The following is a 50,521-nucleotide window of genomic DNA, read 5'->3' on the forward strand; positions in this document are numbered from 1 at the left end:
CACCTAAATTCTTTATGGGCTCAAGATGTACCTTTTCACATACACACACATAAAAGCCATAAGGCTAACTCCTCTTCTCATGTGTTTAACTATGAGACACACTGTGACCTACATGAAGAAAATCCCTTTAGTTCCCTTGAGTTTCACATAATTTAAACCACAGAAGATTAACCTCATGACCTGTTTCTTCTCAAAAGTATAGTTTTTTTTTTTTTTTTTTTTTGTTTTGTTTTGTTTTTTTGTTTTTCTCAAATAGCCATGAACCGGGATAAAAGATAGTGAAGTAATATGTCACTGCTCACTGCTTTGTTAGTAGTGTTGCAGTGATTTGTGCAAACCACTTCAGCGCAGCCTCCTTTTAACAAATCATCTGATCAGGTTTGTGTCATTGATTTCTGATTAGTGCCAGACATTACCTGCCATGTGGGAAACTGTTCCCAGGAATTCAGGAGCATTTGTTGGTGATCTGGTGTCTTTAGGAATGGTTGCATAACCAGATTAGAGCAGTTAGTTTTAGGCTTGAGGGTCACCGAGCCCTGATTAGCTCTTTAGCTCCCCTATCTGAATAGCCTGAAGCAGCTTGCGAAACACAGTGGTTCCTAATTCAGCTCCTGCTCTAGGGGAGATTTTGAGGCCACCTGAAAGAGATCCAGTTTGAGCTTTTTTGGGGATTTTCATGGCCCTCTTTTGATTTTAGCATAAAGTTAAGGATGGCTCAGAACCTGATGGCTGTGAGGGTGTAATTACACAACTGCTGTTCTTGGATAGTGACAAATAATTGGCAAAGTAAAAACTTTTAAACACATGGAAATATAATCATGCATAGCCCTTTCCAACAACCATCAGGTAACCAAAGTGTTTTATAAAAGATAAAACATTTTTTTTAAATGAGAGCTGTGCAGCAAACAGAGCATAGCAGAACCAAGTTCTTTAAAATTGCAAGTTTATAAAATCAAGATTTTTTTAGTTGAGATATTTTTTAAAAGTACTTTTGAACAATTGTGTGCTTGAAAAAACCTAAACGGTGAAAAACATTAATATTAACATTTAAATAACAGAAGCTTTGTCAGATAAAAGTTCCAGCAGTGCCCCATACTGGCGGATTATATGCTTTACACATTAGTAACTAAACGTGTGTGTGTGCTCACCATTTGATTTTAAGATGTACAAACATTTATTAAATATATATTTCCTAAACAATGTCAGTGTAAGAAGATAATGGTAAATTTATGTATTTGTATATGAATGAATTGAATAACTGGCTTGTACTTAAATCTATTGAAGATTTAGCAATTTTCTGAAAGAAAAAATGTCATTAACATCATGTCATGGTATGTAGTACCAATTAGCTGTAAATAATTGCCTTATTAGATGATTTGACAATGGTGATGAAAACAGCAGCCAAGATGCACTATGAGGCTCATAGATAAAAGCATCCAATGCGGCTCCTCCTTCTGAAAACTATTCGCTGAGGTCGTTTGAGAATCTGTTTCCAAGTCTCTCTTTGGGGGAATTTTTGGGCACGTCTAACTGAAGGGAGACTCTTGGGAAAACCCAGAACATGCTGGAAGGATTATATATAGCTTTTCAAACGCTTTGGGATCCCCGCAGGAAGACCTGGAATGTCTGAGTCACCCTCCTGGATCTGTGCCCTACAAGGAAAAAGCAGCAGAACATGGATGGATTGATGTACTCTTGGCTTAGATTCAGCCACATGATGCACTTTGTAGTTCAGCAGTTCACAGAACAATGACTCAGAGCAAACTGTGAGACCTGTGGAGAGCTTGAAGGTAAGGAAGTGGATGTTTTTTGCTATTGTGAGTTAATCTCCTTATTTAAATCTGAGTATTTCACTGATGACTCACAAAACAACAAGTAGAAAGACCCACAAACAAGTGCAAACAGCTGCTGTAATGGTCCGACAAAGTATCATAAAGGATGGCATGTCCAAGCTTCAGACACTTCAGCCACTTACCTTATCTTCTCTCTATTTTGGGTTTTAGTAAACAATGTCAATGTGGAACATAATTTCCAATAAAAATTGAGAAATGATTAAAAAAGTGCTTGGAACTGTATGTTTGAGGACAAAAATCCCTATGAGACTAAATTGTAAAATAATTTATCTGTATACAAACTGTTGCTATGGCTCGGATGATCAAATGAATTACTCGCTGATTGCAGTCTGATCTCTGGCCTTCACGTCAAGGCACTTGAATCCAAACTCCAGATGGTTGGTTTGTGCATTGCATAGCAGCTAGAGACTATGATGAAGCACTGAGTAGAGCCTCGGGTTGCAATACAATATAAAAATGCAGATTGTTTAACACTTTGTTTACAAAGATGTGACGTGGCTGTTATTATGGCAGATTTTTAATTTTCTATGTCGGCCCAAGATGCTGTTGTAGCAGAGAGAAGCAGTTCATCAAGTTCCAGTTTGTACTCAGTTAATTACTGTGCAATGATTTAGAAAAAGCAATACAAAGAAAATCTTGGTATTTATTTTATCGATGTGTCAGGACTCAAAAGTGCCACGAGATTTCAGCAAGAACATCAAGAGCTGCTCAAAATCTTAATTAATCGAAACATTGAAAATCTAATTTACATTAAGAGGAATGATAAAAGATAAAAATTTTCCCTGATACCTGGCATACTTTTTTTTTAAATGCACTTTAAAGTTTTAAAAGATCAACACAAACTGCTATGGGCTTTCTTTTAATGTAATTTCATTGTTTGTATGTATAAATGTGTCACTAAACTACTCTTTTTTTTCTTTTTAAAGCATTTAATTCAGCTGTAGAATTCAAATTTAGTGTTTAGTTTCCATTCCAGCACCTTTAAAAGGGTTTTCAGATTTTTTCATTCACAATAATTACTAATTTTATATTAAAAATACAATAAAACACATTTTTCAGAACCATCACTATTTATAAAAACAAAAAGATGCCACAATTATAGTCTCTGATAGAAACATCACATACATGTAGGGACCAAATTCATATTCATTTCTGCTTCTAACAGACTTACAAAGCCACGTGCAGACATGATCTTCTTTTATTAATCTGTCATTGTGCATGAACGTTTTTATATTAAAGCTTTTATACTTTAAGTATACTGTCATTTACTAGAAACAACAAGGAAGAAGCACAGCTCTATCAAATATAAAACTGTGATGCTCATCAGTGATGCAGACATGAGATATTTCTTTGTGTTTTATTTGGTGGTTTGAGCTCTGTAATCACAAAATGAACAAAAACAGTAGCAAGAAATCAGGACCGCAAATTCTGAGCCACAAATCCTGCAGAGGTAGACAGAAATGGTTGGATTATCAACCTGCAGCCTCACGTAGGGCTGGGCGATATTAACAAAATCTTATATCTAGATATTTTTTACCTCAATCATGATATACGAAATATATTTCAATATTTTTTTTGTCAAGTAACCAAAGAGACAGTTCTAATTTACAGCCTTCAGTGCTAAATATACTTTTATTAAGGATCAGCAGCACATATGCATTAAAACAGCTGACTGAAATTAAAGTACCTTTATATTAAATGAAATGCTGCTAAAACAAAATAAATTAAAAATAGTTTTCAATGACCATAACAAAAATACAGCTGTGCAAAATGCAAAAGAAAAGATGCTTTTAACTCAAAACAAGCTATCTCCATATAAACGATATTCCTTCCTTCTATATTGCGTCTGATAAAGTCTCAATATATTTGAAAATCTTGATATATTGCCCAGTCCTAGCCTCACACATCACATTAGGGTTGACGTGAAGGACTGACAAGCCTGTAGGATATAGTTATAGCCTTGGAGATGATCAGAAGGGAGACACGAACAGATGGATCATGGGATGTTTGCTGTATTTTTCCAACAGACCTGCTGAAGTCTGGATAATGTGCCAGAAAAACACAATAATTTCTAAATGCTATTTTCTTTTTAAAGTTTCATTAGAGAAGTTTTGCTATAGCCAACATGCTCAGCACATTATTGAAGCTATTTATAGCTCCCATAATTACAGTTAGTAAACCCTGCCAGTGCAGACGGTGGGGGGGTCATTTGGTGCAGGCCCAGAACTTTTAGACTGGAAGGGAAAGCAGATCCCACCCACATAAACCCACCCAAAAAAGGTGTGTACACCTAGTATAGAGAAAGTGTTACTCACACTCTTTCTTTCTTTATGAATCCTAATTTATGTGGAGAAAAAGTTGTATGCATGGTTTTGCTGCGTGCACATTATTATGCATCTATCCTCTGATCTTAAATGTCATCTTTTTCACTGTAAGTCCTCTCTTTAAAACATGGGCTGGTCAGTATTTCTGAGTGTGCGTGCCTAAGTGGTATTTGAGGTGTGCGCTCTGCAGAAATCCTCTCCCGCAGACCTCACACCTGTGTGGCCTCTCTCCCGTGTGGCTTCTCATGTGCTTCCTCAGATGTCCACTGTGGGTAAAACGTTTGCAGCAGAAAGAGCAGCAGAAAGGTTTCTCGCCCGTGTGAATCCTCATGTGTATCTTTAAATCTCCTTTTCGGCTGCACTCTTTCCCACACACATGGCAGTGATGCAGTTTCACCCCAGCGTGACCAGCCATGTGTTCAGTCAGCGCAGTTGTGCTGTTGCAGTGTTTACCACATATGTGGCAACATTTTGAGCTCTTGTGAGATTTGAGGTGCAAATCAAGACCCTCTGTGGACTCGAAGGTTCTTCCGCAGACTGCACATGTGATGATAGTATCCTGTGAATGAAAGCGAAAAGCGTGGTTTATCAATCGATGATGGGAAGAGAAAGGTTTAGCGCAGGAATAGCACTGATAGTCAGCTCCAGCTGAGTTCAAATGAGGCAGCTTGGTGGGTTCTGTGGAGCCGAGGACAGAAGGTTGGTCTGATTCAGTTTGTGTTTGGTCTAATGGACAACTTGCAGCAGGTCTTTCACTCTCCCCTCCATCTTGGACTCTTTCATTATGTGAAGATGGAGTTGAAGCAAGAGATGATGGGAACTGTACCACGTCAGCTTCCTGCATGTCCTGAAACTCATTCTTGGTTTCACAGTTTTCTGTCTGGGTTTGCAGAACCGGTTTTGTGTCCTCCTGTTTGCTGTCCTCCCAAACAAAAGAATGACGTGGATATAACGCACTGGGTTCCTCTCCAGCCTGTTCTTCCACTTGTTGCTCTGTGCCCCAGAGTTCATCATCTTCCTCTTTGAGGCGACGAGGCTCTGAGTCCTCATGCTGGATCCTCCGCTCAAACAGATGCTGCTCACGAGTTTTGTCAGATGATACAGTGATGTCTGAAAAAGAGGAAAACACATCTTTTACATTCCTGTTCATCTGTTTTTATCATCAAAGATCAAGGAGACCATTGTCAGATAAGAATAAACCAAATAGTTGATGCAAGTCGGTCTTTTTCTATTATTATTTATCAACATATATATCTAAATATAGGATCTTCTATGCACATAACTAAAGTTTGATCATAGAAATAATGCTTTCAGTGGAAAAGTGTATATATATATATATATATATATATATATATATATATGACTCTTATGGATGGAGATGTCTGATGTTTCTCATGGTATCTGTTGAAGCCGCTTCTCCAGTGTGGGGAACACGGCCCCCAGTGCTCTGTTGACCACTGCTAATACTGGTGCCTTCACCTTCTAGATTTCTCCTCCAGCTCTTCCTTTAGTCCTTGGTATTTCTCCAGTTTCTTGTGTTCCTTTTTCTTGATATTTCCATCGTTGGGGATGGCTACATTGATCACTACGGCTTTTATTTGCTGCTTATCCATGATCACAATGTCCGGTTGGTTGGCCACCACCATTTCATCGTTCTGTATCTTTAAGTCCCACAGGATCTTAGGCCTCTCATTCTCCACTGCCTTGGGAGGTGTTTCCCATTGTGACACAGGGGTCTCCCATCCATATTCTGCACAGATGTTTCTGTACACTATGCCGGCTACTTGGTTATGGTGATCCATGTATTCTTTTCCTGCCATTATCTTCCACCCTGCTGTGAGGTGCTGGACTGTTTCAGGGTCCTCGTTGCACAGCTTACACCTGGGGTCCTGCCTTGTGTGGTAGATCTGGGCCTTGATAGCCCTGGTACTCAAGGCTTCCTCCTGTGCTGCCATGATTAGCTCCTCTGTGCTGTCCTTTAGGCCAGCCCTCTCTAGCTATTGGTAGGACTTGTTCATATCTGCCACTTCAGCTACCTGTGTAGCTCTCATGCAGGGGCTTCTCCTCTCATGATGGTTCCTCCATTTCATTCTCCTCCAGGCTGCCTGAGACATTCACTCAGTGCTTCATCCCTTGGGGTCATCTTTCTGATGTATTCATGGAGCTTGGATGTTTTACCTTGGATAGTGGCCCTGATGCTCACTAGTCCTTAGTGCTTAGTGCATAGCCTCTGGACACTGGATTTGGGGTGGAACCCTGCATGCATGGTGAACAGCTTCCGTATTTTAACATGTGTGGTCTGAACTTCGTCCTTTGGCCAGCTTATTATCCCAGCAGGGTATCTGATCACTGGCAGGGCATCGCTGTTAATTGCCTGGATCTTGTTCTTGCCATTAAAATGACTTCTCAGGACTTGCCTTACTCGTTGTAGTCTCATTGGCATTTTTGTGGTTGCCATTTTCTTGTAGTATGCCAAGATACTTGTAGCTCTACTCACCATCTTTTATTCTGCCCTCTGGGAGTGCAATGCCCTCTGTATGGACTGCCTTCCCTCTCTTTGATACCATTTGCCCACATTTTTCCAGTCCGAATGACATTCTGATGTCCCTGCTGTAGATCCTGTGGTTTAGATCAGTGAGTCAATGTTTCGCTCACTATTAGCATACAGCTTGATGTCATCCATGTGGAGGAGATAACTGATGGTGGCCCTATTCCTGAGTTTGTAGCCATAGCCAGATTTGTTGATTAATTGGCTGAGGGAGTTCAGGTCTATGTAGAACAGCATCGGAGACAGAGCATCTCCTCCGTATATGCCACATTTGATGGAGACTTGTGCAATTGGCTTGAAGTTGGCCTCAAGGGTGGTCTGCTACAGCCTAATTGAGTTTGCAATAAAGGCTCTTAGAGTGTTGTTGATCTTGTACAGCTTCAGGCATTCCAGGATCCATGTACGTGGCATTGAGTCAGAGGCTTTCTGGTAATCAAACCAGGCAGTGCACAGGTTGATCTGTCTGGTTTTGCAATCTTGGGTGACAGTTCTATCAACCAGCAGCTGATGTTTAGCTTTTCTGGTACCTTTGCCAATGCATTTCTGTGTCTTTGTCATATATATATATACAGACAAAGACACAGAAATGCATTGGCAAAGGTACCAGAAAAGCTAAACACCACCTTGAAATTACATATTGTCTGTTTGGGATTTGTGTATAATATTCTACTGTTTGACATATATAAATAATGTTATTATTCAGGTGATATACACCTAGTTATTAAATCAGTAGAATAACTTGAAATTTAAATCACGTTAATTGTCAGTATGCCAAAAACAAAAACCTCATTCAATTACAAAAACTGATATTATGAATTATTCTTTATTGCTTTTCTCCTGACGAAAATGTCAAGTCAAAATGGGAGTTAAGTGTTGAATGAGGGACAACCAAAATCAGTTAAATACAGTGAATTATATAAATATAGCATCCGACAGATAATAAAATGATAGTTAAGCAGCAGAAAACAGACCTGTCCTCTGGTTGGACATAAACTCCCGCAGAAGACTTCTCAGCCGCTCGATCTCCTGCTTTGAGCTGGAAGCTTCTTCTTCGTATTTTGCTATTGTTCTTTCAAAAACCTGAAATATTTCCTCGACAGCAGCCGTCAGTCGCTCGTTCACAAAAGCCCTGAGAAGCAGCGGAGACATTTTAAATGAGTGTCGGATGAGGACATGAATTACCTCAGGAAGCGGTTTAAAAGAGCAGCGACTACTGGTTAGCCGACATGCTACATAAGTGACAGTAAACAAAGGCACACACACACACACAAGGCTAGATACTATGGCGGAGCTTCGAACGTCTAGAACCGACGGCCATCTTGCCACAGGCTTGCTCTCTCGCGGGATCTGTGGGATCTGAGGGAAGGTGAGTGATCCGCACAAACATAAATACTCGCAGCTTTTCTCTTTGAAAAATTACTTAAAGTGCAGCATAGTTGTGTTTTCCATCAGAAGGCACAGCAAGGCTCATCAGAGCAGCAGAGCGGCTCATTCGCCAGACATCAGCAAGTTCCAGACAATCACAGCCTATCAGACACCTGGAGGTCCGGTAAATTGTACGGAAGAGGATCAGGTCGGAGGATGTGTTTTCGCTCGAGGAGCACTTCAGCTACACAGTATGGCATAGACAGTTACCACTATATGCTGCTGACAGTAGTTATGTCCCTGTTATTTAAGCTAAGGTTGCACCACATTGCCAAGATGACTACTTATCTTACAGAAAAACAACATGCATCAGAAGCTCAACAACACAGTCCTTTTCAAAGGGCATTAGTCAAGCCATGTTTTTATTTTAAAATTTGTTTTACAAGCACTTGTACTTTTATTACTGAAGTGTTATTTGCGTTCATTGATGTAAATTTGTAAATTTTGTACCTTTTTATATTGCAAATAAATGTTTTATGTGTTATGATAATATAAATATTACTAATATAATAAAATTATTTAAATTATTACAGGTTTAGTTTAAAAATTGTAATAAATCAGATCATTATATATGGTTAATAATATATCATGTTGACATTCTGTACATTGAGTTTAGTAGCCTAAATATTGATTCAACATACATGCCATGGACGTGTGTTTATTCATTACACCTATTTGTTTATTTTCACATGAAAGTCCATGGTTAAAGCTGTGCTCTAGAATCTTTGGCTATAATTATTTATTATTAATATTATTCATAAATATTATTCCTAAGTATGCATTGTCATAGCTACATCGCTGGCGTTTATAACAAACCAAACCCAAAAAAATCGCTATAAAACTGAGCAGGTTAGGATTATTTATAAAAAGCATGCACCATTAAAACAATGTTATGCGTAAGCGAGCTGACTGTGGCAAGATGGCCGCCAGTGCGGACGTTCGCCTCCACTGGCCAGCAGCGCGGTTGAGACATATTATTGTAGATATCTACGTACACACAGGCATGTGCTGCCCCCTACAGGACTGTTTGCTCTTTACACTTTCTTGATCCGTTCCTCTTCTATGGAAACCCTAAAATTATATGCCAAATATGTATTTGGTTAATTGTTTTAGATATTTACAATTTTTAAAATGATTAGCATATTAGCCACCAAATTTCTTTAGTCTTTTTTCATAAATAGATGTCTTATTTCTGTTAAATGTCTATATAAGATACATGTAGCCAGTGTACTAATTTATGTGGCTTCCTGCAAAAAATTACTAAACAAATTTTTGTGTATATATTTGTCTGGGCTTCCTTATTGTTTATACTTAATTATGAATTTTGTAACAAGTGTATTCAAAATGACATAAAATCAGACAAGTTATAGCCTATAGGATTAAAAGATTATGTTTATATAGGATTATAAATACAGCAAACACTGTGCAAAAGTCTGGAATTGTCCCTCATTTGTTTACATAATGCCAAGAAAACAGAATAGGGTGCATTTATTGGAAACGTGAAATCATAAATGGAGAGTTTGCAGAATTCTAAGGAACTTTAAAGTCAATATTTGGAATGAACATATTTATTCATCACTGTAGTCTGAATCATCTCAGACAAACTTGTAGTGTTCAGGAATAGTTGTTGGTAACACTTTGTTCTTTTTTTCTGTCAAAATGATCCCACACTGTTTTATTAATGCTGAGATTCAAGAGTATTCATCACCACACAAGACTTATTGCCCCTTAGGCATATCTCAGCTTTTTCCCCCATGTTTCCCTTCTTTAAGAGTGACTTCTTTACAGCCACCCTTTCACTGAAACAATTTTGAATTAGGCCTCAGTGAACAGCAGGTGGGCCAACTGAAGGATCAGATGCATCTTTCAAATCCTGCAATAGCAAACTTACACAGTGCTATATGCCTATGACGGTAGCGTGAACCTCTCCATACACATGTGTTTTTTAATTAGGGCCAGAAAATTATGTAACTTAAATGCATATAACTGGGACTGATTAAGGTATTGATAAGGAATAGGAAGAGAAAATTAAAATAAAATACCAAAGCAAACGTGACAGCAATCCTCACACCCTAGTTTCCTTTGATGTAATGTTTTTTTGCGAATAACAGATGATTGTACAAAACCCCTAGATTTAGTATGAATAATAAAGTCACCTCATACAATAAGATCTGTGTGGAAATAATGATAGGATGTTAGTTTGCTAATGACAGCCTGAGTCGTGACCCACTGCCCACTCTTTCCTCTGCTTCCTCTCAGTTGACCATCTGTCCCACACTGAGCTCAAAGGAGATGAAAGGACAGTCGTGATGTGAGCTGTACTGGACGCCGCTGATCTCCATCTGCAGCAGTTAAAAATACAAGTCTGGGAGGGAAAAATAGCAATAAAATTTGCACACATAAAGACATTAATGCAAATGATTGGGAATGTGCAAACATTACTAATCACCACTAGAGGGCACCAAATAAACCCGCATGTAAAAAGAGAACACTGCAGATAAGAAGCGCCAGTGTGATTTAACATCACCTACGTAGTTAGTGAAATTATCTGTAGCCTGCATTATGATAAAGAACATAGTCGTGTTTATAATAAATACATTACATGCTGCATTCACTTACACTTGGGAATGAGAGTGTTACCCCGGTAAATGTCGGTTTACACTGAATATTTGTCAGAATGTCTATTCTTGGGATGGCATCTATTTGACCGGTTTTAGAAAGAGAACGAAAGAAAGAAAGAAAGAAAGAAAGAAAGAAAGAAAGAAAGAAAGAAAATAAAATCAACTCATGTTGGGTCAAAAGGCAAAGACAAGAAATGGGTGGAGATTTAAAAATGGACAGTGAGGAGGCCTGTCTGACATGCAGACTCTGATATAATGTTATACAACTATTACATACATGGCAGAAAGACACTCTAAATAAAGCGACTATTATTCTAAAATCGTTTATATACTTTTACCAAACTATTACTTTAAATTCGGGATCATACTGCCCTTGTAATGAGGTACTTACTAATGCATTTCACCACACCTCCGGAACACACCTCCAGTAGAGGGAGTGTCATTTGAGATCGTAAAAATAATGAAGATGTTCCCTGATTCCCAAAACTATGTCTGAGAAAGTACAGCACGTGAGAGACTGCCGTTACGTAACGCTCTAATTTAAACGGTTAGCCACATGTTTAACTGAACGGCAGCTGAAAAGGTATTTCGTCTGTTTAAAGTTTAGGTAATTATCTAAATTCACAATTTAGTGTTTTCCTTTGACGTCCATACACACCCGTGCGCATGTGCAGTGTTACTTCCTAGCGTCTAACTTTGCCGTGGAGTGAGTGCCTTCAGTTCTTTGCTGTCTTTGCTCAGGAGGAAAGCGCAGCACAGTGCGATAGAGCGCGCGAGTAGAGTTTGCCAGGGACCCAGCAGAAATGTCGGAAAGTGGGAGTCAGGAAGCTTCCGGGGCCTCGAACGGCAGAGACAGCCCGACAAAACAGGCACCCCGACCGCCCGTTGGCAACAGAGTGACCGTGGTGCTCGGGGCACAATGGGGCGATGAGGGAAAAGGGAAAGTTGTGGATTTGCTGGCACAAGACGCGGATATGGTGTGCAGATGTCAGGTATGCGCCCCCAGCAAGCAGCATTACATTTTTATTTTGTTAGTTGCGCTTGTTAAGCAAATTACCGGAAATCCCACAGGCAACCATTAAAAGCTGCTTCTCCTTGGTGTCATGATGCATTCAGGTCAGCCCGTTTAATTACGAGCAGTCAAGCGGGAAAAAACGTTCTTGACAGTCCGAGACTCCGACTGTGGGAGTTTCTGACAGCAGCGATATGCCCCCCTTAGCGAAACAGCAACACACATGTCAGCAAATGGATGGATGAGGTGATATACATATGCATGTCAGTCAGCTGCAATTACAAGGCTAGCAATGATGCTAACCACTCTGTAAGGCGGAATAAGGCGCTTTGTTCCCCTTTTCTTCTTTTTCCCCATTTTGCCTGTATTGCTTGAATGCAGCATTGTTTCCAGAAAGCTAACAACGACTAGTTGCTAGCCTACCGAATATATCAGACAGTGCTGGTCTCTGTTTTGCTAAAGTCACCTTGAATTCCTGCTAGCTGCTTAGCTCTCCAGACACCTGTAATGCCGTGATCACTTATATCCTGTCGAGGACACATGATGAGATAGATGAAAGTAAATATACTTACCAGGTGATTTACTTCAGAGTGGGCTTTTTGGACCCATTTCGCACCAGAACCAGACAAACTGTGTCGTTTACTATAGCACTGGTGCGTGATATAAAACTATTATGCATGTATTAGATGAATTACAGTTGTATTAACATTGTATAATGTTTTATCATATGTTGTCTCCTCATTTTGTATCAGCCTGGCAAAGACATCTGACAAGCCACGAATCCACAAACCTCATATCGCATAAAGATAAACCAATGTAGATCCAATAGTATCCCCATGTTTTGAAACAGCTTAAAGTATAGGAAAACATTTATGACAGCCTTTATACAGAAGTTTATGTTATTCTGACTGAACAGTGAGTTACATAAGGTAAATGACAAAGTTGAAATACATTCTGAAGCTAAGATTTATGATGGTATCCTAATGACGATGACTAAATATTTCCCTGGTTTTGAAGGCAACATCAGCTGCATCAGTGAACTCATTGGAAGAAAAAAAATTTTGAACAGCACATCCACATCAGGAAGAGATTGGAAAGTTTTGCAAAACTGTCTGCATTTCGTCTTTTTGCAACGAGACTATTAAGTAAAGATCAACCAAGTTTTATACATTTAACTTACTTCTGTCCCATAATTACACATACCATTTAAAGATGGGTACATAAAACATGCTATTCACTTTTTCAATATATAAAGTCTGATAACGCAACTAATCTCACAATAAGATTACAGCAGCTATGTTTATTTTAGCGATGTAAGTCACAAGAATTTAAATAGATAATTTATGCCTTTTTAAACAAACATTTTTAAGGTATACTCTTGACTGCGCTGTTTAAATATAACAGCTTGACATCGGGTGTTCCCCACTCTGTCAGCTGTGACAGATTATCATGTGCCAGATACAAGCCATGTTACTTAAAAGTCATCAGACTGAGTTTGTAGGAATTCACACCAAAAGTTCAGAAAAGTATAGAAAAACCAAATATAAAGAAAATTATTATTTATTCCTTAAACACTCATCTGCTGAATAGATATGTCCAAAGTGTTGTCTGTTTCTTTGATGGTGAGACGATCTAACTGAGCATGTGCAGTGTGAGCATAATTTTTCCAGCAAGTTTCTGATGGAAAAAAACAGACTTGTTGCAATTTCCCAGTCTGCTGTTAAATGTGATCACAGTACACCAGAGTCATCGGTCATGTTATTTAAAATGTTGCAGGAAAACACAAAAACAACACTGCGTTTAGGGTAATATATTGTTAAATTTGAGTTGGCTATTGACTTTAAGTACTACTCAGGGTTGAGAGGCCTCATTTGGACATATCTTCACATGTACCCACACATACCAAACTGTACATAAACCACCTTATCGCTTAAGACAGGCTGGGACTGGCTGCAATGCAAACCAAAGCAACAAAGAACGCATGTGTTGATACTTGCATGTCTCAGTGTGGAAACAAATGTCGTTTTCTTGTTAAAGACAATCTAACATCAGGATTTGACTTCTACTTTTTAACAGATCATGTCATGGCCAACTCTGATCTGGTACTGTAGACTTGAAAAACTCACATTGTGGATCAGGCGGCTGTAATTGTTATTTTATCTTAAATTCAAGTATGACCCCACCACTTAGTCTCAGTCAGCATGTTGACTCAGTACAGTGATAGATTTGTATCCTGTGTGGTTTCTTCAAGCAGAGTGGTGGATTTAAGTGTCTTGACAGATTATAAATTGTTGTTTTGGACTTTTGACATGGTTCTCAACTCTGTTGCCACTTTGTACTGGGAGAATTTCTGGCCTTGATGTCCATGAATAAGGGTCTGTGTTATAGTGAGTGAAAGCAGCAAAGGCCTGAAATGTTTGACAAGCTTCTGCCATGATGGCGTAGAGCCCCATATTTAATCAAAGAAGAAAGCTGCAGTCTGGCCGATCTATAAGAGACTACTTTTGTTTGGTCTCTTGTGTTATGTAACCATATTCAGTACATTCAGTTCCATTGTACCCTTATGTTTTACTGTCCAAGACATTTTTAAACGGCTCAGTTGGGTTCTTCTTACCTGCCTGCGTTATGTATTTCTTACTTTTGTTTCGTTTTTCAGTTATTTTTTGTTGACATATTTCTTGTTTACGTGGGTGTATCATACCATCCCAACAAATGTTCAAAACTGTTATGAAACTTACACGTTTGAAGCTTTTCTCCATTAAAAGGGTTGGTTGTGTATAAGTAATGTTTCTGTATTTCCAGTACAGTTGAAATGAATAGGAAGCAGCTGAGTCTCATTCATAGTACATGTAGTAACCAAACATAAAGGTCTTAAGCTTGCTTTATACTTTCGATGATTATTTGAGCAATTTTAGGATCATTTAAAATTTTGTCTGAGGGTTAAGGATAACTTAGTTTTCACAGTTTTCTCTTAGACGTTGGCAATTATTGACAGAATTCTGAAACAATAGGATTTAAATGTTTCCAGTATTTTGCCATTTTCAGGTGATAAGCAACAAACATTCTTGTCTGAAACTGAACTGGAGATGTATTGATTAACTTATTCTTCTTGATCACTCCGCTGGAACAGTGATTCCCAAAGTTTTTGAGCCACAACCCCCAAGATAAAATACACTGGTGTTTGTTACTTTTCTGTAGTTCCATTAAGTATAATATAATAAGTACTGTCAGTTCACCACAGTGTAATGTATGAAGTGAGGCAGTATTGTATTTTCTGTCCAGCTGTAGTTAAAGTTGTGTTAATCTGAACACATTCGTCCTCTTCCTTAATATGACAGCCTTGTTAATCTTTTGACTACTCAGAATAACTGTGGTGTTCATAGAACTATTAGTTTCCTCTGTTAATAACAAGTTGACGTAACAAGGATTCTCCTGAGTCTGGGAGTACCCTCCGTTCTGCACTACTGCCAAGACTTCTTTCTATTTTTTTAAAAACATATTTAGAAGTTTTCTGTAAGGACACCCCACACAACGTTCCCTCTGTATGTCCTCCATGTTTCTATGTGCATGTTTGTTGTGGGCTCACTCATCTGTGTGTGTGTGCAGCGAAGAGCTGGAGCAGATAGCGTTGATCTTTTTATAAAACAGGCTTTGCCAGCAGTTTTACTCAGCGTTCCTTACAGTCCAGGCCTCTGAGGTTCAAGCAGTGTGCAAATCAGGGAGGGAAACACACTGATGCCAAGTATCTGGTGTTGAAGATCATGTGTCCATATCATGATTTAAACAGTGATTAATTACATGTACCCAAGCTGGTGTCAGTTTCAGTCTTTGGTACACTTCAAACTGAGACTTATGGATGCTGGTGGGACAAGTGTGTTTCCTCGGTCTCTGAGACTGTAGTGATAAAACACTACAGGTAGTTGATAATCTGGTCGGAAACGGTGAGTGTACAGGAAATATGGGACAAAAGGGCTGGTAAACAAGATGGTCAGGTTGAATGGATACGGATATGAGTTATGTATACTGTAGATATAGTTTTTGTTGGTGTTTTGTCTTTTCCAGAGGACACATTATTTACAGTATCATAGATACATACTAGATAGAATAGATAATAAATGGATACTAGATTTTAGTATAGTTTAATACCCAACTATTAGTTTATTTATTTAGAAAATCCTAATCTGTGTGTATGTGCTTATTTGAAACCGTGAAGGCTTTTGTGGCCCTCCTGCCTTCGTTTAATGCTGCAGTTTGATGTCAAACCATACTTGAAAAGGGCAAGTGTCTGCCAACATCAGGGCCTGAGTTTGGCATTGACCGTACTCAATGTGACAACCTGCTGCTTGCAAATAATGTGCATTTTGCACAGCTTGTGTCTCAGCCAGTAACTGAAATCCTATTAACAAAAATCTGAAGCATAAAAATAGACGGAAAGAAAACAATTAATGATGACTAAATAAAACGTTCCCCCTGTTTTTACGCAGTGTGATGGCATGAAGACAGTGATAAAACATTCAAAGGTTTTTATTTATATTCAGTCTGAAGAGTGTGTCTAAGAGTTGAGATTTAAAGACAAAACTGGAATGTGGAAGTGTGGAAGTGTGCGTTTATTACAGGTGAGGATGGGTCTAAATCAGATCTAATAGACATATTTGAGAAACACTTTTATACCAAACCTTATAGATGTGTGTTTGTTCATTCCTTACATGTGCTCCACTGTTTCTGATAAAAAGAGTCACTGCAAGTTTTATCACAGGGGCTTTTTTTTAGGTAGTTTCTAAATACAGCTCAGCCACAGCAGTGCGTAAAGCATGAGACAGTAGCAGGTGAGTAGTAAAAGAGTTGCACTCTCATGACGGGAATGAAAGTCCGATCATAAGACAGTAGCAAGATCAGACTTCTTTGGTTCTGCATGGGGTGGATCGTAAAAAGTAGTAGCTAAAAAGGGAGAGGCATCTGCCCCCCTCATACATTACCCCCTACCACTTTAAGGGAACTTCTGTGGCCAGGAATAACTTTATGTGGTTATAACACATGCTAAGTTTGATTTCCATGGGGTAAAGAGCTGGGAGAACATCCCAGTCACAGGATGGACTAAGAAAGTAGTGTCGACAAAATGGTTCTGCAGTTATTTATTGCTGTGATACTTTCTAAAGGGAGCAGCCAAGGAGGTCGGTTTTTGACGTCCTTTTCCAAGAATTTGCCCTTCCCTTTTTAGGTTTCACTTCAGTGGATGAGTTTATCTGGTGTCATCAAACAGTCTTAAGATTCGTTTCAGTACTGCACAGTCAAAAAAGATTCATATGTGATTGTTTTTTTGGCAAAAACAAGTCCTCCTGGATGAAGAGAAATCTTTAGAAAGAAGTGAGCCTATCAGATGTTCATACCTCAGTCCACATCTCTTCCTGAGGCTCAATGCTTGATTCCTTTTGTACAATAGGAATCAACAAATCCTTTTCACTGTTGCAGAGAAACTAAGGAGCAGTCAAGGAGGACACATTTATAAGCTGCACCTCCTTATGTGTCATCTGATTGAATATTTCTGCACCAACATGTTAGCCTGCACAGAGAACATCGGCCCTAAAAACAAATCTAGTGATAGCACTGTTTTTGCTGCATTCATTTATGAAGTTCTTTAATGTCCATTGACAATCAGAACATTCTGACTTGTCATCTATTATTGATTAAGAATGATTTAGTGTTGCTTTAAATGTGTCATCTAATTTGATATAGTTGCTAAAACTACACATTATTACTCCATCTGCATGAGATGGGGGTTTAATACTTTAGGTGACAACTGAGTTCTTGATTTCTTTTTCTTTTGTTTATCTTTTTTATGCATACATTAGGACAAGATTTTTGCTTGGACGTGTCGGAGTGGTTTTGTTTGTAAAGACTTTAGACCTTTAACGTCTAACAGCTATCATTTAATTTGCCCTTCCAGTAAGTTTACTTTGGCACAAGATGCTTACGTGAGGTCTGAGTGCACACCAACGAGCAGGAGTCTCTAAGCAACAGCACAGTGTAACAACACTGAACGACAGTGGTCAATGGTTTATGTATGAAGCTTGTTACTACTTGCCAAACTATTCAGCCTTTCCTCATGCTCTGCAAAACAAAGTTGCACAGCCTCCATAAGGCCTCTGTTTGCTTCTCTTTAGGGCGGCAACAATGCAGGACACACAGTGGTCGTGGACGCAGTGGAGTATGATTTTCACCTCCTACCCAGTGGCATCATCAACCCCAAGGTCACCGCTTTCATTGGTGTGTAATCCATGTCATACAATCCTAACTTTTATGCAATCTACTTTCAAAGCTAGACACACTCCCAAGGTCGTCCTCCTTTGCTGTTTTCTTAGTGAAATGATCAGAATCGCTCGTAGTCAAGTGCTCATCATCGCTGCTAGAGGCTCGACTTGAGTGCAGCTATGAGTGCGATCAGCTTGACTCAGTGCCAGGCTGCAGGCTGCATCACATCCTCTCATCTGCAGTAACTTCATTAGCTAATGGAATTTAACTCTTTCTTTAAGGCTCCCAACCATCCACCCATCTGCACGTCAACATACGGCCGTTGATATTTAATCACCTCTCTGTTTTTTCTTTTCTTTGGTACGTGATGCATTAGAGCTAGACCTAAAGCTTTATGTGTTCAGGGAGGTTTGCGGTGAGGTGTGACTAGCATGACAAACATTTAGTTTTGCACCTGCCCCACCCACATTTATTAATGATGGAGCTTGTTGGAAGCTTTTATCAAACGTGTCCTTCAGCACTCAAAGTTTATCCTTAGTAACACTTGGTTGTCTATCATCTGATAGATTAAAAGATTTCTTGTCCTTCTGAAATGAATAGAATAGAATAGTATAGAATAGAACTTTATTGTCATTGCGACTAGTGCAGTGAAATTACAAAGCCCTCCAGTAAGTACTCAGCCATTTGTTCAGGGCTCTTACTGCTGTCGGGTGAAAGCTGTCCCCGAACCGGTTTGTCCTTGCAGTGATTGATCTGTACCGGTTGCCTGACGCTAACAGATCAAACATGTGCTGACCGGAGGGAGAGGTGTCCTGGATTACTTTTAGTTCTTCCAGTGTGAGGAGAGGGCAGCCGATGATCTTTTGGGTCGTGTTTATGACCCTTTGCAGTGACGTCCTCTGAGCCACCTTGTAGCCCGTATACCACACACACATGAAGTACATCAAGATGCTTTCCGTAGTGCACCTGTAGAAGGATACCAGCAGCCTCTGGGTGATGTTATACTTCCTGAGCATCCTCAGGAAGTGCAGTCTCTTCTGGACCTTCTTGGTGGACTCAGCACTCGCGATCACTATTAAAGATTCGTGCTTGACTTTTTTTTTTTTTTTTTTTTTTCATCACCAGTGTCCATTTCCAATCATCCTCTGCCAGCAATTTGTTAAAATGTCTTATGTGTTTTGGTTTAGTGTTAAAATACCTGATAGTTAAATATAATAATAATAAAAGTATCTTTGGTAAAAATGTTGAGTTGTCTGGCGAATTCACATGCTCTGCTTTTGTAGCTCATTTCTTCTTAGATTTAAGTTGGTTAATAGTAATTACCTCACCTTTTTCACTTAATGTTGTTCAGTTGAAAGATAATTAGAGGCAGCTGAATACTCTGGAGGGCAGGCATCAGTCAGGGTAGCTCTTGTTTGACAAAAAACAGCCCTAATATCAGTTAGCTCTGCTGTACGCACACCCGCTGTAGGAACTTATTATATGAAACATTACTTCTGTTTTCATTAATTTAGTTGATGCTTTAGCTAATTTGTGTTAAAGCAATGTCTAAAGTTGGCAAATCTTCTAATGTTTTTCATTGTATTGATCCAGACACTTAAGACACTTAACTGACTCTTAGCTTAAATTTATGATGCTATATAAAAGCTTAGCACATCGTGCCTCCTTAAACTGACGCAATGTGGTCTGATAGAGCACACACTGTTGGAAGCCCATTCACAACAACGCATCGCAGTTTCACTGTAACCTGAGCACAAACCTCTGCACAGTTGTCAATTAACAACCCCAGGTATGACCTACTGCTAGCAACAGATCTCATTTAAAATAGCATGGGCTCCTAATGAGCTCCTGCAACTTAACTGTTTGCAAACACTTTAAAAACAGCTGTTAATGTCCAGATGTGGGCAGTTCATACTGAAACATCCAAATGAGCCTGGATTGGCCTCAGTATCAATCCCTGAGCTGCTTAACACTCGTCAATTTACATTATCATGAAATGTATCCTCCTAAATTAAATAAAACTTAACTGAAACCATCCTTAAAGACTGGATTTCTGGATTCAGCTGACATTTGAACTAGGGCTGGGCAATATATCGAGATTTTCAAATATATCGAGACTTTATCAGACGCAATATAGAAGGAAGGAATATCGTTTATATCTAGATAGCTTGTTTTGAGTTAAAAGCATCTTTTCTTTTGCATTTTGCACAGCTGTATTTTTGCTATGGTCATTGAAAAGTATTTTTAATTGATTTTGTTTTAGGAGCATTTAATTTAATATAAAGGTACTGTAATTTCAGTCAGCTGTTTTAATGCACATTTACTGCTGATCCTTAATAAAAGTATATTTGGCACTAAAGGCTGTAAATTAGAACGGTCTTTTTGGTTACTTGACAAAAAAAATATATCGAGATATATATCGTATATCGTGATTCAGGTAAAAAAATATCGAGATATAAGATTTGGTTCATATCGCCCAGCCCTAATTTGAACTCTCCCTGGTAGATGAAGAGCCTCTGTTAATATTAACTTCTATTCTAAAGTGGGGCACAATAAAAAAAAAAATATAAGCAGGATAGGAAACACGAGAAACCGAACTTGTATATTAGCCATTCTGTATTTATATTAGCCATTATTTCATTCTTTTTATAATCTGATAGCCCCAATAATGTGGAATGTCAAAGTTAAGCAGTACCTCGATAACCAACGTCAGTGAATCATGCACCTATTGAAATATCCATCCCTTGTCCTGACTTAGGGGTAATAAATTTGTGAAACTAGAAGATATAAATTTAGAGGTCACAAGCCAGAAAGTTGGAAACTGTTTGTCTTAATCGTGTTGACACTTAAATAAAATAAAATTTAATTTAATTTCTTCTTTTCCTCAGGGAATGGTGTTGTGATCCATCTCCCTGGCCTGTTTGAAGAGGCGGAAAAAAATGAGCGCAAAGGAAAAAGTGAGTGGTATACTTCTTTTTTTTTTTTTTTTTTTGACATCTAAACAAGAACAAAACCGGGCTGTGGGAACTTACAGTACATCTCTATGTGTGTGTTTTTGTGTTTAGGCCTAAAAGACTGGGAGAAAAGGCTGATCATCTCAGACAGAGCACACATTGGTAAGTTCTCCCAGGTCTGCCCCTGGACTCTTATTTTAATCTGCGTGCGAAAGTTTGAATGTATGCATGAAAAAAAGGTGTGTGCGTACGCGTTTGGGGGAAATGTGCGAGCTCTGCTATCTCTGAGGTGTGTGAGAGTGTGTGTTCCCTCTCTCCCTCCTCCGCAGTGTTTGACTTCCACCAAGCGGTCGATGGCGTTCAGGAACAGCAGAGGCAGGAGCAAGCAGGCAAGAAGTAAGGAACCTGTTGCTTAAAAATGGCCGCAACACTCAGATATACACACACCTGCGTACAAAACTCTCGCGCTGCCCATAAACGGGGAAAGGAAGGTCATGTCAACTTAAAACATCTGTTTGAAATGGATGAATTCGGATTCTTAGAAGTCACCGGGGTCACATCCAGAGAGGAACGTGTTGTCTGTTTGTCTCATGATCAATAAGAAAGTGTGATTGTGTGTTTGTTGTTTGCCTGGAGTCATGCTGTTTTTTCATGCAAGTTTCAAGAAGATTTAGCTTTTATTTCAAAAAGGTCACTGCTGATTAAAATCCTGTTTCATTTTCCCAAAAGCACTGTGTATTGTTGCTATTTGCAAGTATAATAATGTAACTTTCAGTCACATAGAAAACATATTCCTACACTTTTTGTACCTAAACATATATTTTACACTTAGTGTAAACTTTGACTGTCATCCTGTTTGCAGTCCTTAGTTAAACAAGACTGTTTCTTCCTAGAAAACAAAAACAGAGGAAAAAGTCCCTTTCTCTCATTAATGTGGCCTGCCCTCTAATAAATGTGGTTATAACAGAGGACAGGGAGAGTTTGGTTAGTTGTCTCGAAGTTGGATTTGCATGTATTCACTTTTATTTTATATGAACTTTCCAAGCAAGGTTAAAAGTAAAAAAAAAACAAAAAACTGGAGGATAACTCTCCTTAAGCTGACTGACTTGGAAAACTGTTCATATTTACTTTGACTGCTCTGGATTTTGTCTTTTACCCTAAGATGAAATACTTGTGTATGTCTGAGAAAAGCTTTTAGAATCAACACAAAAGTAAACTGAGTGGCAGAATCCCAATACTTGTTTAGAAATACAGATTATTGAAGTAGTTACTGTTCAGTATCTCAAGTCAAACACAAGAGCTTAAAGTCATTTCACTCATGTCCAGAAGAAGGTGTGGACAGTTGTTCACACATGTACTTCACAGTAGTAGATTTTCTTCCTTAAATCACACAGTGAAATACAAGACAGGGATGTGTGAGTGCATCTGTTCAAAGTACATGGGAGGTTCAGTGTGATGAATACCAAAGACCACATGTACTGTACTTGAATAAATCCACCACATATGAGAGGAAAGTAGGGCTGTCCCCACGAAAACTTTGCCTTGGTAATGAGAAGTCACAATCTAAAGCAAAAGGTTGATTCTTTGTTGCACTTACTTAATAAATATATTCTAATTTTAATGTGTACATACTGAATCAGTGCTCAATCCTACCAGGAAGAAATGCTCCTTACACTGGTGCTAGTTAGATTATTGATCCACCTTTATTTCCCCAAAACACAAATACACACAAAACAAACTGAGCAATAATTTTTTTTCTTCTCAGCTTAAGCTTGGTTAGCTATCAGTCTGCCTTTTTGGCAGGGAATACACACTTAAGCAGAAATGAAAGTGATGCAGCAACTCTTTCAGCACACACACTTTCTGGCAGTAAATTCTCCAAAATATCGGTGCAAGAAGTTTGAAGTGAGTGCTGTAGACATATATATATATATATATATATATATATATATATATATATATATATATATATATATATGTTTGTAAATATGTATAGTTATTCTTTAACATAAATGGAAATGTTTATTCATCTGCATGTACATCCATGGTAGTATCCATGGATGTGATCTCTTCTTCCCAGAGAGACTGAAGAGCAGCTAATGTTAACTCTACTGGCAAACACAACAGTATGTCATGCTTTAAATCCGGGTGTTTATCTTTCTGTTATATGCTACTTAAAAATCAATCTTTTTTTCTAATTTTTTATTTGCCTCGGCAGCAAACTTTCTAAATGTATGTGAGGAATGTTGAGCCTGAGGAGCAGTCAGCTCATGAGCCAAAGCCCCAAACTCCCAGCAAGTGTGTATTCATGTGTGAGGCACGTCCATTAAAGGCTTCCAGCAGATTGCTGTGCAGGGATGTGGATTCCCATTAGCCAGAGGCATGCTACAAAACAAGCTCTGCTGGAGCCAGATCATACTTCAGACTTACAGGCTGTGAAATGTTTTAAATTCAATATGTTAACTAGAGAATATTTAAAGATCCAGAGGTGATAAAAAAATCACAAGTTTACAGCTGAATGACTTTAAATTTTGTGAGACGACATATATAACAAGAATCGGCCAAAATTTACTGTATGAGAGCTGATTACCGTTTTGAGATTTGACAGAAAATACACAAACATTTAAAAATGACCTCATTAGTGAACAAATTTTTCATTAGTTCATGAGTTTATTTGTATTTCTACCAACACACAACCAGAAATTCTTGACATTCCACTATTTTAAGCTCAGAAGGTCAAATTGTTCACTTTTTTTTCTTTTATTAGTTTTGCTTCAGACCTTTTTGCCTGATTGGTTTGACCACTCGTGCACTTTGCATACATGCCACATGTTTTACACTGACCAGGCGCTCTTAGTGAAACTTGATAACCTCAGAACATCTTTGTCTATTTCTGTTCTGTAGTTTGCTTGTCGGGTAAGCAAAGTTCGCTGTGCCAAGCCCTCCTTTTAATAGACAGAGCTATCGGATGTTTTCAAGGCACACTCTCATATGGAAATGTGTATTGAGTTTGATTTGTTATTTCAGTAATCGTTTTTATACGGGGTCATGTATAAAAATGACCTTACAGAGTTTCAGATGATGCAGTAGTGTGAAAAGATATTTTATGTCGTGATTTTGAGAACTGGGGCTGCTTACATGCAGAAAATAGCTCACTGACAGTAATGGACAAATACTGTTTCTTCAGAGTTACATATCTCTATCTCTTTATTAACAGTTGTTTTATTGAGCTTTATTTGATTGACTTTATTTAAGATTAGGGGCTGTTGTAGAATCTATTTCCTCTATGAATAAATAAGGGGGTGCCCCGCTGTCCCAAGAATGTCAAGTTAATTATATTTAACGGAGCCATCAAATGGCGGTAGCTGCACCATGTCAGCTGCCACCTGTTATCCAATGGCAAAAATCAAGGAGAAGCACTGGAATCTGCTTGTTTAAATAAAATTTAATGCTCCGCAGCTCATAAACCATCTTATAAACTGCTGTTCCTGTCAGACTTGGTGATTTTTCTACAGGATGAATCCACTGGGTCAGAAGGTTTTACTTTTATGGGAACTGCGTAAATAAAAACATCATGAACTTTGAAACTGTAAAAAGGCATGTGATGGACTGAGGTCATGCTAATACTTTTGTCTTTTTTGTATTTTCTTCCCTCCTCTCTTGACCCCGCCCAGCCTCGGGACGACAAAGAAGGGGATTGGTCCGGTGTATTCGGCGAAGGCGGCACGTAGCGGTCTCAGGATATGTGACCTGTTGGCAGACTTCACTAAGTTCTCGGAAAGGTCTGTTCCAGCAGCACAGGATTGTCTGAGATTTTAATGAGATGTATTACCAAAGAAGTCATAAACTTCTACCTGCTTTGTACCTGCATATTCCTGTTTCTACTTTCACTGCCTGTTTTAAATATGGAGTCCTTCCATTGAAATGATTAGGAACTGAAGTTCTTTATCTGCAGGAGAAAATAAAGTGACTTCTTTGTCCCACTGCAGTAAAATGTAGAATAGTATGATATCACCTGGACAGAAGGACAGTGAATGATTACTAACCACAGCTGATCACTGTAACATGTTACAGGTATAAAGTATTGGCTCAGCAGTATAAGTCTATGTACCCAACGCTGGAGATCGACATAGAAGGAGAGTTGCTGAAATTAAAGGTAATGAATCAAAGTACCTAAAAGGGAAAAAAAAAAATATTTTATGTTCTTTTTTCTGTGATATTTTAGTGTTATTTTTCACGCAGGACTACGTGGAGCAGATCAAGCCCATGGTGAGGGATGGTGTGCACTACATGTATGAAGCTCTTCATGGTCCTCCAAAGAAAATCCTGGTGGAAGGAGCAAACGCAGCGCTGCTAGACATTGACTTTGGTGCGTAAATCACTTCATCAAAAATCACGCCTTATTTTTATTTGCTTCTGAATTTAGACTGAATACAGTTATTGCTCAGCTCTATGCATATGCAGTGAACCAGCGATGTTTTACATTTAAGCTTTGCAATGATCTCTATAAAAGCCTGCTTGGAGCTCAAACTAGAGACAATGGTAAGTTCAAGTGCTTCAGTAGCACCGAGTGTCACCTGACTGTGCATGAGCACAAAGACACCCTCTGTCACCAGACCTGTCAGTAAAGGGATTTTAAGCCCCAGAACATTTCTCAGTAGTCTGTTTTTGAAGCATGATGGTTGTATTTTTCTTTTTAGATAATGATACACTGAACACAGCGCAGACGTGTTGTAACAGAGCAGTTGTTACTGGGAGCAACGACCGCAATCAGCACTATTGTTTTAACTGTTGGGCGAGTTGTTCTGCACACTGATAGTCAGAATGTCTGTACTTGATTAAAAAGTGTCTCAAAAGTTTTGATTTGTGTAGATTTAAAGCTCTTATCAACACATATTTGGAATTTGGGAGCATGTTTGGCGTCAGCATTTTACGTAAAGGGCATGTTGACAGGACACATTAGTGCTGATGAACGCACTTGCTGCTTTCCACATCACAACTTTTTTCTGATTATACAACAGTGTTTTATCTCCAAGTGGGCAGCCTTAAGTGTCTGGGTCTGAAAACATAAACCTTGTTTTATTTGCACAACACTTATCATTTTGGATTTTTTTTTGAATTTGTAGAAGATGGTACTGATTTTTTTTGTGTTGTTTTTTTTCCCAGAGAGGATAAAAACAACGGACTCAATGTCCAGCCCGTATTCTGGACTTATTTTGTTTTCAGATGCATGTTTGTTTAGCTTCTTTGTACTGTAAAAATGGAAAATATAATGAGTCCTGCCTGTCATTTCAGGCACATATCCATTTGTGACGTCGTCCAACTGCACGGTGGGCGGGGTGTGCACTGGCCTCGGCATGCCTCCTCAGAACGTTGGCGAGGTCTATGGCGTGGTCAAGGCGTACACCACCAGAGTGGGCATTGGTGCTTTTCCCTCTGAGCAGAGCAACGTAAGAGTACACATGACATGGCACATACATAAACACTTCTGTCCTTTAATTTGCATTTATACAGCTTTCTGCACGTGATGAGGCACAGAAACAGAAAAACCTTAAAACTAATCTAAGAAAAAGAAACTTTAGAACATTTTTAGAAAACAAAAACATCTTTACCATTATGCTGTTGATATTTGGTGTAATGCTTGATATGATTCTTTTCTATAAACTGTGTCTCCTGTAGTTTGTTGTCAAACAGCTCCATCTGGAGAACATGAGGTGATACTGAACTCAAATGTAGCGTTCTGTAAACTCAGATGAGACTTAAATGCCTGATGACTGAAGCTGAGGCCAAATTTTGACCACTAGATATCTTTTGTTTCTGTAACTGCAGGATGATATGGAGCTCTTGAAATGATTTAATAACGGTTTGTTATTAAATCTTGTTGTCTTTAGGAGGTCGGAGAGCTGCTTCAGACTCGAGGGAAAGAGGTTGGTGTGACCACGGGGAGGAAAAGACGATGTGGTTGGCTGGATCTGGTGCTCATTAAATATGCACACATGATTAATGGCTTCACTGCGTGAGTTTAAAGTTTTATTTTTTTATGCAATATAAAGAATAAACTTTTTTTTTTCCATCAACAGTATTTATTCTTCTATAAAGTCATCTGTCTTTTCTTTCAGGTTGGCCCTCACCAAACTGGACATACTTGACGTGTTTCCAGAGATCAAAGTGGGCGTAGCGTACAAAGTCGACAACCAATTTATACCTCACTTTCCAGGTGAGGCTCTTTATGGTTGAGAAAGTTTCAACTGGTCTGTTCTTCTGTGTTCTCTCTGTTGGACCTGTAAGGTAGATAGGTCAGAAGGAGGTAGTAGTGCGAAACCATGTCAGATTGAGGTTTTTTTTTTTTTTTTGTTTATTTGTTTTTTTTTTTACTGCTCTGTCCATCGGAATTGCTCTACCCTGACTTATCATCAACGTTACAAAGTGGATTTGATGAATGTTTGCTTTAACTGGATATTGTCAAGTGTCTTTTTCTCTTCATCTTCTCTAAATGATTATTTGTAGCGAGCTCCAGGTCTAAGCAGGGACATATTGATCTGTTGACATGCAGCAGCTCTTTCCTGTAATGCAATCCTGTCCTCACCAATCTCTGCCCTTATCGATTTTCACCAGCCAATCAGGAGGTGTTACACCGTGTGGAGGTTCAGTATGAGACGCTGCCCGGCTGGAATAGCGACACCTCTGCTGCCAGAAGCTTTGAGGAGCTGCCTGAGAACGCCCAGAAATATGTCCGCTTCATTGAGGAGCATGTGGGAGTGCCTAGTACGGTTAATCTCACACTCTCATGCCATGATTATACACTTGTACATAGAATTATGGTATGGTTTGGCATGTAAGTACATGAAATACATCTTTCCTGCTTCCTGTTTCCTCAGTCAAATGGATCGGAGTGGGCAAGTCTCGGGAGTCTATGATCCAGCTGTTCTAGACGAGGAGCTAGCAAAAACCACCACACAGCAGCGAATCGACTGTACCCTTCAGCCCCAGCCCCTCCCACACACACAGCCTACCTACCTGTCTTAACCCTCCAACAAAGACACGACCACATCTGTTCGTAATGTTTTAACTCTGTACCATCAGACCTCTCTAGATCAGACTGACCACTGTGTTTGAAAAGTTTCCAACATCTCCATCTGGATTTTTAACCATTTTAAACTTGAGGATAATATAATCCTTTTTTTTTTTTTTTTTTTTTTTGATTAGTGTCTTTTTATGTCGTAGCCATTTATTTCAGACGAGCAAAACAATCGGCAACTCCAACTGCCATCACCTCTGAGAGGACAGGAGGGAAGGAGCCGACGCAGACTCAGGATGTCTGAAGGAATTGTGTCCTCATGTTCGGCTGCTCAAACTCTGTTCAGTTTGTGTTGGTTTATGCTGTGATTGAAATGCGCTGTGCCAGTTTGGTGTAAATCTGTTTTAACCTCAGCACTTTAGTTGCTTTGGACTATATCAACCTAATGTTTTATTCTGCCAGATGTATCGCACATACTGACACGATAAAGGGATCCTTTCATTTTCCAGTCCGTCTTCTTCTGCTGTTGTTGTCAGACAGATGTTCACGCTTATATTGCCTTGTCATTCAACAAAAAAAGAAGACTTTTTAATTGTCTTGTAGTCAGCAAAGGCTTCCCCTGAAGGCTGATGGCGAAAAGTTGACTCACATTTGCCTATACTGTACGAAGGCTCCTGCTTTAGGATTTATTCTTAGCAGATGAGTTTTCTAACTAACTTTTTTTCAAACCCTGAGTTAGTCTGAATCCTTCTTCTTATGTTTATTGGATTGTTTCTTTTTATTTCCTTTGATTTCTTTGTACTTTCAGCACTATGTTCTGTTAATGTAGGAGAAAGGTAACGGTAACTTATAAACTGATAAATATAATTTAAGATATATTGTTGTCATTGCTTTTGTTTCAGCATCCATCTGTGAATCCAAAAAACAAGTTCAGTCAAAGCTTAAAAAAGAAAAAAAAAGCCAGTATTTTTTCACTTGGAGCATAGAACTGGTTAGTTTTAGTTTCACCAACTGAATGAGGCACTTACTGACCCTTATATGAGAAGATATACATGAATGAAGAGAGAGACGGTCTAAAAAGGTACAACTATATATTTCTATTAAATACCATTTCAACTGAGTAACAGATGAAATGGCACCATGTTCACAAGCTTGTCAACGCTTCCTGGTTCTTTGAGTTGCAGATGGAAAAATAGCTGCAATAGTCTTGCAGAGAAAGGGAAGTATTAGAAAACCACCTGCTACTCAGATCCAATACTGACTGCTCCTAAATCGCTTGTTTGCAGACCTCTTTGTCTGGATATGAGCTTGTAGTAAATCCTGATTTTATTGAACTTGTAAACTGACTTGCTTTTGCGCATAGTTTGCATGTGATTATAATCACAATTTGACATGAACCCAATGTTTCTCTTCCAGGTTGTAGTTAAAGTTGAGCTTGTGGTTTTAAGATATTTGGATTGCTGCATTAAAGTACTTTTCTGCTTAGTTTTCCTTTAACCCAACAGACATTAAAGCAGCAGCGTCCAAAGTACACTGGGAAGAACTCCGGTCCCTTAAAATGCAGGATTCTGTGTTTTGCATCATGTAGCACATTCACTGTATGATCCCAATAGCAAGACTGGCATTGTCACGTGTATTAAAGCAACAATGTAGAACAGTTACTGACATCTAGTGGCCGAGTTGAAAATAGCAGCCATCTTGAAAGCTTTCCAGCCACTAGCTGCAACTTTGTCACTTTGAAGACCTTTGTTATAAATGACTTCCATGTAGGAATTTATTATTATTATTATTTTTGCTCTCTACTTTTGTCTATCCTGCATTCATTTATACTCCACATTTCCACGTGTTTAAGAGTCAAGTTGTGTTTCTTATGTAGTGAAAGTTTCTTGCATTAAGAAGTTTAATCATCCTTTTCTCAAATGTATACCTCTTCTCACAAAACAGTATCCACAACTATTGATTCCTCCACTCTCTTCTTTCTTGCTGCTCTTTGAGTAAAACCTCCTCTACCTGCGTTTAATGGCAGTAATACTGCTCTTCCATGTGGACGGAGTCATTGCATAAATAGATCTCACTGATTCATTCTAAGGTAATTACTTACCTGCTTGCTAAATCATTTCAGCTAAGCAGGTACACTGAATGTGCTGTTAAGACTCTGGTGCATTCTTACTGTATTTTTATTTTAAAGTCAGAAAATTAACTTGCTGTTAGTTTCATCCGGTTTTAATGTGTTTTATTCCAAAACTCATCTCGTAATAAATGTGAATGGGTGTGTAAAGATTTGAAGTTTTGAAAAGTTTTATCTGCAGACCTGGAGTTTTAATACCATTGGCTTTCAAATTTTAAGGAGAGATTATGACTATTAAAACTATTTTTTCACACATTACCGCTGGTAAAATGAATCAGTGTGCTAAATCTTGTATTTTTTTATTTATAAATATTTAAAACAATTAAAATAGCAAAAAGAAGAAATTTCCTGGCTGAAGAAACAAACTGATAAAATTGCTGAATTATCTGTCTGAACTACTTCATTCACTGTTTTCAGATTAAATATTGGCCTTTGTTACAACTGAATTATTATAATCAAAATTCTCATTCATGATTCTCCTTTTCTGGGTCCCGGAGCAACAAATCCTCCAACAGAAACAGTCAAAAAGATCATTTTTTCATACTTATAAATATGATCCAGAACCATATCCTGTAAAATATCACACCTTTCAGGCTACAGGAGAGAACGACTGATGGTGTCAATCTCATGCATTTAATTTTAGAAGCCAAAAAAATCCCGATCCTCATACATAGAAAGGAGATGAGCTTAGATGATGTGAGTATGCAGACCTTTCAATCATTAATGTGTCCATAATATGATTCAAAGACCCACATATGACATCTATTTTTAATGTTTTAGTTATATTTACTTGCTTGAACAAACATATAATGGGGTTGTGTCTTTGAAAAAACAACAAAAAAAGGACACTCTATGATCTTCATGACAATTTACAGTCCGGTTTCATGTCATTGCAGTAAACCCTTTATAATACATGAAAAACCTGTAGCATCTAAGCAGAGAAAACCCTGAAATGTGCATTATCCGTCATGCTCTTTCTTTGAAGCATGCAAAGCTTGCATGTGTTTAATGTTCTGCAGCTTTGTCTCTGTATCTCTGCTCTTTCTTGTTTCCAACAGCAGCAGGAAGATTTTTATTTATTTTTTTTTTTTTTTCTGATGTGCTTTTTGTGTGCTGGAGCTGAATGGAGCAGCTCGGTTTTGGAAAATGTCTAAGGTACATGTTAAAAAGTAATAATGTTCCCATAACGGTGGTAAAATATTAAAATTGTAAATTGAATAAAAAAAATACCTCATCATCCCCAGGGGCAGTTATAAAGAGAAAGTGTAAAGTTTTGCATAGCATGTTCTCTTGTTTAAGACAGTGTTTAGGTGACCTGATGAAGGCTTGTAATTATTTAATTTAACCCTAATAATTATCATTTCATATCTAAATCCTAACCAAAAAGGATAAATAGCAAAGTAGAAAGGCGTATTGTTGAGCTGGATGGTGCTTAAATGTAGTTTTCTGCCGTAACAGTCTGCAGTCTAATCTGCATGCTACACTTTTAAAAGCTGGATGAAGACGTGGAACAATGTTAGAAAAGTAATTAGATTATTTAAGAAAAATCTTTGTAGTCACAACCTTTTTGTTTTGGTTAATCAGCACAATCCTTACTTGCAAGTCAACAATTCTGATCTCAGATATTTACCATTAACTGTGAATCCTTATGAAGACATACAGCTGCCTTTTAAATTACATCTAATGATTTCATTTAGGCAACTTGACCCCCATTCAAGTCGTAGAGGCATCTGAGGACCTCTGACAGAAGCTTTGGGTTTAAATGCTTTTGTAACAGGAATATTTGGATCATTGGTTTATTTAATTAACAAAAACTCAGATACTGTGTGGATTTATGAGGGGAAAATACATTTAATCTGTTATAAAAACTTAGAAGATGTTTCCATTTTCAAGTTGAAAGATGTCTGATGCTGTTCTTCAGACACTATGACTGTTGAGCATTGATCTTGTGGTCATATTTAGGTATTACATGTCAATGGATAGAGTTTGGCAATAAAAACTAACCGGTTAGCTGCTGGGTAAACATGACTGAAATGCAGAGTCCTCTGAAAAATGCAAAAGATTTGCAGCAGATGACTCATACATTGTCTTTACGAACATATTTGGGGCAGTTTTAAAATCTTTCAAAAGATTTCACAAACATTTGTTTCACCCCAACTCAAAGAAAACTTCTAAGAATAATGGTTATGGATTATGGTTCAGTTTTTTTGCTGAGGTTTTGGATAGTTGCATTTATTTCATACAAAATTACACTCTCAGGGAGAAACCTCTTCTGTCTGAAGTCACTTCTTAATTCTTTATATTTCACTTTCAAGTCACCAAACCTTTTTGTAAAGGGATCTTGAAAAACACTTTTCCAGGCTTTCTGAAGGTTCAGAGTTTTTCTTCACATATCAGCTTCTTTTTCCATTGATTTTCAGTCCAGTCCTTCTATCTGATCAATATCAGAGGACTTACCAATGAAACATACAAGAAAAGGCGTATAACTACAATGCATGAAACATGATACAATGAAAGAACCACAGAGTAGACCACAGACAGAACAGTCTGAAATATGCCAAAAGACACAAGAACTTGACTAAAAGTCAGCAGCAGTAGGTCTTATGGAGCGAGTTTACACGTTTCACTGAACTGCTGAAACTACATCCTGGTTTTCTGATAATATATAAAGATATAAATGAGGGGTGACTAAGTTATTATGCAAAGTACTGCAAGTCATAATTATGTCATAAGGGTAAATGTTTTATCTGGAATAAGCTGCAGACCCAAAATCCTGATTGGGAAAAAGGATGGGTGGATGGACGGACAGGTGGATAGATGCTGAGCACATAACATGGGGAGGTTTTATCCATGAGCACTAGAGGGAGCCATTTGCATGTAAATATCTGTTCAACAGTGTGTTAATACACGGATTCTTTCCTTAGGAATGTTTAGTAAAATTAAAAGGGTATAAATGATAATATATTTAGTTCCGCTTGAGGCCAAACAAGCCACAGATGAAGCTAAATTAGGTAGCTGAGCGTTAGCATCACTCTCCCTGTGCCAGTGTTTACTATGATCACTTGTTGTGACCACAGGTTGGCTTTGACCTAAGCCTCACCTGCAGCTCATTTCCCTGCTTCAGCCAAGCTTCCTGTTCTCATTTGACTGCATCTGAATGCACAAACAATCTCTAAAACCCCACAAACGCAGAAGATGCCCAGATGCATCTGTCTTTCAGAGCAGATGAAGCACAAAAATGCCTGAACATTTGTCTGCTGTACAAACCAAACAGCTGCCCAAAGTGAGGATGTGCTGTTGAATAAAGTGTGTCACCTTGAAGCTCAGGGAAATACACACACTGGCATCTGGCATGAAGCCTGTCCTTCTTCTGTATTGTGTTACTGTGTTGATGGAAGGCTGGACAGTGTCACAGTGGGGCGGAGGGCATCGCTGCCCCACGATTTGGGTCAGGGCTATGCGAACTTTGTGACCAGCTGCCCCTCCCTCCACTTTACCCTTCAACATCTATCACCTCCCCCCCTTCTTGTTCAACTTATTCAGTTCTGTCTGCCCTCCACACTCAACCTCTGTGCCCCTGTCAGTGCACCACTCCCTCCCTCCTCCCCCTTTATTTGAATCCCACAGTGAGGCCTCTTTGTGCGGTAGCTGCCACCGCATTGCGCTGTGAAAAGAAACAGAGGAAATAGAAAAGCAAATGAGTTTTCACTTACAGGCAACTGCAGTGTTTGGACACAACATGTGCAAGCATACTTGCAAAGATCCGCCTATTCAGGAAGTTTTAAACGGTTTCTTGAACTAAGATCTGTCTCTTGTGCGTCTCTAACCTTTGACCTAGAAATAAAGCCCTCTCTAGGACGGGCTGAAAAGACTACTGAGAGCATATGTTATCACTTCCATCAAGTTCTTCCTCAGTCTCTGACTGCTCATCATGTTTATTTTCCAACGCTGGTGCTGGTGGTACATAGTGTTGTTTGTATATGAGCTTAATAAGACATCAATAACAACACCAAATTGATCTAAACCATAAATCAGAACATGGACCTTAGAAAAGCATTTTCTGTGCAAGTGTCTTCAGTTTAATTTCATTAACATCTAGAATATTTCCTTTGTTTTACTCAATTTTATAGTCCCTCACTTCTTCTGTTTGCTGTTTGGTGCTGGGCAGGTGGCGCGCAATCAAGTTTGTGTGAGCTTTTCTGAAAAAATAAAGCTACCTGCTGCAGCTGGAAATGTAAAGAAAGTAGAGAGTGAATCAAAATAGGAAAGCTGCAAGTTGTGAAACCAAAACAAAGAGCTGAAAGGTTGTAAAATTCTTCACAAAGCCAGGCTGCAGAGCTGGGTTGAGCTGTTTCATGTTGCACAGGTGATTTTCTGTTTTCTTTCATGTTTTTATCGATTTACTTTAAACATTTTTTGATGAATGCATATTTTAACTTATTAAAAACAACCTACAATACCCAAAAAGACCATCATACCATAGAAAGACATATACTGTTTTTAGTTTTATATCTATTTAATATATTTTTTATATCACTGATATTAAACAATCTAAATCAGTAGTGTCCTGGCCATTATAAAAAAATATAAGCCTTGTTTCCAGATATCTTTGAGCACATCAACCAACAAGTAGTTAATTCCTTTCGGAATCTGTGATTTTCTATCAGTTTGTGAACTCCACCTGTTTTTTTTAATGCCCAGGAATTTGCTTTTAATAATCAAAAAATATATATCTTGGAGAGAGACTTTGAAAGAGATGGTGATCTTCAACAGATAACTCCATGTTATATCAGGTACCACAAAGTGTAAAAAGTCCTAGAAGAGGAGCAGGACTACAGCTACATCACAAAATTCCACAGTGTGAAATACTGTGTATACCACAGAAACTGTCTGCTACAGACCAGAACCATAACACCAGACAATCTGCGTCAACATAGAGTCCTTTCAGGCGTCCCTGTCCCAACATCCCAGCAGCCACTGCAGCAGTGAGACTGCTAATTATATTTGCAATATTTGAGTTGAATCAGTTTTAGTTTTTTCAGACAATTATGTCCTTATGCCAATATATCACAAACCTAACAAATTGGGAGAAGGGGATATTGAAGTAAATTTGGGGACTCAGCAGTGCTTACAACAATAAAAAAAAACAAAAAAAAGCATTTAAAATGAATATAAATTAAAAAAATGAAGTGAAGTAAAGTGACATTAGTAATATAAATGTAAAAACAAATGCTTATTTGAATTTCTTCTTAAAGCAAAATGAGAAAATAGTAAATAAATAAATAATAATAAAATGACAATACAAATGTGTAAATAATAAAATGCATACACATTACTACTCATTCCTGTATGACCTCAGCTGAAAAATATTATGAAAATATATTGTGAGTTAAACAATTCTGAAATAAAAAAATAATGCTTCCAGATAATACTTGATAGTGTCCATGTGGATCTGGGTGTCTGTGTGGAAATCTGCAAATACAGCAAGCTTCATACTACAACTTTGTGCCTCAGAGCTAAAGATGAACATGATTATTTATTCATCTATTCATCTTAAGACAGAGGTTTGTTATGGTCTCAGAAGAGTTGTGAGTCGATTCCAGATAAACACACAGGAAATTCACTGACCACCATATCCGCAACCAGGAAAACATTTTGCAGTTATTAGTGGAGTTGTAGTTGTAAATTGTCTTCAATAAAGCAAAACTAACATAATTTATCTCAAAGTCAACTTACCACATATACATAAAATTATAGAGAAAAACATACACATTAGAAGTAAGAAATGTAGAATGGTGGACATAAAGATCAATGGTAAACAACCATAAATTTATAAGTAGAAAGGGAAAAAGCTCAGAAAATATGTTTGTTCCCAATGGCTTTCCGTACTTTTGTAAAAACTTTTGTTCAGTTTAACTGAACACTGGATTTATAATTAAAGTTCAGAATTAAACGTGTGCAATTCATATCAAGGTTGGGGCCAGAAAGGTGGCCTGGGGGACCAGCAGCCATCACTAAAATCTGATTCCTCCCCCATATGCTACCCCAAGAACAGACCTGTAAAATTTTTAATGTAAACTGACCTTTACATGGGTGAACCTCAAATGCCCAAGTGCAAATGAATGTGTAAGTGTCTTTCTACATGTTCTATATGTTTTACATCAACACTACCACAATCAACTTATCTACCTTCTTTGCAGAAATTTTCCATTAGATAAGATTCTTTACACAAGTTATATAGTCATTGCACCCCGACTTGGTGCTTGTATGTTGTGGTTTACCCCGATGGATGAGAGGGTAGCCTTCCTCCGTCTTCAGGTGGGGGTACAGGTCCTGACTGTTGTTTGTGCTTATGCACTAAACAACAGTTCAGAGTACCCACTCTTTTTGGAGTCCTTAGGTGGGGTGTTGGAGAGCACTCCTTCCAGGGACTCCCTCGTTCTGCTGGGGGACTTTAATCCCCATGTGGGCAATGACAGTGAGACCTGTAGGGGCATGATTGGTAAGAATGGCCCCCTGATCTGAAGTGAGTGGTGTTTTGTTATTGGACTTCTGTACTCATCCTGGATTGTCCATAACGAACACGATTTTCAAGCATAAGAGTGTCCGCATGTGCACTTGGAACCAGGACACTTTAGGCCACAGTTCGATGATCGACTTTGTACTCGTATCATCGGACTATACTTCTTGGACATGCGGCTTCTATAAAGAGAGGGGTGGAGCTGTCAACTGATCACCACCTGGTGGTAATTTGGCTCAGATGGTGGGGGAGGATGCCGTTCAGGCCTGGCAGACTCAAAAATGTTGTAAGGATCTGCTGGGAACGTCTGGCAGGCCCCTGTCACAAAGAGTTTCAGCTCCCACCTCCAGCAGAGTTTCGACCATGTCCCGGGTGAGGTGGGGGACATTGAGTCTAAGTGGGCTGATTCCTTGCCTCTACTGTTGAGGCGGCCAACTGGAGGTCGTCGGTGCCTGTTGCATCGGAAATCCCTGAACTCATTGGTAGATACCAGCAGTGAGGGATGCCATCAAGCTGAAGAAGTCCTGTTGGGCCCTTTTGGCCTTTGGGACTCCATATGCAGCTGATAGATATTGGCAGGCTAAGCGGAGCATGGCTTTGGCAGTTGCTGAGGCAAAAACTCAGGCATGGTAGGAGTTTGGAGAGGCCATGGAGAATGACTTCAGGACGGCTTTGAGGAGATTCTGGTCCACCATCTGGCAGCTCAGGAAGGGGGATCAGTGCTCCATCAACACTTTGTACAATGTACTTCCCTGCTGACCTCGATTCAGGCCGCTGTGAGTCGATGGAGGGAAAACTTCGAAGACCTCCTCAATCTCATCAACCGACGAGAAAGCAGAATCCAGGGATCTTGTCAAGGGATCTCCTATCTCTGGTGAGGTGGTTGAAAATCTCCTCGGTGGCAGGGCCCCGGGGGTGGATGAGGTCCGCCTGGAGTTCTTTAAGGCTCTAGATGCTGTAGGGCGGTCGTGGCTGACACGCTTCTGCATCATCGCGTGGACATCATGGACAGTTTCCCTGGACTGGACTGCTGGACTGGACTGGACTGGACTGGGGTGGTTGTCCCCCTCTTCAAAAGGGGGGATCGGAGGGTGTGCTCCAACTACAGGAGGATCACACTCCTCAGCCTCTCTGATAAGGTCTATTCAGGGGGCTGGGACAGAAGGGTCCATAGGATAGTCGAACCTCGGATTGAAGAGGAGCAGTGTGGTTTTTGTCCCGATCGTGGAACAGTGGACCAGCTCAATACCCTCTTCAGGGTCTTGAAGGGGGCATTGGAGTTCGCTTAACCAGTCTGCATGTGCTTTGTGGACTTGGAGAAGGCGTTTGACCATGTCCCCCAGGGGCTCCTGTGGGGGTTGCTCCGGGAGTATGGAGTGCAATGGAACAATTCACAGCCAAGTGTGAAGCGGCTGGAATGGGAATTAGGACCTTCAAATCTGAGACCATGTTCCTCAGCCGGAAAAGTGTTTTCTCCAGGTTGGGAATGAGGTCCTGCTTCAAATGGAGGAGTACAAGTATCTCGGGGTCTTGTTTACGAGTGAGGGAAAAATGGAGCGGGAGATCAACAGGCGGATTGGTACGGCGTGTGCAGTGATGCAGACTCTCCATTGGTCTGTCATGGTGAAGAAGGGGCTTGAGCCAAAAGGCAAATATCTTGATATTCTGGTCGATCTATATTCCTACCCTCACCTATGGTCACAAGCTGTGGGTAGTGATAGAAAGAACAACACTGTGAATACAAGGGGCTCAAAATTAGTTTTCTCTGCAGGGTGAGCAGGGTCTCCGTTAGAGATAGGGTGAGAAGCTCGGTGATCCAGGAGAGGCTCAGAGTAGAGTTGCTGCTCCTCCTCATCGAGAGGAGTTAGATGAGGTGTCTCAGGCATCTGGTCAAGATGCCTCCTGGATTCCTGCATGGTGAGGTGTTCTATGCACGTCCCACAGGGAGTAGAGCCTGGGGAAGACCCAGGACATGCAAGAAGAACTAAATCTTTTGGCTGGCCTGGAAACACCTTGGGATCTCTACGGATAAGCTGGCGAAAGTGGCCCAGGAGAGGGAAGTCTACCCCCGCGACCTGACTCTGGATAAGGGGTAGAAAATGTATGGATGGCTGTACCATCTTAACCACCACAGCTAATAAAAGACCTTTTTGACTAACATTTAGTTCTAATAAAATAACTTCAGCTTATGTTAGCATCTTGTTTATAGGTAACTTACTCAGGTACACCTCCTGAAGCTGAAGCTATGAGGCTAATTTAGTTGTGTGGTCATTCACCGCTGTTACAGGTTTAAACTATCAAACTTTATATAATTTTATTACAATATTTAATGTTGTTGTAGCATTACTATCTGTGTTAGCTTGGTGGTCAACAATGAGTGGCTCACTGCTAGATCAAGTAGGTAGTTATTATATCAATAAATAATTTCCACTAGTGTACTGTATTGCAGGGAGTGGCGCTATCAGAGTAAAAATAAAGTTTTTCTCAGAGATAGTGACAGCATGGCCAGATCCAGGCCTGAAAACCTTCATGCATTGGGCCTAAGACACACATTTAAGCTTGTTCACATGCTTACATGCCACACATAGTATTTCCCGCAGTGAGAAATCATAGGAAAATACCTAAAAGTCCAGCATAGATGTTTTTAAACTGGAAATTTTTCTTTAAGGAGTTGGAACATGCCTTACACTAGCATACAGCTACCGAGCAGTAGGGCTGGGTGATACTGCATTATTGATCATTATTATTATCATAATCAAACGCAGTATTAAGATTATTGTCAAATAAAACATTTTTTTTTATAAAACTGAATGCCTACCTGAAAATTTAAAATTTGAGCTACATCAACAAAGTAACAAAATAATAAAATAACTTTATATTTTATCACACAATTGTTTGTGAAAAATAAAGTCAAGAGTGAAAATTAGCTAAACAGAAGGAAAACCTACTATTGGTTGGCTCTAATTTACATTCTTTGGCTTTTCGATCACAAAGCCCTCTGTAAGAAAAATGTTGATCTCATCATGCTGGTATAAATTGATACTGATACTCACCTTGGTATCGATAGTATGGATGTTGGAATCAACCCTCGAAACCCTACCGAGCAGCCAATCAACAAAGAAATGTTGTATCCAGGTAGAATGTGAGTCATTCTGTCTGGTGTTTCAACCTCCAAGAGGCTCAATGAAACCTCCATAAAACATGAGACAGAGGCAGCAGGGCGTAATTAAACCTTTATGATGTGATTAAACAGTCATGACCTAAAGAATACAAAAAATTTGCTTTTATATAATTTACTATTTTTTTAATTTAAATGATATTTACAATAAATATTTTAACTGCTGTTTTGTATGTTACCTGACTATTGCTGTTCAAAAAATCAACTGATTTGTTTCAATTATTATTTGAAAAGTGTGCAGTGTGTAGTGAACAGTCCAATTGTAATTGTAATTTTTATTTTTGTTTTATATAATTGAATGTATGCATTAATCACTATATTTGTTTGTCTCGGATGTTATGGGAAAATGCAACAAAGCATTTTATTATATCATTTATCATAGTGGTGCTTACATCTCACCCGAGCTGCAAAGTTGAGAGCCTTGCAGGTTTTCTTACTTAGGAGCTGTGTGCTGATGCATTGTTACAGATGCACTGTTCACAAAGTGTGCAGCCAAATGCTCACAAGACAACTGCTCACAACACCAGTAGAAAAAGGGACAAAACCTCACAAATTGTTTTACAGTCTTTATTTTTAAAAAGAAAACTATCAACTGAACATTCGGTTGCACACACATAAGACAAATCACACACAGGCCTAAGCTTTTCTCTACTTATATGTGTCTTGATTATCTCAATGTTGAGTGTAACTGACTACCTCTCAGTCCCGTCATCCTTAGATATGGACACAAGTCCTAACTCATCATATACCAGAACTGCCTAAAATGACTCAACACACTGAGCATCCAGAACTGCTCTATAATGACTCAGTAGGTGTTTTTGTTTTTTTTGTTTGTTTTTTTTTAATTATTTTTCTGAGCAACTCATTCATAAAGGGACTAAATCTTTGTGATGATGTCATGGCAATTCAATAAACAATAGGCATGATATGCCCGCTGGCAGGTGCCCTAGGCAAAACAGGAGTTTTGCTCCCCACCCCACATGGCAAAATGCTTACCTAAGCTGAAGCTACATAACTCAGTCGTACAATTTGTGTAACTAATGTACAAATTCTTGTCTCTTATTAACAAACAAAACAAAGTCACACTGAAACACAAAACTAAACAAACCGCTACAAAAATAATAAACAGCACAAAATAAATAACATGTCAAAAACAAAAGTTAGCCTTATTGTTCAGTAACTCAGACATACCTCTACTTTGGGCTCGTTTTTCCTCCTCCACCTACGTTTTCTGTAAGCAGCACCTGACGGCTTGGATTGTCTTTTCATTATAAACTTTTTAAATGATTTTCTTGTTGGCAACACTCGACAAGATGACGTCGTCCATCAGTACGAACCTGGATACACTGCTCCCTTCCCTCCACTTTCTCACCTGCCAGCCCGCAGCAGCAGGAATGGGCGAGGAGATCATCATCATCACAGAATATTGTAGATTCTTTTAATTTTAATAATTTGTTTGGCCTAGTTATTATTTATGAGGAAATGGAATGGAAATAAAATGAGCGTAAAAATAATTTGGCATCCCTTTCAACAGATAGTGCCCTAGGCGCTTGCCCAGCTCGCCTAAGCCCAGGATGAATAAAGGGGGGATTTTTGTGTGATAGGTAAGGCAAACCAAAGGAGTATAAAAGCGACATCTATAAAGGGGTCAAAGCCCTTTTACATTTGTCTCAGCAGTGTGTGTATGACTTTAGGTGTGATAGAACTACAAGGAAATCCATTTCATAGACATATTTTAATAATCCATTACGTTTTGAAAGCATTTGTACATATTTTCACAATTAAATTGATATGTGAACATATTTCATATTTGCATATCTGTATATAATCTTTTTCACTGTAAACATAGATTTTATAAAAAATTGTGAGCATTTGTCTCTTTTCCTTTTAGTGTTGTGAGCATTTGTCATGGATTCCTTCACACTGTCGAACTCCGTTGCAATGTTGTGTTTTTGTAGTGGCTAACTGCACAGTCTTTTGCTAATATCCATAAATACACAAAGATTTGTGTAATCCATGGATGACATGATTTGAAAAGTGATGACTGTCATGAATTTTTAACTCTTGTTGCAGAATGCAGAGAAACATTCTGTTTTTACTATACCTAAAATCCATCTTTATTAACATTTAATTGCTAAAATAAAATAAGATCATTATAATCATGTAAGCTAATACTTTCTTAATGTCTGTGACATATTTCACACACCACAAATGGTAAAGGTATATTGTTGCTGATATACAATAAAAGTAAAGAAGTGCTATGAGATGACTTTTGTTGTAAACTGGTGCTATACAAATAAAACTGGAACTGAAAATTGTTTCCTGACAAGAAACGGTGACGCAGCTAGGGTCTCCTCAGCTGGGATAGGCTCCAGTAAAAGGCAGCTGATCTGAAGCCAGCTTTTAACATTTACTCTTTAAATCCAAATGATAATTAATGCATCTTTGAACTAAGCCAGGGAACAGTAACCAATCCCCCCCACAGCCTCTCCTGGCTCTCTTTATGATCGTTTATCTGAAACAGATAAAAACGTTTTCTCAGAATCAAGATATAAGTAGCAGAGATGTTCTGTTTCTAGAGGTGATGATGGATATTTGCACTTCACTGGTGAGTTTACCCTCAGCTGAAGTTATCATCTTTTGTCTCTCTCTTAAGGTGGTCTGACTCCCGTACAAAGGTCAACAGCACACGTGTGTTTTTGTTCAGGCAAAGGGTCAACCACATTTTCCTACATTTTTGTATTTAAAAGGGTCATTCCATCCCAAAGCATGTTGAAAAAAAAGTTTAACATCTTAAATATTCTGCTCTTGATGACACCAGAAAACACTAACTACTTTTTATCTCATATGTGTCATTAAGCGCCATAAAAGTTTTTGATATTTCAGTACCACCACAACTTGACGACCCTTTACCTGATTTCTGCCGTTCATTTGCGACTCTGACCTCTCTGTGGAATGCACGTCTTTAAAGGCCTGTAAAGTTGCTTTTATTCTCTATCTCCCTTAACCCTCCTTCACCTGCTTGAATTCTTCTCTCTTCGTTTTTCCAGCCCCTCCTTCTTCCACCCATGAACTGTGGCCACTCTGTAAAACAGCCCAAATGCAGCAGATGTGTGACGGCCGACACCGTTAACAGCTGTCAGCTCTCATATCAGCTCCTGTTCAGCCTCTAACCCTGCGCACTAACCTATAGTGTGTTGTCCCCCCTCAGCAATGACCACCAACAGTTGTGGTACAAACACCAAGGGTGAAATTCAACCCAACTTTTACAGCATGAAACTGACCACACACATGATTACCTGAACTTCTACTCAGTAGCAAAAAAAAGGAAAATACCACAAGGTGATTAGGGCTCTCATAGCGGAGAAGAGAAGCATGGAATTAAACTAAATATGTCCCATGACACCAGTGTGGAGTACTTTTTAATTCCTGCTTTACTGAAGACACATAAGCTCATCTGTCCTAATTTATCCATTATGATGATTTCCACTGTATTTGGATCTGCAGAAAGAATAAAGCTGAAACTGAGAGGGGATCAGGCTTCCACTGATAAATATTAAACAACCTTCTTAAATCCCACCTATTTTATTTGGCTTTTAACTCTGAGGTGATACTTTTATGTCTTATATATGCAGTTTAATATTGTTTTCAGTCTTTTTTTATTTTCTTAACTGTAGCTGTGTCCAAATATATTTTTTACTAGGTTTTAGTGTACTTAGTATGTTTTTTATTTACATTTAGTCGTTGTTTTGCTGTACATGTTGTTTTGGTCAACATTGGTGTATTTAAAGTGTCATGATAATGCTCAGGTGTGTTCTGATGTTGATCATTGCCAAACCTAAGATTCCTTGAACATTTGCCCTGAAACTAACATTGGTTTAATCACTTAATAAAAGATTGTTGTGAGCAAAAAGATCATCTTAACAGCTGTTTATGTTCTTATTTTTAAGTGTTTGATGTTTCATATGAGGAGTTTGTGGCTTTGTATTAATACCGTTGACCCATTTATTATTGTTTGATTTGCATCTGATAAATTTTTTGGTTTAATTTTAGAAATGACCAGTCGCAGACAGTAATGGTCCACCAGTATGGAGGTGTGAAAGTAGGCTGTGTTTAAGCTTTTTAGGGATGCTTTTGATTCATGCAGCACCAAGATAAAGAAATCATTTGCGCAACTGTTTAATATCTGATTTTAATACTTGTATGTGAAGAAATTCCCCATGTGTGGTGACTTCTAACAGCAGCACTTCACTTACAGATTTAGACATTGAATATGCGTGTGTACGTTTGTTTCATGCAGACCTCAGCTTAAACTTGATCTAATCTCTTTGTTTCTTCCTGGCATCAGTCCCCTTCTCAGCATCTGGCTGTAGTCCAAGACCTTGCTGCTCATCCCTGGCAGCTCTATCTCTTGCCTGTTGCCTTGACTGCTCCTTTCCCTTCAGCTGAAAAGTCACTGACTGGCCTTTTCTGTGGCCCAAGCCCCCAGCTTCACCCCTGCTCTTGATCCTGGTCTGTAAGCGTCGACCTCGACTGAAGCCCCTCTGAGCTTTTACCTTCTCTCTGAGCCAGCTGCTGTCGCCTTCCCAGCCATCTAACACAGCATGAGAAGCTTAGCAGCTGCTGATCAATGGGCAGCCGGGGCCAACGCCTGCCTGTCCCCTCCCCTGACCTCCTACCCTTACACGCACACACACAAATATACACAGATGCACGCACACACTCCCTGGGGAGGCAACAGATGGGGGTCAGCCAGAGGAAAGGGGTGTGGTGGGCTACAAAGGGCTGGGTTAGGTGTATGTCTTTATATGTGTGTTAATCAAATAGCATATTCTACAATCAGCGGTAGAATCATATGTTTTCTGTGTCAGAGATTAGGGGCTGTGGCTGGACATTTGCTCGCTGTGTGTCTCCAGTACGGACAGGTGTTGGCGTCAGCAGTGTCCAGACTCGTTTCAGCAGCTGCTGCCACCCCTATTCACCCCCAGCTCTCTCCTCTCATCTCTCCCAACCTCCCCCCTGACAGATGTAGCCACACCACCACCTCTCAGCTTTTTATGGGCCCAGCCTGTTTTGACTTTAAATATTTGCCCAGGAGGTGCTTCTCCTCTTTGGGCACAGAAAGAGTTGAAGAGGATTCACACAGACACACTCGCTGTGTATGAATATGTACACTTACGTGCCTCTTATGTGTATGCACACCTGTACAGGCAGAGTTAGACATTTGATTTGGCTGAGTAAGAAACAAACAAAGAGCAATAAAACAGTTCACTTGGTAATCTATAGCGCTGATGGTGAAAGACAGTTGGCAACTGGGAAAACACCATAATTTAACAGGTGATGGCAAATGGATCCTCAGAGAGCTGGTTTTTATGGTACATCAAGGAAATATAAAGTGAATGTCATCATCCAGCTTCTTATAATGAGGCCCATACAGACAGTAAGTAGCAACACTGTACAAAATAGTAGTTGATTAACAGCTTCTGTAACTTTCTTAATAATTTTACAGTTTCAGAGCTGCAAGAAAAAAATTCGTCAACCCTTTGAAATTACTAAACAGCTTCACTGATTTATATTTAAAAAAGTCATAATCATTAATCTGCAAATTTTGATTAACTGAACAAAATCTTTTTCACCAGAGACCAGGGATACATGTTAGGTTATTGTTTGCAGACCCAATACATTCATTGTCTTTTGCCGTGGGTGTTTTAATGCACCATTATGGCAGTATTTACTGGGGTGCGACTGAAAAATGAGCAAATAACCCATGCTATGGGTCTGCAGGCGTGGTGATGGGTTAAGTAACATGACCTTTATACGGCAGAGCCTTGTATTTTTACTTTAGTTAGGCCTGGCGTTACAGGCTGGCGGTAGTGGGCAAAGCCTGCCCATTCACAAATCAAGCCCTCCCATCCAGGAACTAGCCTTTTTATTTAAATTACTATTATTATTTTTTTTTTATTTATAATCTTTATTACCAATTATCTTTTTATAATTATTATCTTTTTAAATTTATAATTATTTAACAGTTATTTTTTATATTGGCACTAAATTATCATGATTAGAATCAGTTCTTGTGTGTTGTTGTTAATATAACTTAAAAAACATAACATGTTCTTTTGCAATATTATGCAATATCTGGCACACAGTCATTGGCTAGCTTCAGTGAAGTAGTAGTAAACTGATACCTTTGGACAATTGACGTGAGAAAGTGGTTTAACAATAACATGGAGAAAGAAAAAATGTGTCAGATGTCTTACTGCAAGAATCATCCACTTCCAGCAGTTTGATGACCCCAGCAATGTGTTGAAACCTAACAAGACAGCAACCTCTGCAGCAGCCACAGGTGCATATTTCCTGCCTTCGTGCTGCAGATGTTTTCTTGATGTTGAGTTGAAGTGAGTTGCACAAAATAAAACAGGATAAGTTCTGTTAAACGCTAGTACTCTTTCTCTAAAATGAACTTGTGTAAAATACCTGTGCAGATTAGTTACTGAGCCTTCAACCATGGTTCCTTTTTGACTGGGATGGAGATGTTTGTTGAAGGGCAAGAGCATGATGAAAGCAATTGTACTGGGTGTTCTGTGTGAAATTATAGAAAGCTGCTGTGTGAAAGTACTTTGAATTGTCTTGTACATGAAATGTGCTATACAAAAAAATTTGCCGTGCCTTAAAATAAGGTCCTCGGTGCTTAATGTATTTCATATCACTGATCGTGTTCTTTAACTTATCTCAGCCTCAGATAGTCATTTAATTGTAAAGTGTGAATATTGGTTGAATAAGACTGATTTTGCACTTCATACATGAAATGTTTTATTTTCTTTTGAATCTGTCGGGCCTCAGTTGAGATCATCTGGATCTGGGCATGAGGATGTTATATATATATATATATATATATATATATATATATATATATATATATTAGAGGAAAGTACTTCTTTTAAATATTATTCTATACCTAAATTTGCTTTAATGAGGGCCAAATATTTAATTATTAAACTGATATGTGTCCTCTTATAAATTCAAAGTTCACTTGCTATATACAACCCTAATCTCCAATCTCTTGGGAGTCCAGTATGAGACTGTTTCCACTGTCACTTGCTTGGGGTAAATAAATAAAGTATATCACATCCTTTTATTTTATTCCTGACAAAGCATCAGTTGTTTTGACTTGAGGGTGACAGTGGGCTCTTCTAATACAGAAGCATTAAGCTTATGCATATCTGTGAGTTGTGAAATGTAAAATGGAAACATTTTGTTCTCACAGATCTGAGCAACTTCTTGTAAGTCACCTGCGGTCGGATATTCTGATTCAGATGGTGAAATGTATAATACAGATTGTAGCAAGGCACAAAATCTGGTCACTAACAAAAGTAGTTTATTCTCAAGATAGATAGATTGATGCAAAAGCCTACAATATTTTACTAAGTGCTATCATCTGGCTTTTTAGTGGGGTGGTTTATTCACCATTCAGCACTTTAAATAACTGCTGTAGTCATGGGTATTAACACCAATAATGGGAAGATACCTACTGTCAAGAAAGGAGCTGCACTCAGGGCTGCAAGAGTTGGAACAGCTCTCTTTTGTCTCTGCAGAAGCACACAATTAACTCTTATTATAGCTCACATGGAGGCCCTGAGACTGACCACAAAAACTCACAGACAAAGAGAAAGATTTTACTTATCTGCAAGGAAATGGGTAGCTCACTCACAGTCATGCTGTGTGTAAGCTTACTTCCATAATCCAGTCAAAAATGATTAACAACTATTGTAATCTCAGACAACTGTATTCATTAAAAGCTGTGGTCCAACACAGCTGGCAGCGTGCAGCTTAACACCTTCCCCTTGTAAAGTTATGGTTCTGTCATCCAGTACTGTCCATGCTGTCGACTTCAGTGCATGAAGTAAACACAACACTACTCGCAACAGAAACAGATTTAATTGGCTTGTTTTTGCAGGTACTTGTGTTCAATCATATGTGACAAATTGGGAGTGATACTGCACTATTTTGGTTCAAAATCTTGAGATGATACAGTTTATATGCATTGATCCTAGAAATATAAAATGCAATGCAAATGAAGCTCCTGCCATCTGTGCCCCAACACAACCACCCCCATCGATCTCTGCTTTTCCTCTTGGTACAACATTCAAGATCAACTGGTCCTACTCAGTGTTTTTGTACAAACCACAGAGGATAACTGGATGTTAATGGCTTAAATTTACTATGTGGTGCACCTGTGCTGAAGCACATACAGTTGCAACTATTCTTCCTTATTCAAGTTTTTCTGCAGCTCCTGATTTGACTACATTTGGTCCACTTGCTGTTTGTTTGTTTGTTTTTTGTTTGTTTTTGTTATTTGTTTGTTTGTTTTGTTTTTCAGGTCATTTACTACATCATATTATTTTGATACTGGTGAATAGCATTGCCTCAGACGTACAGCCACTGTTGAGTTTTAGTTATGTGGATTTCCTACAACAATGTATATAAAATGAAATGACATGTCAGCTTACGTCACCTTTTCTGCATCCAATCAAAGTTAATTTAGGATTCCCTTTGATCCTGCAGAGTAGCAGTTACAAGACTTTCCAAATAATTTGTCTTCCTGTAGTTCTGCAGCAACTGCACAGCACAAGTTTAGCAAATGGCTGCAGCGATGCGGGATGATTTATTTTGAGCATGTTCATGTTATAAATAGAAATACTAAAAGCCTGTAACTATACATCAAAACATCCTTACTGATTGGTGGCACGTTGACCGTGCCTTTACAAAAATCTTAAAAAATCCATGAAAACTTCTGATTGTGATCCTTCAGTGAGACAGAGAGAAAAAGAAACTTGAATATAATGTGGATAAGAGTGATATACAGTTGGGGTTTGGAGTTTGAAAGCTAATTAGAACAGCAGTGTGAGGATTCTGCTGCTAATAGCTGAAAAAAAAAACACCTCCACCAGCTGGGTTCGATGTCCAAGAGAAGAGAAGAAAAGGAGAGAAAAGACGGAGAGGGCCACAGGAAGGCAGAGATTTGGAGATCTAGCAGAAGAGTGGTGGAGCACACCTTGTTCTGCCATCTGGGCTGACTCCCCTACCACAAACATACCCATATCTCTCCTTACCCATTTCATCCTCCTCCTTTCAGCCCATTAGGTAGGAGGATTAAGGTGGTGGCAATTACAAGTCGCAGCCGACAGGAGCATACCCAGCAATATATTTAACTGTCTGGGCAGGAAAATAGGAGGGTGAGACGGGGTGAGAAAGGGAGGCAGCAAAGGAGGAGGAAATGGTTGGAAAGTGGAGATGATTGCCAAAAGGACACGCATCAGGATTGTTGTGGTGACAGCAAAAAACAAACTTTCTTTATCGCTTGCTGTGTTGAGTCATCTTCAAAAGTGGCAGAGTGAGCAAGTGAGCTGGTACAGCCATTCCCTCCAACCAGCTCACCCCCCTCCACCTACCTAGACAGCCAGGGTGAGGGGTGGGGGTGGGGGGCTGCTATGGATGGACTATGGATGGTGCACATATGGCTGCAGCTGATGGGGGTGATTGTCGGTATTGTTCATTTTGTCAGCGATCCTGGGGATGCGGGAGAGAGCTAATGATAATGCAGAGTGCAGATGTGCTCTGGAGCAGCCCAGTCGTTAAGCAACAACAGCTTGTGTTGGTTTTTTTTTTGTTGTTTTTTTTTTAATGTGTCTGTGTGTGTGTGTGTGTGTGCGTGTGTGTGTGTGTGTGTGTGTGTGTGTGAGAGAGAGAGAGAGAGAGAGAGAGAGAGAGAGAGAGAGAGAGAATTTACAACCACAGCTGCTTGCCAGCTTGTCTGTCTTCTTGTGAAGACCCTCTGGAAGACCCACCGTATGCACCCACACAAACTCCAAACTATGCATCTCAGTAATATTGATCTGTGTGAAATACAAACTTTCTGTATTGATCTGTGGACTTTTGGAAAAGTATGGTATAATTGGTGGAGATAGACTTTCATACATGGGGGTGGGTAGAGGGTGGGAAAGCCTGAACTGTGTCCTTCCTCTTTACAAAAAAGTCAGAAAAACCTTCCTTTCTTTTCATTCTTACATCTTCCTATACAAAATAAGAGTTACAAGTTATATCCCCCACATTTTCATACAGAAGTTTACTTAAAAGTCAACAAGCAGCATTCTCATGTTTAAATTACGCTGGATCATGTTGCTCTAGCTAAGTCAGCGCTGAGTAACTTGTATACTTACTTGGGTACTCTTTGAGCATTCTTTAGTACATTTGCTGCTCCAATGTGAAAATCTTGATTAACTGGGTTGATGTGTAGGTCCCTAATACACTCACTGAAAATTAAATATGGCATGGTTTCTTCACATTATCTAACTAAATTTGCACTGCTACATAGCTTCAGACATTAGGTTAATAGCCTTTCATAACATCAGTAGTTTTGCATCGGGACAAAAACTCTTCTAGAAATGTGTAGCCACATGCAAATATTTTTAAATGATGACTACTTAGGAAACTACTTTCAATTTTAATTCAAACTGGTGTTGTGATAATGGTAATCCATGTATGTTTGGAAAAGACCTCTCTGACCTCCTCCTTTAGTAACCACTGGTAACCCAACCAATCAGATTTCAGAGGTGGGCAGTGCCACCCTGTCTGCTAACAACAGGAAAATTAGTCTACAATTCACACAGGCTCACGAAAACTGGACAACA

The 50,521-nt window shown here is 39.0% G+C and overlaps 2 protein-coding genes across 3 annotated transcripts; one reads left to right on the forward strand and one right to left on the reverse strand.

Moving 5' to 3' along the window:
• Positions 1-3,618: 3,618 nt before the first annotated feature.
• LOC121655813 (zinc finger protein 2 homolog) lies at positions 3,619-7,989 on the reverse strand. The gene is made up of 2 exons (XM_042010663.1): positions 7,697-7,989; positions 3,619-5,287 (listed from the first exon to the last, which is right to left on the reverse strand). The coding sequence occupies exons 1-2, from the start codon at positions 7,872-7,874 to the stop codon at positions 4,314-4,316; spliced, it is 1,152 nt and encodes a 383-aa protein (XP_041866597.1). The 5' UTR covers positions 7,875-7,989; the 3' UTR covers positions 3,619-4,313.
• A 3,375-nt stretch (positions 7,990-11,364) lies between these two features.
• Positions 11,365-29,015, forward strand: adss2 (adenylosuccinate synthase 2). Of its 2 annotated transcripts, none has more exons than XM_042010657.1 (13): positions 11,365-11,763; positions 17,945-18,047; positions 20,921-20,989; positions 21,098-21,148; positions 21,316-21,382; positions 24,661-24,768; positions 25,061-25,142; positions 25,229-25,355; positions 26,282-26,436; positions 26,878-27,002; positions 27,106-27,203; positions 27,602-27,751; positions 27,865-29,015. In XM_042010657.1, exons 1-13 carry the CDS (start codon positions 11,575-11,577, stop codon positions 27,915-27,917), a joined length of 1,377 nt encoding a protein of 458 aa, XP_041866591.1. In that variant the 5' UTR covers positions 11,365-11,574; the 3' UTR covers positions 27,918-29,015. The 2 variants fall into 2 exon arrangements, with proteins under 2 accessions (XP_041866591.1, XP_041866592.1); XM_042010658.1 differs by lacking the exon at positions 11,365-11,763 and adding an exon at positions 17,819-17,842.
• Positions 29,016-50,521: the final 21,506 nt, after the last annotated feature.

Source organism: Melanotaenia boesemani, chromosome 16, assembly GCF_017639745.1.
Source record: "Melanotaenia boesemani isolate fMelBoe1 chromosome 16, fMelBoe1.pri, whole genome shotgun sequence".
Lineage (NCBI taxonomy): Eukaryota > Metazoa > Chordata > Actinopteri > Atheriniformes > Melanotaeniidae > Melanotaenia > Melanotaenia boesemani.

What these genes read in the sequence shown, in the direction of transcription:
- LOC121655813 (XM_042010663.1), bottom strand. Translation starts at nt 7,874, where the DNA reads ATGTCTCCGCTGCTTCTCAGGGCTTTTGTGAACGAGCGACTGACGGCT. An exon ending in TATGTCCAACCAGAGGACAG is followed by an intron (nt 5,288 to 7,696) that starts GTCTGTTTTCTG and finishes CCTCTTTTTCAG; the next exon opens with ACATCACTGTATCATCTGAC.
- adss2 (XM_042010657.1), top strand. Translation starts at nt 11,575, where the DNA reads ATGTCGGAAAGTGGGAGTCAGGAAGCTTCCGGGGCCTCGAACGGCAGA. An exon ending in GCTGCTAGACATTGACTTTG is followed by an intron (nt 25,356 to 26,281) that starts GTGCGTAAATCA and finishes CTGTCATTTCAG; the next exon opens with GCACATATCCATTTGTGACG. An exon ending in TTCCCTCTGAGCAGAGCAAC is followed by an intron (nt 26,437 to 26,877) that starts GTAAGAGTACAC and finishes TGTTGTCTTTAG; the next exon opens with GAGGTCGGAGAGCTGCTTCA.